Source organism: Pan paniscus, chromosome 1 (assembly GCF_029289425.2).
Source record: "Pan paniscus chromosome 1, NHGRI_mPanPan1-v2.0_pri, whole genome shotgun sequence".
NCBI classification, from domain to species: domain Eukaryota; kingdom Metazoa; phylum Chordata; class Mammalia; order Primates; family Hominidae; genus Pan; species Pan paniscus.
The window spans coordinates 31,452,611-31,524,699 of NC_073249.2; positions in this window are offsets into that span (position 1 = coordinate 31,452,611).

The window sequence follows — 72,089 nt, forward strand, 5'->3', positions numbered from 1 at the left end:
CTTGGGCCGCCCAGCAGATGTTGTATGGCAGGGGTGTGGTCAACAGTGAAGGATCACATTTTAGGAATGTAGAAGTTACAGCCCAGGATTCAGGAGAAGTCATGGCTGAAAGATTTATTTGTGTGTATAATTCTGATTAGTAAATTTGACCAGAAAATGAAATATTGTTTACATTTCCCTGCATACTCTGGATAAGTCTTGAATTTGCAGTCATCCTCAGTGAAACATAGTTAACAACTTTTGAGAGTCGTGAAGCCAGCATTCATTGGTGGCACCATGGATGATGTAAAGAACATTGACTAAATGATATTAGAAAACTACAGAAACAGGCCGGGTGAGGTGGCTCACATCTGTAATCCCAGCACTTTGGGAGGCCAAGGCAGGCAGATCATCTGAGGTCAGGAGTTCAAGACCAGCCTGGCCAACATGGCGAAATCATGTCTCTACTAAAAATTCAAAAATTAGCTGGGTGTGGTGGCACACGCCTGTAATCCCAGCTACTCGGGAGGCTGAGGCAGGAGAATCTCTTGAACCCAGGAGATGGAGGTTGCAGAGAGCTGAGATCGTGCCACTGCCCTCCAGCCTGGGTAACGGGTATCTCAAAAAAAAAAAAAAAAAAAAAAACTATAGAAACAAAGATCTACGTTGTTTCAGTGCAAGCAGATTCTGAAGAGCTATGGAATTTTAAGCCATAAAAGTAGCATTTCTACTTTTTTCTTATGAAGGGAGACATAAAATTAGCTGAGAAAGGAGCATTTGACGTTAAAGAACACAAAGAGATGGTTCCTGGACTTACACAGGCTTGATGATACCTATCCATGAAGAGAATTTCCATGTGCTCTGATTGAACAATAAACAAATATGTGTCTATTCTCTACCCATCTATTCTAAATCTTCATTAATATACCACTATATCTCACATGGGCTCATTTAATTTTTAATCCAATTGTTTATATAGACAAGAGCCCCATAAAAAACATTTGTCACAGGTCTCCTATACCCTAGGGACATCCTGATATCAGATTGCTAACTCTGGAATGGCTAGATGCCATGAAAGAGACGTATGTATAGACATATAGATAGATAATTTCTGAAGCTGGATTATCCAAATTGTGTAGTTTACAAAAGGTCAGAAATATGCATATATATATGTATATATATACACACATACACATACAAAATCATGACACAATTTGTCCTATGGGAAAGAAATTTGTCACTGACAATCTATTTAATTTTAATACATACATAACTCGACCAAAGAATTTTAAGACAGGGTTCTCTGTCAACTGTATCATCCAGGATGGAGTACAGTGGTACAATCATGCTCATTGCAGCCTCAATTTCCCTGGGCCCAAGCAATCCTCCCACCTCAGTCTCCCGAGTAGCTGGGATGACAGGCATGCACCACCACTCCCGGCTAATTTTTTTTGCATTTTGTAGAGTCAGTGTTTCGCCATGTTGCCCAAGCTGATCTTGAAATTCTAGACCCAAGTGATCCACCTGCCTTGGCCTCCCAAAGTGCTGGGATTACAGGCGTGAGCCATCACACCCAGCCAACCAAAGAATTAGTAATGGTATAGTGTTGACATGTAATTGATTGACCCACAAATTGTAATTGCCTATAAAATCACAAAAAATTCTTGGTGGCCTCCATAGTCTTCCCTCAACACCAGCTGTAGCTGCCCATTCTTGGACAGAGACCCTCCACTCTCTTCAAGTCTCTACACTCCTCCAAGGCCTGACTCAAGTTTGATATTTTAAGTGAAACTTTTGTTTAAGAAGTTGTAGTACATATCCCTGTACAGTCATCAGAAATGTTAGGGTTTACTGTTAATACAAGTTATTTGGAGGTTTGGAGGTTAACCACACAAATGTCGCAATTCCTGCTTTGTCTTACATATTTCTTTAGCTTTTGATGTTATGTTCTACTCTCTTTTGCATTTCCCTTAGCTACTGCACAAACTTGATTGTCAGTATGTATCTATTGATTTGTAGATGAATGAACCACATGGAATTCCAGATAGGCCTTTGTCCCAGGAGGTGACTGGGTCAACTACAATTACCTTGGTAAGGTTGAGGGAAGGAGCTGGGGATAAAGTGTTACATGTGTGTATGAAAGGAAAGGGGAGAGACAAATGTAGGTAACCACAGGATTGTATATTTATTTAATATTAATAAATATATATATTTTACATATATAGGCCATTTATTGGTCTGTATGAAGAGTGTTTAATTAATAATTACACAGTGAAATAAGGTCTATCTCTAGATTGAAAAAAAAATCCCTTAGTGGATTTTCTATACTTTTTCTTCTGCAATTATAGTATAAACAATACATTAATAGTTTCGGATAATGTCAATAGTGATTCCTTAATTTTTTAATCTTAAAATTAAATTAAGTAGGTTCAATGTGGCAGTCCTCTAGTGGTTTGATTTCCTGATGAGCACAGGGAAAGGAATTTATTATAGAGGTCTCTAGATTATTTCTCACTTGATTGGAAGTTTTTTGAGAGTGGAGCTATAGTATTTACTTATTTTAACAGACTTTATCTTTTAGAACTTCTTTTGATTTACAGAAAAATTTAGAAGATAGTACAGTGTTCCCATATATCCAAGCATCCAGTTTCCCCTATTATGAATATCTTATATTGGTATGAATCATTGGTTACAGTTTAATGAACCAATATGCATACATTATTATTAGCTAAGGTCCATATTTTACTCAAACCTCTATAGTATAACCAAATAACATTTTTCTCCCCAGAACCCCATCTAGGACACCACATTGCCTTTATTCATCATGTCTCCTTGGGTTCCTCTTGGCTGTCACAGTTTCTCAAACTTTCCTTGTCTTTGTTGACCTTGGTAGATTTGAGAAATACTGGTGGGGTATTTTGTAGAATGCTCATCTATTAGACATTATCTGAATTTTTTTTCTCATGATTGACTGGGGCTATGGGTTTTTAGGAGGCTAACCACAGAGGTAAAGTGGCATTTTTATTACATTCTCTCATATACATCACATACATATACATATATGTATACATATATCATATACATCATATCAGCTTGACTTGTCACCTTTGTTGCAACCGGCAGAGGTAGTTTTTGTCAGTTTCCTCCACTGTGTAATCAGTCTTTTTTCCCCACTTTCCACACTGTGCTTTTTGGAAGGAAGTCACTCTGTGCAGCCCACACTTACAGCATGGGGAGTTTATGTTCCTCTTCTTTGAGGATGAAGGAAGTACTTACATAAATTATTTGGAATTCTGCTACACAGAGTGTTGGTCTCACTTCCCCCAATTAATTAATTAATATCAGCATGGATTCATGAAAATTCAGATATATATTTGTACTTTGAGTTATAATCTGATACTACTGTTTTTGTTGCTCAAATTGTTCCAGCTTTGACAGTTACGATCTCTTTCAGTTGGCTCCTGGGACCCTATGATAGACCCACATTATTGGGGGGTTTTGGTGTTTTGAGTTTTTATTTTTTGATTACTTACTTCCTTTCTGGCACATGTCATCCCAACTCCTAGTAACTCAATTAACTAGTTGTTAAATAAATGTAGTATATATTAAGCCATAGTATGTCATATTTTGCTATCATATTTAGCCAGTTTAATTTTCAAAAACGATAACACCTCTGGTTGTATTTGTAAAATATGCCAGTCTTGTAAAAATGCCCACACCACCTGTTTTGTGGCCAAATATGTTTATGTTCTTGCTTCCTGAACATTTCTTCCTCTATGTTTCAGTTACGGTCCAGAAGTCTAGTGGCATTTCAGCAACATTTTTGGGTATTTACTTAATTCTAAGGGCTCTAAAATTTAAAGAGCCTGAAAGCAAAACTCTCAAAGCTGAAATGATTCTCCACAGCCAAGCTGAAGATGGGAGCTTTGCTTTCTCTCTTCTCGACTCAGGCCTCCCTGCTCCATCTCCCACGGCCAACATAAAACAAGACATCGACCCAGGAGTTGAAAAAGCTAAGAAAAGGGCCTAGCATGAGTGTGGGCAGATGTAGTAAATTTATGTCTCAAGTCAACCCAACTTACTCCTGCCTCCTCCCCCCAGTTCTTCCCTGTCCCTCGAGTCTTGCTTCAGACAATGAATTTCCAGGGAGTTTTTTGCCTTTTGATCTCCTCTCTGATCTAATGCAATTGTCCACTGGCAGAAGCGCTGTGAGGTGCAGAATAAAGTAATGAAGTTAATTTGATTTCCGCACCACCCCCACCCTTAAGATCTACATGTCTTTATTGTATTAGATTCCTAATGAGATTCTCAGTCTGCACTCCAGCAAGAGACTTGGAGGGCAGTGTCTGTGGGAGGGGTTCATCTCAGGAGATTTTTCCCCATTTACATCCCATCTTTAATGGATATGGACCTGCCTGCCCTTGAGTCATAGGTGATCATATTTCCCTTCCTGGACTCTACTGGACAAGAAGTGAGAAAACAGCCACAGCTGCAGGGAAGCCTGGGACTTCTTTTCAATTCCAGCGGAAAGAATACAAAACTAAAGGTTTGTGCTGAGCTGAACAGCTCATGGAAAGAGCTTCATACAAATTTCCAGTCCCAAAGCATCTGTTTCAGAAGGAGATTTGCTCCTGTGTGGAGGTGCCTTTGTTTCTATTTTTGACACCAGCACTATAAATAGTGAACAACAAAAAATAACGTTTCACAGGGCCTTCCCTAGGATATCAAATTATTCCCTGGACCATTTCAGTTGCACAGAGGTGATTCCATGGATTTCAGATTAAGTCTCATCCAAAGTCTGGCTGGCGAGGGACCATCTGAATGGGACATACATAGGAAGTCTGTTCTGGAGAAGTCTGTCCTTTTCAGCACAATGCTCATTCACTCCCTCAACTCTCCCCACCACCCACAATAATAGATTTAAACCATTTCATAAATGTCAACCCTCCATTTATCTAGTCTGTCCTTGATCTACCACGACTTTTGTGGTGATACTGATATTACCCCTTACCTATTTTCCAGATCCAAAATATTTAATTTACCTGTCTCAAATCATAATAGACACAAGGAATATAGTGTGATATAATTTTGCTGTTTTCAGTCCAAAAGCTGCTTTTGAACTGGTGACAATCTTGCTGGAAAATGATTTAATCAATATAATGCACTTATTTGTACAGCTTAGTGAATTATCTTAAGACCTAGTATGGGCAGGGTGGGGAGACAAACATCAATAATTAACAATTCACAAGTTGATTGTTACAGCCTAAAAGAGTTTTTTTACTATTTCAGTTAAATAAGAAGAGAGAAAGTAGAGTGCTGTCCTAGTAGTGGTTTTATAAAAGCAAACATTGCTCAGTTTGTTTTAGACCTCTCTCGAATCTTTGAAATCATGGGAGGAAAGGAAAGGAATGGTGATTGACATCGTGACGACTTTTCTAGGGGGAAAAAGGTAGTTTATATCTAATCTAAGGTCTTTAAGAGGAATCTATCAGCTTTGGTTTGGCTCTCGGTGGACAGGTGTCTGTATCATAGAAGCACCATACATAATTCACCACCAGAGAGCCCCAGAACTTAGCAAGAAGGCTAAATTACCTGTCACTTCCAGAAAAGGTGTTCTCTTCAGGTCAAGGTTGAAAGCTCTGGTGAGGAAGAGCACATCAGTCCCTATTTAAATGTCAGGACTGCTTCTCAGCTGTGGGAAATGCAGGCTGGCTATTTACCCCATAAATTTGCCTTCCTCTTTTGCAGGGCCAATTAACACGTTATCATTCTGAAGTCAGATTGGAAAGAAGTGAGGTTGCTTGTTTTAGTGACAAGAAACAACTTTGTTTATGTCAAATCAGTGGATGCTGGGAGAACTCTCTTCATAGAGGGGGTGGGCTGTGGGGGATCTTGTCTGAGGTGTGAGCCATTAAAGCTTACACTGAATACAAAAACATCTCATTATTACCCGGGGATAGAGCATTGAGTCTAGTCCCAGGCCGACTCTGACTTAGGAACACAGTTCATGAAAGGCAGGTGCCATCTGGCTGTCATTAAGCTGCTGATTGTGCCCCTTTCCTTGATTGACTGGTGATTGATTGGCAGGTGAGATGTGGAGGCGAATGTAGCCTGCATCAGGGAGATGGGAGGGCTTGTGTTTCAACTCTGTAGTTTGGGGAACTAGTTTGAGGTATCACACATGAATTTCTCTTCAGATTTATCTTCTATATTTCAGGAACTTTGTTTTTGAAGTAATATAATACAAAACAAAATAAAACAGAAAACATAGAGCCACCAGACAGAGAGAGAGAGAGAGAGAGTGCTTATTTCACTTAAAAGCTATTTCCTAGGGTGAGCATAGTGGCTAACGCCTGTAATCCCAGCACTTTGGGAGGCCGAGGCAGGAGGATCACCTGAGGTTGGGAGTTCGAGACCAGCCTGACCAACATGGAGAAACCCCATCTCTACTAAAAATACAAAATTAGTCCGGCAGGGTGGCACATGCCTATAATCCCAGCTACTTGGAAGGCTGAGGCAGGAGAATCGCTTGAACCCGGGAGGCAGAGGTTGCGGTGAGCCAAGATAGTGCTATTGCACACCAGCCTGAGCAACAAGAACAAAACACCGTCTCAAAAAACAAACAAACAAACAAAAAAACCCTGATATTTTCTAGGTTTAATTCTGAGGTCAGTGAGACAAAACCAGTTCTATAGTATTTTTAGCACTTTTGCTGCTTTATAATTTTTTATACTTATAAAACATTTTTAGTTTCAATTAAATAATTGGGTTTTATAAGTTATTTATTTCTAATAAAAGAAAAAAGATGACTGCTTAAGATTTCTGAAGGTGTTTGAAAAGATATTTTGTTATATGAAAACACTTTAATCAAATTTAAGTGTTAATCAAATTAATAAAATCAAAATTAAGAATCAACTCTGCAATACCTGAGAAGTTTATTGCACTTGGTAATGCAGAGGAGCAGGAAGCAGAAAAAATCATAGCCACAAAACTTTCTTTGCCACCTCCGCCTCTGGGCTTCAAGCTATTCTCCTGCCTCAACCTGCCAAGTAGCTGGGACTATAGGCACGTGCCACTATGCTCAGCTAATTTTTGTATTTTTTGGCAGAGATAGATTTAAACAATTTCATAAATGTCAACCCTCCATTTTGGAGGGTTTTACCATGTTGGCCAGGCTGCTCTCAAACTCCTGACCTCAAGTGCTCCACCCACCTAGCCCCCACAGCCTGGGATCACAGGCATGAGCCACCGCATACCACCGCAGCCACAAAAATTTATAAAGGCAAGAAGCAAAATGCAAGACAACTGGGTGTCACTATTATCAGATGTTGCTAGATAAATATGTGCTCGAATAATTGAGAGCTTAAATTTGTCCCAGCTTTAAAAATCTTCAGTGTTTAAATCTGTATGATCTTTTCTCTGAGACAACTTTCTCGGTTATATCTCAGTAAATCATAGTGGTTTCAAATTGTGTAAAAAAGTGTGTAAAATTGTGTAAAAAAGTATCATTTTAATTTTTTAAGCTCCAAAGAAGTATAAATGATTGATTTGACAAAGAGCATTTTGTACTTTTTATGGTAGAAATTAATACTCTCTTTAGAGTATTATTTTAGGATGATATACATAAAACTAAGGCACTTAAAAAGTAGCTTTTACAAACATATCTAATTTTATAAAAATAAATATGAAAAGTTTTTGCTAACTACTGATTCAGAACTAAAAAGTAATTTTTTCTGTTTCATAGGTATTATTTGTATAAATGTACATACAGTCACAGTGTTTATTTTTATATGCATATTCCAAGTTCTTTATATATGTTTTGCTTCTAAATAATTCTACATATAGCCAAAAGTAATATTTTTAAAGAATGAAATCAAACATCCCTTCAAAGTGTACATATAACACTCAGATGCTGCAAATTCCTAGGTGACCTCACTATACAAGCCATGGCTGTGCTGCTGATACCGTTAATATGGGATATATGCCTAACAGAGATTATTACATCATAAAATTCTGAGGGAGCAGGATATGAAAGAAGAAGTTTCTGTTGCTATTATTTCAAGCTGATTTTTGACTTTCAAGTTAAATGTTTGCAAAAGCTCACTTCACGCCTTTTGTTGAAATTTTTGGTGGAAGAGAAGCATGCTTAGTACATAGAAGCTTAGAGCTAACTTCTGTTCCACAAAGGTGTGAGCGTTTGGATACACCTATGGGGCCTACAGCTCCTTCGGGAAATGACTCAAATGGATCCCATGACGTTAAATACCATCTATATATTGATGACTCTCAAATTTATATCTCCTCCTTGGATATCTCTCCTGAATTCCAAACTCAGTATATCAAACTGTCTACCAGATATCTCCACTTGGAAATTCATATTTAAAACAATAACAAGTTCAAAAATGAACTTATTTTTTGAATGCATGATTTTGACTTCTAGACTTGTTCTTCCTACAGTCTTCCCACATGATAGTTACAGCAAATCCATCTTTCTAGTTGATCAAACCCCAGACCTCAAATCCTCCTTGATTCTCCCTCCGCCTCACATTCTACATTCATTCTTTGATGAAATCCTGTTGTCTTTTACTTCCAGATTTGGAATCCAGTCACTCTTCACCAACTCCAGGGCTCCCCTCTTCTCATCCTGGATTGTGTGAGCCTTCTGGTTGGTTCCCCTCCATGATTCTCCCCCAACCTGAGCCATACACTATTCTCACACAGCAAGCAGATTGATGTCAAAAAACTAAATAAAGGTGAGTAAGCTCATGCTGCTCCTCCACTTGGAAACCTCCAGTAGCACTCTTCACCCCAAGTAAAGTCAAGTCCTTATATCTGTCTAGAATTCTCTCAAGACCCACCTCCCTGCTCCTCTGATTGCATTTCCCACTGCTCTCCCTCTGGTCCCCTGCACCAGCCAGCCCTCCTCTCCTTCTCGGATTGTACCAAGCACATCTTTCCCTCTGGGCCTCAGGGCCTTTCTTTGGCTTCCTCCATATGGCCATCCTCTCATCTCCTTCAAGACTTTGCTCAAATATGACCTTCTCTGAGAGGCCCTTCTCTCTATTCCTCTTCTCTGATTTACTTTTCTCTGTGGCACTTACCACAATCTAGTATAACTTAGTTATTTTTGTTTACTATCTTCCTCCACTTGACTGTAAGCTCCCAAATGCAGGTGTTCCATCTCTTCACTGCTCTATCCCCAGAGCCTGCCAGTGCCTGGAATACAGTAGTACTCAATAAATAATTATCGAATGACTAAATACATTTTCTTAAGCCAGTGTAAAACTGAGACCTGACAACTTCCTTACTCTCTACTCCTTTGAAAAATATTTTTTAAATTCCCTTTTTTAATGTACAAAAAGTAGAAATTTATTCTTTTTGTTGTGCAGTTTTATGCATTTCCTAAATGTACATAAAGCCATGTAACCCCTACTTCAGTCAAGATTACAATTCCATCACCCTGGAAGGAACCCCTCATGCTATCTCTTTCAAGTCTAATTCTCTTCTCACCTGTAAGCCCTGGAAACTCGGTCTGCTCTTCATTCTACAGTTTTGCCTTTTCCAGAATGCCATATATATGCAACCATACAGTATGTAGTTTTTAGGTCTGGCTTCTTTTACTTAGTATAATGCATTTGAGATTCTTCCATATTGTTACGTATATTAATCATTCATTCTGTTTTATTGTTGTGTAATATTCCAGTATATGGATATACCAGTTGGAATTTTAGATATTTCCAGGAGACTATGAATAAAAGGAATATACTGTCAAGTTGTGTATCACAAAAGCCATTCTTCACAAGAACACATACACTTTTGCAGAGATTATAGAACTAAATTTGTTTGTTTGTTTTTTACCGAAGTACGGAAAAAGATCTGAAGAAAATACACTGAAGTTATTAATAGTGGTTGTCATTAATTAGTAACAACTTTTCCTTTTTCTGTTCTTATTTGTCTGATTTGACATATGCTCTTTATAATAGAAAAACTTTAAAAAGATTATACATTTATATAGAAGTTAAAATATCCAGTGGATATGATTTTAGGAAATAAAAATTCCTCATTTCTTTTTGATTTAAATCATAACAGATAGTTACACTTTTATTGGAGGATGAGAAAAGCACCAGTTTCAGCAAAAAGTTTACTTAATCCAAAGGAGGAAAATAGATGCTAATTTTAAGGTTATAATTGACAATTTTATCAGTAACAATTTTATACCTTCAATCAAGAAGTCTGCTGCCTCTTTAAGAAATGAGGGTCTCCAAACAGTTTATGAAGTAATAGATCATATATAAATAGGTTGTTTGCTTTCGGTACAGATGCCATCATTACTAACTACTTTCAGGCTGTTTGAGAGCTAAATAATTCCGTAATGCATCATTGAACATTTAGTTGCTTCATAGCAGATGGTTTCAGGGGTCCATCTGCTCACAGCAATGTTTTCAACAAGCCCCCTTCACCTTCACCAAAAGGTTCTTAAGTATTAGAATATTCATTCTCCATTACAGGTGCATTTCCTTGGCTCCCTTTATTAGGGAAAGGGGCCACTGTCTTTTTTTAACCCCAGAAAGGAGATGCTGGCCTGTGTAAGTATAAGAAGGCTTACCATAGGTATCAGGGAACCTAGTAGAAGAGTTGCTTGATTTCAAGAATTTGTAAACTTATTCAAGTGTGTGTGTGTGTGTGTGTGTGTGTGTGTGTGAGATTGCTTTTCTTGGCTGCCTAGATTAAAAATAAGATATTAGGCAGTCACTTTGTTCTGTTACTCCTGCCCCTGATATGTGCAGAAGCAGTGTCAGCTTCTTTAGGGTTTGCTGGGAAAAATAATACATTCTCTCTACCTTTGAGGACATGGGGAAGTCCCTCAGGCAAGGTCGGGATGAACACACGAAATACATGAAGGAGCTCCAACTCAAACGATATGGATAAGAGCAGACTGAATATAATATCTGAATGCCGAGGGGATCTAGGAGTAAGTGTTATGGGGACACAGCTAGTTTTATCCTAGAAATCCCAGATGCCCCGTTACCTATGTGATCACTGAAATTTGCAGTCAGACTGCTGAAGAAACAGAATAGTGGCATGCAATGAATAAGACATGGGCGGCAGCTGCTCTCTAAATATGTAGAGTTTTCTTTTCCAAATTGGAAAATAATAAGGAAAGACAAAGTTGGAGAAGAAGAAGCACAGAACATTCAGAGGAGGACTTTTCACAGATCACAAGAAACTAACAGCCAGTTTACTTGTATTGCATTAATGGATACCTCGACCCAAATACATCGAATGTGTGGATTCAACACTGTGAACTGTGTAAACCCCTTTCAGGTACTGAATAATTAGAAATGTCACTTTATCACCAATTTGTCAGCAAAGGGAATAGTGAAGAGACTGCTGTTTGAGAGAACAGTGTAAACGCTGATGATTGCTCCTCTCCGTGGCTGCAGAGAGTACAGAGAAGAGATTATTCTGTTTTCTGTTCAAGTGGCTGTATTTTAATTTGCCCTTCTAAAAGGAACAAATGGATTCAGATTAGGATATTGAAGAAAATTACTGTAGCTTTTAGAGTCATATTTCAGAGAGCTGTTTGAAGGCAATTTAATTATCTATTATCTTCTCTTAATATAAAAAAAGGAAAAAATGAAAATCTCTGGCTTACTGGAATGAAAGGCACTAGCTCTGCAATTGCCATTGGTGGTGGCTCTAACCTTATATTAGTCCATTCATTTTTAATAGGCTTTTATTAAATACCTACCAGTTGCACAGAATTGAACAAGGGTTATAATAGGGACCCTACTTCCAAGCTTCAGGATCTTCCTTGAGTCTAAGCTGAAACACCTTTGCTAAATGGTTTGTGTCAAAGGTGAATGATTTATTACTAACCACAAGTCTGAAGGAGTGGCCTCTGTTAGAAGCTGGAGATGTCAATGTCATCTTGATTATCCTGTCAGGGATATCCACTGAAATTGACTTGACCATCACTCTTACTTTTGCCGTCAAAGCAGAAATACTACTACTGACATGTTTTCTGTGTTTGTGAATGCTGTAGAATTCATTTAATTAAATCCAGTTTTCTTTTTTAGACATCAATTGAATACTTGTGAATGTTCTGCCCTATTAGTGCTATGAGAAACCTAAATTAAGTAAAAAGCTTGCTCTGTGTTCTCAAGTAGTTTATAATCTAGTTAGGGAAAGAAGATGGACATAACACTATAAGAAACAATTTAAGAAACTGTAGGAAGCATTTAAGGAGTGTACCGCTAAACATTGAGGACATGATAACCAGAGAAAAAGGAACAGAGAAAGGGGTCACTGAGAAAGCCATTCATCTTCTTGTACTTCATGGACTCAGCCAAACATTTGACTTTTTAGAGAAACAAGAGGAGACAAAGAGGCTTGAGTTAACATTAAGGTATTTTAAAGATGAAAGTGGCTAAAGGGCTGTGTGTTTAGACAAAGCACAGCCTGAGTAAATACACAAATGGAGTGGAATTAAGGAATAGTTGGGCATGGAGTTGGTGGGCACCTAGCTGAGGCTAAAGGGCTGTTTGGAAGAGGGGAAAAAGGAAGGTGGCTTGAAACCTTCTTAAGATCTACTCTCTTAGATAAGTTGGAACCTGAGGTTGATCAGCATCTGGGGAGATGTGCATATGGAAGCTGAACTCTATTGGACCCATGTCATGTGCAACTCAACATAGCGCAACTCAACATAGTGCAACTCAACATAGCACAGCTGTTGGTACATTCAAGACTGGCTGAGATTCAGACCTATTGAGTTGCAACCAGAGGTCTAGAAGCTCTAGAAGCTCTGATTATAAAGAATATTTATTACACTGTCTTATAGCTTATATGAAGATCACCAACTGGTAAGGATCTGACATTATACATCAGAAAATCAACTTGGTGTTTGAAGATACAAATATTACTTTAAACCTGAAAGGAGGACAACTTCTTATTAGAAAGCATTTTAATGAAAAGGATCATCAGAATGAGCAGAAGTATTTCAGAGCAGGGGAGGTCCTTACAGTTTTCAAATCAGAGAATAAAGATACCAGCAGACCGGTCGTGGTGGCTCAGGCCTGTAATCCTAGCACTTCAGGAGGCTGAGGTGGGTGGATCACCCGAGGTCAGGAATTTGATACCAGCCTGGCCAACATGGTGAAACTCCGTCTCTATTAAAAATACAAAAATTAGCCGGGTGTTGTGGCGCATGCCTGTAATCCCAGCTATTGGAGAGGCTGAGGCAGGAGAATCGCTTGGACCTGGGAGGCAGAGGTTGCAGTGAGCCAAGATTGCACCACTGCACTCCAACCTGGATGACAGAGGGAGACTGCACCTCAAAAAAAAAAAAAAAAAAAAAAAAAAAAAAGATGTCAGCAAACTAATTTAATTCTCTTAAAAGGTTTGAATTCACTAAAAACAAGTTATAATTAGAAGGGTCATTGATTCCTAAATGTGAATTTTAATATGCTCAGACATTCATCCAGTGATTTTAAGGGATATTGTGAAGTTGCGTGATCTCAAAAAACCCCAACTTTGAATTGCTTTATCTATCTACTTATCTACCTATTGCCTATAACACTGTAGGGTAGACAAGCTGGGAAAGTCATGTCAGGAAACAATGCCAAAGCAATGCTATTTATTTATTTATTTATTTATTTATTTTGCAAGCAATGTGGCCCTGTTTTCACATAAAATCTTGCAGGAACCCATTATAACCATTAAAATCGAAGAAGCTTTTACTGAAGCAAAGGAGAGCTCAGCCTCCAGGCAGTTGATGCCTTGCCCTTGCATCTGCCCAGGAGCCCTAGTGCCAATCACTAAACTCTTCTTCTTTTTCTTTTTTTTTTTTCTGTGTATTTTTATGTAACTCCTTTTAAAATTTTTAAATGACAAATTAGAATTGTATATATTTATTGTGTACCACAAGATGTTTTGTGTATACACTGTGGAATATCTAAATCAAGCTAACATATGCATTACCCCACATACATATAATTTTTTGTGGTGAGAACCCTTAAAATCTACTCTCAGCAATTTTTAAATATACAATACATTGTTAATTATAGTCACCATGTTGTACTCTAGATCTCTTGAATTTATTCCTCATGTCTAACTTGAAGCTTTGTACTCTTTGACCAACATCACCCCCACCACCACCCACAGCCTCTGATAACCAACATTCTACTCTCTACTTGCTAGTTGGATTCTTTTAGATTCCATATATAAGTGAGATCATGTGGTATTTGTCTTTCTGTGCCCACTCAGAAAGTTCCTACCTGGCACCAATTTCTCATTTGCAATCAATTTCTTTAATGTGCAGAGGAAAATGGCATAGATAGTGTCACATTTGGATATTGACCAACTTCTATCTTCCTGTGTAGGCATATCTGTATTTTCTCTTTACTTACCTGTGCAATAAATGAATGTCTTGTAAGCATCTCTAATAAAATATTCTGTTGTATACTATCCTTAGCATACAGTTTATTTGCATAGTAATTAGGAGATAATATGTCAAAATAACTTTGTTTTAAATACTCTATTTTCTTTTTCTTTTTTATTTTTTTGAGGCAGGGTCTTACTCTGTCGCCCATGCTGCATGGAGTGCAGTGGCACTGTCTCTGCTCACTGCAGCCTGAATTTCCTGGGCTCAAGTGATCCTCCCTCCTCAGCTTCCCAAGTAGCTGTGAATACAGGCAGGTACCACCATGCCCAGCTAATTTTTTTTATTGTTTTCTTGTAGAGACAAAGTTTCACCATGTTGCCCAGGCTGGTCTCAAACTCCTGGGCTCAAGTGATTCTCCTGCCTCGGGAGAATCCCAAAATGCTGGGATTACAGGTGTGAGCCATCGCGCCTGGCCTGTTTTAAGCACTATAAATAATATATTTCATTCACAAATTTGTGTATAATGACCCAGACATTTGAATTGCTGGGCTAAATTTAAAAAAAAATCACGAAAAACATTATTTTTATTGTAATTGTAAGTAGAGACAGAAGCTATTTAATTAAAGGCCATTGTCATTAAATCTTTCTATAAGGCAAGCATATTTGGCTTCCTAGGGCTGTTGTAACACCAACTGAGTTGCTTAAACAATAGAAAGGTATTCTCTTACAGTTTGGAAGGCTAGAAGTTTGAGGTCAAGGCCCTCAGCCTTGATTCCTTCTGAGGACTGGGAGGGAAAATTTGTTCCATGTCTCTCTCTCCTGACTTCTAGTGGTTTGTTGGCAACCTTTGGCATTCATTGGCTTATAGAAGCATCACTCTGATCTTTACCTTAATCTTCACGTGGTGTTTTCCTCCTTGCATATTCGTCGCTGTGTTCAAATTTCCCTTTTTTAAATAAGGACACCAGTCATATTAGGTTATATCCCATCCTAATAATCTCATTTTAACTTGACTACATCTGCAAAGACCCTGTTTCCAAATAAGGTCACATTCACAGGTACTTGAGTTTAGTACTTTAACATCTTGTGTGGGGGACACAATTCAACTCGTAAGAGCAAGTGTTATCTTATTTGCTGTTCTTTATAAGAATCACTGTGTGTGTGTCTCTCTCTGCCAAAGAGGCAAAGGCAGGCACACAGGGTCATATCTGGTGCAACTTCCAGTGCCTGGAAGCTGTGGTAATTGCATGCACAGTTAGAGATACACTTATGTTTCTAGACTGGGAAGCAGCCTTAAAAAAAAAAAAAAAACTTTAAGGAACAATATAATTGGCCAGGAAGCAAGCTAATATTAGTGATTCAATAAAAATGAAATACTTTCAGGGACTTTGTGAATGGCCACGTAAATTCTACCAAATCTCATGGGCCATTTACATCTACAATTATGGTACAGCATAAAGGTTATTATTTGTTGTAAAATCTCTATCACTTAAATGGAAAACTGAATCAGTCATTAGTGTTATGGATTTTCTACTGCTGAAGTTTTGTCTGTCCAGATACCATGGAGGATGGTGGTCTTCTCCTCTTTTGCCAACATTTGTACTCCTCTCTAATTGCCCTCCCCTAGCCTTGGATCCATTGATTACTGAGAGTTGGCCATGAGTTTGAAATCGGGGATACAATGATAAGTAAGATAAAACTCAACCACTTTATCTTAATCGTCTTTTTACCTGTGTGTCCCTGTCTTAAAAAGGTACAAACAGGTAAACAAATGATTAAGATAATGTAGTTGAGTTTTGCATAGACTGTCGGCCTAACTGGAGAGTATCTAGACATTACTGGATCACAGAGTACATAATAAATACTTTCCAGGAGCACAGCACCATGTGACTGAGGTGGTATAAAGAGGCATAATTTATTATGCTGGACTCAAGACACATACAGACTTGTGAGGTAAAAATTCCATGGGATAAGACATTATCCCTTATTGAATAATTAGGTCACTATACGCAAGTTATTTAATGTCTCCGAGCCTTCCTTCATTCCTCATTTGTGTAATGGGTATGATTTTGCTTTCCTCATCCCATTATGAGGATGATGTGGCATAGCATTCCTCAGTGCCTACCTGGGAGCCTGCTAGATTGCAAGTACTCAAAAGTGTTTTAATTTGATTAGGGGGATGAGAAAAGTCCATATTGAAAGATAATGACTAGCCAGAGGCAGGGTGTATTTGAATAAAAAATAAGTGATCTTTAACTGCTATAGGATTCAGAGGAGGGAGATCACTAGGGTTTCAGTGATAAGTGGTGACCACCCAGAGGATCTGTATAGCTAGCTAGAAAGAAGACAGAACGGCAGTGCTTACTTATCTAGAACATTCAATTAACAATTAACAAGGATGCCCCATGGCACTTATTATGTTGGCTAACAGACAATGAGTTATGAAGCATTGATAGAAATGAACCCTAGAATGTGAGAATTTAAAATTCTTATTGAAAAGATAGGCTATGTATTGCCACATAGAATTTTAATTATTTTTCACAAAATGAAGCAAATAGAAACCCTTGGAACCAAGGTAAACCTACTGTCCTGAAAAAAATCTGTCTTTTAACCAACCCCAAATCTGTGAATTAGTCTTAATTTCAGAACTATCTAGGTTTAGCTTTGTTAAACGTAAGATTTCTTCAAACGAATATCTCCAAAACAATACAAATTTGTATTTACAAAGCCATGAAACATGTGGAATGTAAACTACTCCATAAATATTTTATGCGATCAAAACCAAGATCAAGTTTGTTCACCAGCAAGTTTACTACCAGTGGAGTTTCCACTCCTTTTTTTCTCCAGGATATGCTGCTTGAAAGGCAGTACAGCCTCCAGCCCCCAAAGAAAGGAGTCATTCCTGGCCAGGTGCGGTCGCTCACACCTGTAATCCCAGCACTTTGTGGGGCTGAGGTGGGCGTATCATGAGGTCAGGAGATCGAGACCATCCTGGCCAACATGCTGAAACCCCATCTCTACTAAAGACACAAAAATTAGCCGGGTGTGGTGGTGCGCACCTGTAGTCCCAGCTACTTGGTAGGCTGAGGCAGGAGAATCACTTGAACCCGGGAGGCAGTGGTCGCAGTGGGCTGAGATCATGTCACTGCACTCCAGCCTGGTGACAGAGCAAGACTCTGTCTAAAAAAAAAAAAGAAAAGAGAAAGAAAGCAGTCATTCCTGTCTTTGCAGAGCTTAAGACTACATATGGAGAGCTGGTGACTTGATACTACATATTTCTGCTTTTAAGGTGTGGTCAGAGGAAATGTAAAAAAAAAGAGTAATACAGGTGTTCACATTATAATTTATATTGTGAGACAGTAATTTCAATCTCCATTCTCAGTCTCCATGCTGAGGTTTTTTAACTTTGTATAGCTGCCCTTATAGACACAAAACCAAATTAATAGTTTTTAAAAAAATAGCCAGATAATTATCCCAACATATACTTACTTAAACTATTCAGGTAATTATCACATTTCTACTCATTTTATTGTTGTTGCAGTGGTGGTAGTAGAGGTAACTTTTATGATATAGTTTGCTGATATTATAGGAAAAAGAAAATTACAGAGTGAAGGTAACAGGTTTTCACAATCAGTGCAAATACCTAAGTAATTTCTGTTAAAAAACCATCACTTTGGTCTCAATTACTAATGCAGTCACAAACTGTGAGGACTTGATCTAAAAATCAGGCTCAGGCAACTCTTTGTAGATAGTTTTATTTGTGCTCTATAGAAGGAGACTTAATTATCTTTATGCTTCATTGATAATTTTGTACTTCTTTCGAATAAATTGACTGAAAATTTGAAGGTTATTGGTGAAAAACTATGCCCTTTAAATAAAAAGCATTACTACCAACAAACGACTGACCTACATTCACAAAATGACTAAATTACTGTGATTAAATCTGAGGCAATTTAATCATTTTGTTACAATAGGAAATTGAGCTTCTTCCCACATTTATTTATGGGTACTAGCTGCTCATTTTAGCTTTTGGCTCAGTTTTACTCTCTAAAATTAGCAGTATTTGTTGTTTTAAAATAAGCAACAAGAAAGATATGCACAGCTGAATTAAAACGGTTTCCTCGCTCAGAACAGCTTGATTCAGTCAGATGGGTTCATTTCAAAGTACGAAAGCAGAAATCAGGAACCGACATTGACGTAGGGTGGTGATGTTTCCATATTTGGAATATTTTATTTGGGGTGTGGAGTCACTTGGTTTCTACAATTAAGCTTTGGGTCACTCTATAACTTTTTTCAGAGGCACGATAAAATGAATCCACCGCTGGACGCCAAATTAGGATTTCGCTCACAAAACCTTCCCCCTCGTCGCTGTTCCATTTCGTTTATATATAGCGAATGTCCAATAAGCTCTGACTGATGCCGCTCTCCTTCTTAACATTTCCAGTCTCCCAGCATTATTTCAGATGGAATCAGAGTCATTTACTTTTCAGTGTGCGGTGCCCCTGGTGCCAGACCAGCTGGAAAGGGTGACACGGCTGAGAAGGCTGCTAATCTCAATGGCCCTTGGGTCTTTCCTCTAAAAGACACAGGAAGCAAACATGCCAAGTGCTATATATAAAAGGGTGGGATGTCATTGTCATTGCTGCGCAAAAGCACTCATGGTGTTGCGTGTCCAACACTAGGATTTTTTGAGATTATGTACAAGTTGAAAAAGCACCAGTGGCAAGAACAGTTGCCACTCTGAATCACAATTTCTTTTTTAAAATACTATGGGAGAAGGGCTAATAAAGCTTTCAATTCTTCTCTGCCAATGCGTGCCGACAGAGGTCTAAAATGCGACAATACAAAATGTTCCATCTTAATTATTGCCTAACTATAGAGACAGGTGAGTTCAGGAACAGGGAAAAGTCACTTTGGAAAAGACGGAGGCCCAGCTTTCTTTTCAAAAGCTGCGACAAAAATGAATTATCTTCTTGATGAGAAATACAACCCTTAATTAGGCAAAGTAAATAGAAAGCTTGTACTTGATCTAATAAAACCAAGTTCCTCTGAAATTCTCTGGATACCACTGACCTTCGGAAGTGTCATCTTTGTTTTAATGACTGTTTCTATGAAATTAAGCAGTTTTCATTTTTAAAAGGATGAAAACAAATAGCTATATTCTTAAAAAGTAATTAAATAGCTCTCGTAGTAACTTAGTTGTTCTAGGAGCTGCACGAGATCTTGTTTCAAATGAAACAAAAATAGATAAATTCTGACTTCTTCACCAAATAAAGTATGTAAGTATTATTGTCTTGGCACTGTCACTTTTTTTCCCTAAAAATCACTTGTAATAAAATGTAAAGATTTTCGTCTAAGTGACACCTATTGTACTAAAAACAATATGATTCTGTATTTTTGCCTTCCTAGTATATTCACAAATTATCAAAAATGAAACATTTTAAATGAATTTAAGATAAAAAATTATAGTTTATAAGGATAATGAATTAAATTTGGTTTGAGATTATAAACTTTAAAGGGCTAATATTGACTTTACAAGATATTTATTTTTAAAAATTATGAAAAATATTAACAAAAATTTTAATCTTTCAACATGTTTTTTAAATTAAAAAATATTTCTTTCTTGGAGAATTATATGATCATACCCAGAATTTCTGACTACTTTGACAAGAGAAGCACGTTAAATTTTATTCTTACCATAGCTAGTTGAAATTTTTTGTTATTATTTTGTGATCATTACATTATTATTTTGTGATAATATAATGAGATATTATAGGACAGAATTACCAATCTCATAAAATCATTTCCATTTCAACTGGAAATAACATAATTTTGATTTTAAGAAGATTTTAAAAATATTTTATAATTAATTTTTTTACGGTGCTTTATGCTTATTTTCAGAGTAGAATTTCTAGTGAGAAGAGGACTATAATCTTAACTGAACTACTATTTCAGTTGCTTAAAATATTCAATAAGTTCGCTTTAAGAAAGAAAAATTATTTAAGGTTTTAGACACTAAAATGGTAGAAGTGCTCTTTTTCTCTTGAATGAATATATTTAAGGTTTCAGATCTTTGTAGTAGTAAAAATATGATTTATCGCCAAGAAACAAACCATGGAAGCCAATGTTGGGGGTGGCAGAGGGAGAGGTGGAGGACTGAGGGAGCTCTGTTTTCATTTCTTTTTATTACCTGTGAAATGCTGTTCACTTTTAGTAGCCTTCACTCTAGGTCTTAAATAGTTTGGCCCAACAGCATTTGAAACCCTATAACCTCAATTTTTAAGTGGTGTGCTTTCCTGGCCTAGTTGGGCTGTGACATTATTTCCTCTGCCTTCTGAGTTAAGAAAATTACTTTTAGCAGGTCATAGTAAAGGCAGGATTATTACATAATTGGAAGAAGCATGTTCCATTTTTCAGGAACCAGACAGTATTACTGGGGTATTGCGTGTATGTGTTTTCTTTCTTTTTCCACCATTTACACAAGTGCCCTGTGTTCCTTTTGGATAAAGACAAGACTTCTCAGCACCCATTTCGCCTCCAATTTAATGAAGTTGTTAAAGTAGCAAGACTGACAGGTTAATTATCCTTTATAAAAAGGGGACAAATTGAACTGTGTCTTTCCATCATTTTTTGATATATCAAGAAGCTCCGGAGGTGCCCAGATGCGGCTCTGGTGAATAGAACAGCTAATCCACTCTGCAATTCTTTGCTGACCCTGCTCTCCCCACCGGGGCCTCACTATATTGCAGTTGGTTTTTGTTTCACATTCAACAGATTCCACTTTATTATAAATTCAGAAGGATTTTTTTCTCCCTCTCTCCATATGTTGGCTGACAGCTCCCCTGAAATAACTGATGGCTAAATTTAAACTCTGATGAAAATTAACCCAAGTGTTAAATGCAAACAGGAGCTGCTTGGAAGAGAAAAGAGTTATCATGGTAGATGCCAAACAGTGGAAAATGTGTGTAAATTAATGGATCCTCGCTGATGACAAGCCGTCAGGCAGTTTGATGGCTCTTGCTAGCGCTTTAGTCCCACTGAAGTTGGCCAGAGGGCAGAATGGACAAGTCCTGCTTTTCAAAAAGACCGCGGGAAGCTTGACAGTAACGCTAACTAGATCATCGAAAGTTCATGGTCAAATAAGAGATTTTTTTTTTTTTTTTTTTTTTTGCAGAGCTTTGCACTAACCAGAGTTTGCAGACAGCAGAGCCATGAATGAGATATCAAATTGCAAGTGCAGCAAAATGATCAAAAAAAGAGAAGGAAGCCAGTGAGACATGATTTAAAAATCAAACAGACAAATTTGCCACTGATTTTAAAGTTAATATTGAGAAGCTGGTTCTTAATAATTAAAAATGATAAGCATTTGACTTGAAAGATTTTCCACTTAGAAAGTAATACTTCACTCGCCCTAGGAATTTTTCAAGAAATTACATTTGCACTTCTCATTTTTTTAGATTAAAATATGTAATTTTAATTACAAATTTAAATTCATTGAAAGGAAATGGAAAACAAATCAAATATAGCTGTTTCCTATTATGATATATATGTGACAGTCATAAGACTCTAAGAAAAAAGTTCAAGCATTCATTCAGTCATTCATTCATTTTTTCTCCATGAATGAGGCAATCATCTGCTTCTCTAAAAATATAACATTAATAATGTGCTATTATAACTTAATATTAGTAGGATAAAATGAATAGGGCATTGAGTCCTGAAAAAGCAAAATTGCTTTCAGTCTGGGCTCAATCTCTTAACAGTCTCATGATCTTGAACAAGTTGAGTATCAGTTTATTCATTTGCACAATGGGAGTAATAGTAATAAAATCAGGTGGGATTCTGAAGGTGAAAGCTAACCTTTACCAAATGAGCTAAAGGAAGCTTGCAAAACCAAAGACAAAAACTTCCAGACACTAAAGAAGTCTCCTGAGCATGGGACAGTGGAAAGAATATGTGATATCAAGTCACAAAAGTTGTGTCACTCTAATCTCTGCTGCTGATAAGCTGCATTTTCTTGCTCAGTAACAAAAAGGGATATTTATATTTTTTTCAAGATTATTGTGAGCATTGAGTGTGATAATGTCCGTGAATATGGCTTCTGTGTAAGTTGTCATGCTTTATGTAACTATTAGTTCTTAATGTGTTGCCTGCCCTTCCTTCACCTGTGTAAATCCTGCCCATCAGATGAAGGTAGACCTCAAAGCACACCTTTCTCACCTCCAGGCACTCCAGCCTCCTTTATTTGGTGTGCTTTTCTTCAGCAGGGCTTAGCAGCTTGGGAATAAAAGCAGAGAATTTAAAAGATAAAAGTTTTGAAGAGTCAGCACATCAGAGAGACAATGAAGTGTGGTGGCAAGTACAAATTTAAGTTCCCAAAGCTGCTATGTGACAAGGTATGTATTTTTTTCCTATGACTAAATTCAACTGGTATCTTGAGCCCTCTGTTTGTTTTTCATGGTAGGAAACTTAATCTGATAATTCCAGGTAAACTTGATCAAATTCACTCATAGATCAGTCATAGTAGCAAACTAAGTCTAACTTAGGCAAATTCAGGATTCTTTGGTCCTCCTCTCTCTGGCTCCTAGGGATTTCATAGTGTCATGGCAGTTCTCCCGTGGCAGTATCTGGTCAACAGTTGGGATCTTCTGCCCATTGTTGTACTCCACTGAGATGTAACTCTTAGCATCCATTTTTCAGGTATGTCATCTTCATGAGACTTCTGTTGAGAGATAATAACTGATCTCCACAGGCTGGCCTATACTGTTTCTTCTTTTGCGGCTTCTCTGCAGACTGGTTGCAAATGCCTCTGCAGGTCTACCAGTTAGCTCAGCTACCTTTCACAGTTCCTTCTGAGACTAACAAGAGCATACAGAGTATTAAATGCTCTTTTTGCTATTCTGGAGTTGCTGGAGACTCCACCCTCTCACTACTCCCTAGAAATCCTTCACCCATCACTATTGTCCTGGTCCCTATGCCATTCTGGCTGCCAGGCACCTCTGCAAGGCTTGCTCCATCCCAGAACTCTAGACGGAAATTGGGTGCTTATCCTGTGCCTTCAGATTCTGAAATATTTGTGAAGTTATCCCTACCACTCCCAGGACACACTGACATCTCCTTTTTTCTCTTTTCCCACTCTCCTTCTCTTTGCTCTCCAACTGGAATATTTTTTTTTTTTTTGGAATGGGGAGAAAGGGGATTAGTGAGAAAACAACAAATTCTGAAACATCACATATATTTTCCAGTCTTTTTTTTTGAGATGGAGTTTCACTGTTGATGCCCAGGCTGGAGTGCAATGGTGTGATCTCAGCTCACTGCAACCTCTGCCTCTTGGGTTCAAGCGATTCTTCTGCCTCAGCCTCCCGAGTAGCTGGGATTACAGGCACCTGCCACCATGTCTGGCTATTTTTTGCATTTTTTAAAATAAAGACAGGCTTTCTCCAAGTTGGCCAGGCTGCTCTTGAACTCCTGACCTCAGGTGATCCGCCTGCCTCAACTTCCCAAAGTACTGGGAATACAGGCGTGAGCCACCGCGCCTGGCTTTTCCGGTCTTTTTTATCTGATACATGGATTGAGGCTTCTGATGAAAAAAGATATGAATTGTTGTCTTCATCCATCAACGCTTTCTAATGCAATGGTTGAACACTTGTCTGGCTGCTCAAATTGGAGGAGGTCACAGGCAAGCCCATCAATTAAATACTTGAAGTTTTGGTGTTTCTGTATATGCAGTAGGCAAGAGGGCAAGGCCATAGGTGAGAGAGTGGTTGAACGAAGGATGAGAAGAACTTGGTTAGTGAGAGGAAGAAGTAAAGACAAATTGGGGGGGAGGTGGAGTTATTGAGATATGGAGCTCTCTGTAAGAGTCATGTAGACTAAATGGAGTAAGGAAGGAAGAACACCAAATGGATTAGAGGTTGTATTGAGAGAGAGGTGAATTTTCATTAGTATTTCTAAGATTGAATCATTCTGAGTATTGCATGCAAAGTAGATTCCCAAAATGGAGGCCAAGGAATTGAGAAGACCAAAAATATGAAATTTGAATGTTAGAAAATTGGTAATCTTCTGGATTCTGAGCTTGCCTTATTCATTACCAAACTCCTATGGCACCAGTTCTATCAACACATACTTTTGAAACTTATTTCTTGTGTAGTTAGTGGCATTTCATGTGAGTTAGGGAGTTAGAGTCCTGTTCCTTGGGGATAGAAACTATGCCTCTTCTTCTCCTTCAGAGAACAGAATAAGGGATATATCTTGCCAGGCAGAAAAGGAAAAGGCTATAAATATTGCATTCCAAGATGCAACAGGAAACATTGTATTTGGATGATGCACTACTTTAAGGTATTTATTTTCCTACTGTATTAACAAATTTACAAGGTTCACTCTGCCACCATCCTTATTTTACTACCTGCATTTCCAAAATGCCTCACCTCCCAATACAGCTGAAATGTATTCATAAGTTTGCCATTGATTTAATCAAAGTTTACTGCTTGCCAAATCATGTAATATATTGTAGAACTTGAGAAAAGTATTTTGAATCAATGGCTTTGTCTGATTATATGTCCGTTTCTCAGTTCAAATGGAGTAACAGAATTAAGAGTTGATTAAAGAAAAAAACACATTATTAGCCGTTTTACTTATGTGGTTATTCACCTGTCAGGAAATATTATGGAGAGAATCTATTGTACAAAGCGAGCTCTACTTAAGACAATTTTTATATATGTGAAATATTTGCCATCCCTTATTGTACTCTGTAATTTGCAAGCAGTTTTGTGAGACCTGATCATCTCTCATATTGGGAGAGTTACAAAGCCATTTGTTTTTTATGTAATGAATTGGTGGATGGGCAAGCCTAAAACGTATGTCCACATATGTCCATTCTTTCATTCAGATGCTCTCAAAACAAGAGGCTCCTGATTATGTCAAGGGCATTTCCTTATTCTGCAAAATGGCCAGAAATCCAAATGTTTATTTTCTTAAAGTGCTTATCTTCACTTCGGAGTCCCACCTGGGGTTAGAAGAGCCAAACATACTAATATCTGATGTATTCTACATCCAAGGAGGGATCCGAAGGCCTGGGAGGCAGGAGGGCTATGGGAACTCCGGTCAGCAATTCCCGCAGCTGGGCCAGGTGCCGGGAAGGCCCCGCGAGCCGGGCGGGCGTGATGGAAAGCCGTTGACATCTGACGGCCCTGCCAGTGGCCTCTGCCAAGAGAACAGGGAGGGGTGCTCATCCTGGCGGACCCATCTCCACATCACAGCTAGCACTAATTGGTCCTCTCGCTGGCTGTCACGGCGGGGAGGCCTGAGATTGGCACGCGTCTGTGCCGCCCGCTCGGGCCGAGCGCGCCCAGGGCCTGGGGTCCCGCCGGCCGCGGGCACACGGAGGGGTCGCGGAGCGCAGCGGAGCCGCGGCTGACTCAGCGCGCTCCGGAGCAGCAAGTGAAGGCGAGAACGGGGCCCTTCTGTGAGGCTGGCACCCAGAGCTGGTTATTTTTAAAACCACAGCAATGATTCATTGGAAAATGTAGAAATCTGCATCACCTATATTTTTTTGGTAAAAAGCGTCTTTTTGTTGTTGTCTTTTAAAGAGGCATGTTCTCTTTGTCTCAAACTCAAAAGTTGGCGAGTTCAGCCTTTCAGGAACCTTACAAACCCTCTTACTCTCAGGAACCTTGCAAACCCTCTTATCTGGTTAGAGCATGCATTATAAATTTCAAGTCGTATGTTCATTTCAGTTTTTCATGTGACCTCCATATATTGAGTGACATCAAAATGTAAGCTCTTAATGTGAACTCCTATGTCTGTCTTACACAAGATTCGGGATCTGATATAAATTCCCATCTCCTTCTGATGAGGATTAAGTCTAAGTCATGTGCTTTAAATGCTCGCTAGAGCCCATGGGTTGGCTGGTAATGTGATTCTAAGGTTGCCAAGGGGTCATGAATTCTGATGTTGTTTTTGCCTCAAGTGCATGGGCATTTTCTGATGACCTTAGATCATGTAAACATCCTTGTGCCCTTCCCATCTTGTGCACTTCAGTGCACACTTGCACACACATCACCCAGGGCCACAAATATGAGGAGACAGAAACATACCTCTAATCAGTCACACTATAGTCCTTTCCTAAAGGCTCCATCCCATTCATTTAATTAATAAGATGATAGTTAAATACAGTAGGAGATGGTCACATAGTGAAATACTATGCAACCATTTTAAAAAGATTTTTTAGTGTTGTATTTATTCACATCAATATAAAGTCCATGGTATATTAGTAAGTTATTTTTTAAAGTATATAGTATAATCTATTTTGTAACAAAAATCTTTTTAAAAGGTCATATTATATATATTTTTGTATACAAAAAAAAAATCTGGGACGACTTGCCCCATGAGTATGGGTTATTTTGTCACGGTTTGCATTAATTGTCCCACTTGTTGGTTGCAGAATTCTCCTTTCCTAGGCTCACGTAGGGATGACTGCCCTCCTCAACCCCAGTCAGGAAAACATACACTTTGGCCTTGCTAGTCAGAGTACTCAGACAAGTTGGAGGTTTAACACAAGATCAAAGATGGGCTGTTCAGAGATTTCTCCGTATTTTGTGGGGAGTTATTAGAGGAGAAGCTCAATTTCCACTGGGATTGTTCCTCTAGAGGTATGCCCATTTGTGGTCCTTGGCAGCTACTGTGTCTCCTGCAGCAAGACAGCTGGTTAGGAATGCTGAGCGTAGACCCTGGATGGCAAGGGATTTGCCTCTGGATCCAGCCATGCCTGAAGCAAGATCCAACCCTTGACTATTTCAGTTACATTATCTTTTTACTCAAGTTAGATTATGTAAACTACTTAATAGGTAACTTGTGTTCTATTCTCTATTCTCTATACCTCTTTATTTTCTAAATCTTTTGGATTTAGCAAAATTTAGCATTGAGTATGTGTACATTTATAACCAATATGTACATATGTACATACCTTCATAAACTTTTAAAAGCTACATAAAATATTATTTACTGAAGGTTTTACTATGTTCCAACAATAGACATATCTAATTCTCACAACAATCCTTTGAATTAAGTGTTATTAACCCCACTTTATAGATAAGGAAACTGAGACTTGGACAGGTTAAATATTCTAGCCAATACACCTACTACACTGTTAGTAGGTGGTGAAATCCCTATGCAAACTCAGATTCTAAAGCATATAACTATTATTCTTTACTGTGTTAGATTAATTGAAAGGAGAAATCAAGCCTGATTCTCATATGAAAAAGTAAGCATTCTGTTTTGTGTGGCAATCATATCTGTGTGCATTTACCTATATAGCTAGAGACATAGATGACATATATCATGCACATTTGTAAATGAATATATTAATATATATGTTTTTTGGACAGGTGATGATTTTCCCAAACCCTGCTGTGTCTCCTCAGTAAACTCCTGCCAATCCTACATCAATAAGTGCTCTTCAACCATTCCTATTCCATTTGTTTTTCTTGTAAATATTTCCTCTGATCTATTCAGTTATTTGTAGATTGACCCTATGTTCTACTTTCTAAGGCTGTCCTGGCTTATGCCTATTGTCCTAGTATACTTATATTGACACTGACTTTTATACTCAGCAGTTGGGACAACAAGTGACATAGTTGCTGTAGTTACCTGTTCACATTTATTCCTCCCGGGTGGCTTCCCGGAAGAATGATACTGGAGTTGAATTTGAGATGTTCCTTCTCTGTACCCCACAACACCCTGCACAGCTTCCCTCATGGTGAGTCTGATTCTGTAATCACCCAGTTCTTCTCTGTCTCACCTCTAGACTTCGTGTCCAACAAGGACAAGGGCTATAGTTTCAGGTGTTTATTTTTTTCTGTGTTTATCTCTTGGACCTAGCATAGTGCCTCACACATACATGCCACAGTTATTTTTTTGTTCACTTCTTTGCCTGTTTCCTGGGCTGTATATCCACAGTCAGCCCTGTGGGGAAGATGCCGTTTTATTCATCATTGTACCACAGTGCCTGGAATGGCCCCTGCAATGTCAGGTTCTCAATATCTATTGAGAATATGTTGAATATGTTATTAAAGAATGAGATTTTAAAATCAAAATCTCTGTTCTATCCATGAGCATACCTTTATTTTCTCCATTACTAAGCTTTTTGAGGAAGAGCTTGACTTCTGTATCTGACTCAGTGTTGCAGACCTCACAGTGCCTAGCACTGTATCTTGCCCACAGTCAGTAGGTAACATATAAAAGTTGGAAAAAATGACGCAAGTCAAGTCCTGACTCTACTAATTACTACTTGCATGACTACTGGAAAAGGCAGTCATGTGCACCCCATCTTTCGACCCCTGCATGGTTGCATAAGGATGTACCTTGGGCTGGCACATTTCCTTGCAAAGAGATAAGGAGTCCTCCCAACCTGAGCTGGGCATATCTCTTTGTTTGGGCATACCTTTCCCCGTTCAGACCTTGATGTGCACATTGTTGTTCTACTTAAGTGTGTGTGTCCTGTGGCACTCAGTCAGCTCCACTGCTCTATCTGTTCCCGGCAGGGAGGGAAGAGTTCTTTGCCTGCAGCATGAGAGAGGTATGTGCAGACCATCTCCCTGCATCAGCCAGAGCAAGACTCACTGGCACTGTGGACTGATGCTCCCTATTGAAGCTAATCTTGCTCTGTTTATTTTCCATGTGTTAAAGCATCGCTCCATCAGTGTCTGCATGAGTCATGTCTTCCTTGGTGACCCTGCTTCCTGCAAACCCTGCAGCAGGTTGACATTCTGGGACTGCTGCTCCTGGTGGTAAGCATTGTTAAGCTTTTTGCTCTCCACCGTGCATTGGGACTCCTCACCCGGAGGTGGTAACAGGAGTCACTTGTTTGACAGTGACCTTCGGTAAGTTGCTTCCCTTCCATCCTCAGTTTATTCATCTTTAAAATGAGAAGATATATTCATGTCATCGATGATAATAATAATAGCTAACACTTTAAAATTCTTTATGTGTTATTATTTCTATCCTACAGATTAGAAAATGGAGGCACAGAGTGGTTGAGTTAGCCAGCATCACTTAGCAGGGAAGTGAGAGAGTGTGTGCACCTGGCATGCAGTTATTGCTTAACAAACAGCTGAGTCACTGTGGTGGTGACTATTGATGTCATTATTCTTGTTATTATTATTGTTGTTAAAATGGGCCTAGTAAAATCATATGCAGATAACATCACTACTGCATGCTCCTAATTCGAAGTCTGCATCACCTTGGGCTGGAGACAGAAGCAGAGACATATTGTCTAAGCATTCAGGGGCTACTAGGAAGCAGGAGGTGCCCATGGCATCCTTTCAAATTCCTTGCTATTCCAGTGTAGGCTAGTGTACATATAATTTGGCCAAAACTGTGATTCTGCAAGTCCCACCTCCCTAGAGCTCCACAAGGGAACTCTAGGATTGTCCCTCCTTCAAGAGACTCTAGAAGAAAACCCATCCAATGAAGTGATCACTAGATCCCAGAGCTCTAGGGGTTTCGTAGATTCTTGGGGCTCCTTTCTTGGGGCTCCTTCAGAGGCTCCTTTGGGTGAGAAGAATGGGGAAAATGTGGGCATTTGTAGAATCTTAGGACTGACTTAACAAAGTACAACAAACGGAGTCATTTAAGCAACAGAAATTTATCATCTCACACCTCTGGAGGCTGGAAGTCTGAGGTCAGTGTCCGTGGGGCCACACACCCTCTGAAGGCTCTAGGGAAGGATCTGTTCCAAGCCTCTCTCCTGGCTTCTGGAAATGCCTTAGTTGTGGCTGAATAACTCCAGTCTTCACAGGGTATTCTCCCTGTGTGTGTCTCTGCATCCACATTGTCCCTTTTTATAAGGACACCAGTCATGTTGGATTAGCGGCTCACTCAGCCTACTCCAATATGACCTCCACTTAACTAACTGCCTCTTCAATGGACCTGTTTCCAAATAAGATCACATTCTGAGGTACTAGAGATTAGGATTTCAACATACAAATTGAGGGCAGTAGGGGGGCAGGAGGGGCATAATTCGTCTCCTAACAATATCAGACGCTACAAGCTGACAGCCAGCAGCAGCTCAGCCTATGCTTCCAGCTCTGGGTAGAGCAGCAGACAAAGGCAACTAAGGGGGCGCTTCCACAGCCAGGCTGGAATGGTGCGGATCTGACTGCTGCTGAAACCAACAGTTCCATTCTCCCTCGGATGGCAGCATGAGAGGAAGCATAGCAATAACTAAACTTCAAAAACCACCCAGGGAGGCAGCAAGGGAGAAGTGAAGAAATAAATGGCCCAGCTGCCAAGTAATTCGCTGAACGTGGCCGTCCTTGCAGGCATCACGGTAACTTCAGTATTGGAAAAGTGAATTAAATGAGAATGAGAACCCGCTAACGTGTTGTTAGCTCACTGTTACAATGCAGTGTGACATTTACTTTAAAAATCATGTGGAAGTGGTTAACAAATTCTATTACAGCATTTACAGAACTTCAGTGCAGCTGCTTTTCCCTGAAAGGGAGGTGTAAAGCCATTGAGCCGAGCTCAGCAACAGTGCCCAGAATGTGTAGCACAGGCAGCGGGCAGAGGGAAACGACACTGCATGCTGGGTCTGAGTGACTTAACGTTTCCGAGTTTCACCATCCTTACCTGGAAAAATAGGATAGCGACAATGCAATAACACATGTCAATGTGCACCACAGCCCACAGGGCAGACGGTGTGTAAATAGGAGAAAACGTAGGAAAAAGTTTTAAAAGGTATATATAAACTGAGATAATTCACGTCAAAAATTCTACCTTTTTTCCATGTGTACTCATGATTTTTCCATGTGAACTCATGATATTGTGCCTCAGTTTCTCCTTCACCCTGAATATTATTAGAATTAGTAGAAATCAAAGCTTTTGATGTGCTGAAGGGAGATAATTTCTGAAAAACTGCAATATGCAAATAAAGGCATTCTGCAAGCATTTATACTTTACTCTGCATATGCTCCCAAATGTTCAAAGAAATGGAAAAATTTCTGCATAATTCCTATAAAAGGGAGAATAGTGCTAATGTTCAGCAGCCAGGTCAGTTTCTCAAAGGCCAGAGTCATTCAAAGCACATTCAGTAGATGGGAAGAACTAAGATCAACTCAACTTAACATGTGTTTGGGTCTCTTGGATCATGAGAACCTGATCATTTGGCTAGTCAGGGTGAGATAATATCATGCCTAGTTACATACACACACAGTAGTGTACCAGGGAGAGGACAAAGTTTACTGGGCCCCCAAAGTGGGGTGGGACAGGGGAGGCAAGAAGTAAAAATGCAGGACAATGAGGAGGCCTCGCTGAGCCCCTAAGGACTTCACTACTTACTTTTCGTGTCTGCCTAGTTCCTCGCCTTTAAAACACCCCTATTTCACAGACATATTGTGAATACAGAGCAAGATAATCAAAGCAAAAGTGTTATAAAATGTAAAAGGCCCAGTGCAATCGAAGGAATGATTACAAGTCTCCAGCGAGCCCTCTCCAGGCTTTCTGCAATCAGTGGAATGGTTCGAAGGCTGTGATTAAATCTGTGCATCCAACACCTCCTCCTTTCCCCTCTCCCTACTTTCTCAACAATGTGGTCCCGCAGTTTAGGCAGCATTCAATATTGGCAGGATTTTAGGTGTTCATGCTACTATAAATCATCCCCACTCTGCTCCTCAGATCAGAATGTCACTTAGATCCCCCATGGGAGACCTGAGGGACCCCTTAGATGGCTCATGGTTCCAGAGATTGTGGGGTGGACAGAGTGGCCTTACCCAACCCAAAACATCCCATCAGCTAACACAGTGTCTCAAAGAGAACCAAATCCCAGATTCATCCCAAATGGATTTGGCTGGAAGCCCCATTTTACATGCCCATCTTTTTTAAAGATAAGTACCTATCTTTGAAATACTAACTCCAGTTTGTTTGTTTGTTTGCTTGCTTGTTTGTTTTTCTTGCCTTTTCCTTGAGCTGAGGTCTAGGTTGAGACCTTGGGAGAATGCAGAATGAGCAGAGACCAGGTTACTGCCCCAGACTAGATGAAGATTCTCAAAGGCGACTTAGCAGGGAAGGGAAGAGTGTGCAGGTGTTGGTGTAACCTGCCTGCTGAGAAGGAGAAGCAGGAATAGAATAATCCTTATGAGCCTGAGTGTCAAAGGCTAGATGGAGCCTGAGATAGCCCACGAAGTTTCTCCAGGCTGGCACAGTCTTGGCACACTAGACTGTTAGCTGTGCATACCAGAAGGGCCTGGAATAATAATAAGAAGAAATGGAGCAGCCAATGAAGCTCCCTTCAGCAGCAATCCATATGGACCAACCATCAAAGGGCTGAAGGGAATGATGGATACCCCAGCAGTGAGCAGCGTGGACAGATGACACAAGGGCTTCATGCCCCTCCCTTAGGACTTTCTAAGTCTCCTACTGTTTCAGTGAATTCCAGAGGAACAGAGGATGCTGAACGAAATAAAGTTTCCATCACTCCAGCAGGGCATGATGAGAAAATGAAATTACAATAGAAAAATAAAGTTAGATGTCTCTCACACACTCAGGTTTGCAGACTGAGGCTCATTCAGAACGAAAGCCATATGCTCTCATTCCCCTTTCCTTTATTTTTATTATTTTTCTCTCTCTGTCATCGACGTCTCCTTTTTGGAAAAAAAGGATGTTGAGCATGCAGAAACAGAAAATGAAATGTAGGTGTGGCCATGGAGGTAAGAGCAGAGACATTGCCAATTGCCATTGGCAGACAGTGCCACCAAATGGAATTCCAGGGCTCCGCTGTCCTTTCAGAAGTGACGGTGTTCAAGGATTGCAAGTGCCCATCCCTGTCCTGTATGCTGCATCTGACTGCCCGGCGCCTGACACTCCACCTTTCCCCAGTCTCTCCAGCACTTTGGGCTTCTCCATCTTTTCCCCTCCTAGCCATCTGTTCCTGCTGCTCCAGCAGTCTCCCTGCTCTCTCCCCGCCAGGGCCTGTCTGAGCAGGAGGGTGTGAGGGCCTCTGATGAGGTGGGCCTTGGCCCCTCCATCACTCGCAGCCTCGAGGAGAGCACCAGCTGTCTGGCTTCATTTGCATTTTTCTCTCCCAAATAATGAAATTAGCCATGAGTTTCCTGAGGTGATGCAAGACGCAAATTTAGGCTAGACGTGTCAGTGTGTGATGGAGAGGGAAGGGAAAGGTCAGGGAAGTATTTTGATAACCAATTTGCAGCACTAAAACAGAAGGGGAAAGCAATACAAATGTTACTGGAGATGGACCTTTTAACTCAGAGGAAAGTTAGATGAGGCTTTTAAAAGGTAATTTCCCACTCTCTGGGATGAAGGCACAAACATTTTATGAACAAACAGAAAGGGATGCCAACTAAGGCTGACACAACTCTCAATTACTGAACATTTTTTGGCCACATACAGTAATTGTCCTAAAATGCTAACATTTGCTAAGCTGCATAGGCCAGGAAGCCAGACACTGCTGCAAAACCCCAGTGAGGTATAGAAGCTGACTGCCTTTTCCTCCGAACTAACATTTCAGCCTTCCTGTGTGCAAATAAAGCAGGACTCTGCTCATTCATCATGAAGATTTGGTTACCAGTTCAGTAAATTGTTCTCACATTTGTCATCTCTTTCTGATATTTTTGAACGAATTAATTGGTTATCATCTTTGAGGCAAATAAACAAACTCTTGGTTCTATTTTGAAGCAAGTTCATATATAAGGATTTTTAAAGATCCTGATATTATCCACAGGCTCACAAAGTTGTTCAAATGACCCTCTACAGTAGCAGAGAAAATTGGACCCTCAGATGGATAGACAATGAACTAAATACTTCACACAGGTGAGTTGCCATCCCTCTTCTACTTAGAATGAAATTTAAATTCCTTCCCAGAGTTTGAAAACCCATACATATCTGGCCCCTGACATCTCTTTAACCCTCTCTACTTCTCTTTCCCTCATTCATTCATCCATCCATTCACAAATTTATCAAATATTTTGGAGTGCCTTCTGTGTTCTGGGCACTCTCCTAGGTACATGGAGTATAACAAAATAATGATTACTGTGCTAGGAAGCTTAAACTTCACTGTGGGGGCAAGACAGACAATAGTCATTATACACCTAAGTAATTGAATTTTATAGTTTGTTAGATGCTGACTGCTATGGGAAAAAAAATTAAGCAGAGTAAGAGAGACTGAGCTTGACGGGGGTTGTTATTTAAGATAGGATGGTGGAAGTAAGTTGCATGGAGAAGGGGACTTTTGTGCAAAGTCTTGAAGGAAGTAAAGAGTGAGCCATGGGGAGCTCAGGGGAAGGCAGCAGCAAGCCTGAGATACTAAGGAAGAGGACAGAGGCCACTGTGGCCAAAGCAGAGTGAGAAAGGGGCAAGGTGGTAGGAGAAGAAATCCAAGAGGCCATGGGGCCAGATGGCATGGGGCTGTATGTGCTCCCATAGGGATTTTGGCTCTTACCCTGTGGAAGGTAGGGAGTCTATACAGTGTTTTGGTAAGAGGAATGGCCTGATCTTATTCAGTATTTTTTTTTGTCATTTTTATCCTTTTGTTTATCTTCAAAAACACACAAAAGTGAAAGTGGCTTACAAAAATTCACTTTTAAAATACTTTTCAAAATTTTTTTTGTAAGTGAGGAAACTAGAATAAAAGGAAAATCAAGGCAGGCAAAATAAAATTAAATCAAAGGTAAGCATAAATCACAAAATGAATGCAAATGTGAATTAATTTGGGAGCTAGAGGTGGGCTGCAATTTGCATCTGATTCATAGCTGGTAAAGCAAAGTCAAGAACACAATCAGGTAAAAGATATATAATAAACGACTGTTCTGGGGAAACATAATCTGATTTTGGTCCTGAGACATGAACAAATTTTCCCGAGGTTTTAAAAAGGGATGATCATGAGGTGTATCAGAAAGCATCCTTCATAACATCTTAATAGTAATAGTAGATGCAATCATAAATTCCATGACCTCAGTAGAGAACAATGACGCAAACTGAAGCAATATAACTTACATTTTAATAGGACCATTCTGTTTGAGGGGAACAGACTGTGAGGAGGTGAGGATAGAGTATTAGGAGGTGATTGCATTCATCCAGGGACATGATATCTTAGAGGGTTATGGCAATCGAGGTGGCAAGTGGTGGTTATATTCTTGGTATATTTTAAAAGGATGGTGTGTTAGTTTCCTTAGGGGTGCCATAACAAATTGCCAAAAGCTTGATGGATTAAAATAAGAGAGATAGGCCAGGTGCAGTGGATCATGCTTGTAATCCCAGCACTTTGGAAGGCTGAGGTGGGCGGATCACTTGAGGCCAGGAGTTTGAGATCAGCCTGGCCAACATGACAAAACCCCATCTCTACTAAAAATACAAATAATAATAATAATAATAAGAGAAATGTATTCTCTCATAGTTCAGGAAGTTAGAGGTGCTAATTAAGGTGTCAACAGGATTGATTCCTTCTAGAGGCTCTGAGAGAGAAACCATTCCTTGCCTTTCTCTTAGATTCTAGTGACTGCCATCAATCTTTGGCACTCCTTGCCTGGGGGCAGCGTTACTCCAGTCCCCACCCCCGTCTTCATTGGCATTGCCTTCTTCTCTGTGTCTCTGTTTCTGCTCCTCTTCTTATAAGGACACCAGTCATTGGATTTAGGGCCCACTCTAATCCATTAGAATCTCATCTCTATCCTTAACTAATTACATCTGCAAAGACGCTATTTCCAAATAAGGTCATATTCTGAGGTTCTGAGTGGGCATGGGTTTTGGAGGGGACACTATTCAAGCCACTTGACTGCTGCCATTGCTGCAGTCTCTAGAGGTAAAGGGTAAGCAGCAGACAGCAAAGTGAGACGGAGAAGGGGAAGAGAGCCGACAGGCTTTATATACAGGATGAATGAGAGGCATGAAGGAAAGAGAGGAATCAAAGATGACCTAGGGTTTTCAGCCTAAGCAACTGGAAAAATGGAGTTGTCACTTACTGAGAGGGTGTGGTTATAGGAGGAGCAGATTTGGGTTTGCAGTGGGAGTAGTATAAAAAGTTTTGTTTGGGGCATGTTCAATTCAAGATAACTTTAGACATCCAAGTAGAGATGTCAAATACACAATTAGATATGCAGTTGTCTGAAACAGCTTGTCTTGGTGTCATCATGGACATATTTCATGTGGAATAGAACATTTTAAGTCTTTTTATGTTTTGGGAAGCCAAAAGTACAAGATGCCTGCAGAATGTCCCATAGATCATGCCAGCCTCTGTCATTTTCACAGACTGCCAAGCTTACCTGGGAAATTTAGGACCTTGCTACCGGCCACTTTCAAGTTCTGCCATGTACTATGTGGCTTCAGTCGAGTTACTAACCTTAGGCTCAGTTTTCTCATTCATAAAATGGGGATGAAAATAATACCAACCTTAGAAGAGTGCTGTAAGAATTAAGTTAGCTAACATATGTAAAGTGCTAGTGGACACTAATAGAAGGTCGTCTGGGGTGATAACTTTCTGACAGTGAGGGCCTCCGGATTTTGCTGACTTCTGCACTACTAGAGGGAAGGGCCTGGCCATTTTTACCTTCAGGACTCATTCCATGTTGTGGACCAGATTTCCAAGTGGAGCTAGAGTAAATTTCTTGGACATACAGGGAGGAGATACATATAGCTGACCTTTGTCTAGGCAGGGTCCCAACAGGCATTATGCGCAAATAAGGATATTCAGAAGGAACTGCTTTGCAAAGAGACTAATTACAAAGGTGTGGATGGGTCGAGAGGACTGCTTAGCAATACTTTGAGAATCAAAGGTTAGCTATAGCAGAGCAGCCATCACTTCTAGGCTCAAAAGGAGGAAAGACGGAGAAGTTCTTGGAATCTTGAAGAGAAAAGAGTTGTATAGAATTGCCCTCTTTAGAGGGACAAGGACTTTCTATAGAGGTGACTCATGGGGAACCAGGAAAATTCATACTGTGGTTCATTTTCCTCCTTCTCTCGATTTGTGAGAAGATTCTAGCACTGTTGTTGAGGGAAACCAACCAGACACTGGAGGACACTGGAACTCACTCCTGCAGTCTCTAGAGGTAAGGGTTGAGGAGCAGAGAGCAAGGTGAGATGGAGAAGGAGAAATGGCAGCTATTCAGCACAAGCTTCTTCTACTTACCATAAACCCAATGCAGGGGCTTGCTAAAACTCCCTACATTTTTCAAGCCTGAAAACTGTCCAGCCGTGTTAGACTATTCTCACACTGCTATAAAGATACTATCTGAGACTGAGTAATTTATCAACAAAAAAGGTTTAATTGACTCACAGTTCCACATGGCTGGGGAAGCCTCAGGAAACTTACAATCATGGCAGAAGGCAAAGAGGAAGCAGGCACCTTCCTCACAAGGTGACAGGAGAGAGACAGAGAGGAGGGGAAATACCAGACACTTATCAAACAACCAGATCTCATGAGAACTCACTCACTGTCATGAAAACAGCATGGGGAAACCGCCCCCATAATCCAATCACCTCCCACCAGGTCCCTCCCTTGACACTTGGGGATTAGAATTCCAGATGAGATTTGGTTGGGGACAGAGAACCAAACCACTTTGCCAGCCTAGTCTTTTTTTTTTTTTTTTTGAGACAGATTCTTGCTCTTGTCACCCAGGTTGGAGTGCAGTGGCACAATCTCTGCTAACTGCTACGTCCACCTCCCGGGTGCAAGCCATTTCCTGCCTCAGCCTCCCAAGTAGCTGGGAGTACAGGCGCCCGCCACCATGGCCGGCTAATTGTTGTAGTTTTAGTAGAGACGGGGTTTCACCATGTTGGCCAGGCGGGTCTCAAACTCCTGACCTCAGGTGATCCGCCCACCTTGGCCTCCCAAAGTGCCGGGATTACAGGCGTGAGCCACCGCGCCTGGCCTTCTTTCCTCAAACTTTAGAAAAGGATAGCAAAGGCCTGAGGATTGGTGCAGTAGAAGCAGGATTCCACCCCTTCATCCCCAACTTTGCCCTCCCCTGTCCCCCGACCCCATGTCTGTCTCCAGATTGGTCTGTGCAGCTGCTTGCAGTACAGTGGCCTCCTGGGGGCAGCACCAGCCTTGTTCTTTTATATATAATTCCAATTTTACCAAAAAGCAAGTTTACCAGTGTCGTTGGGCAGGTTTCTTAACCTCTCTGGGCTATAGCTTCCTCATCTGTAAAGTAGTGGTCATAACACCAACCTTGCAAGGTTGTGGTGAGGATTGGAAGTCAGTGTGAGAGTCGGTTAACACAGTTTCTGGTTGGGAAGAGGCATCTCTGTGGAGCAATAGCAGCAGCCATCAAGCACAGGACAAGCCTGGATTTCGGTAGCATCACTATTTAATAATGGAATCCTGTTGTTTGTCAGGACACATCATCACAATGCAAAAGGAAAAATCTGGAATATAAAATGACAACTTCTTGATATGCAAAGATATCTAAACTAACTTTGTGGATATTAGTAGTATTAAAATATAGGATAAGTGATATTGCAAAAATAGGATACACTCTATAACATTCCCCTTGAAGAGGTCATTGCTAGATGTTAAAACAGGGATAGCACAGATTAGCGTGCTTCTGGACTTCTCTAACATTTTGGTGCATATTTCTATTCAAGGACATAACTTTCCTATGTGGTAGCATGGAAAAAATTTTGCTTTAAATTTCATGTTTCTCCTATAATCATTTTGGAATGTGAATTACAGGTAATATTAATGATAAGGTTCTATTTGATCGAGACAAACTTTAGTATTTTTCCAAATCCCATTCATGGAATTCTTGGATTTAACTGTACTCCTCCAATCCTTTATCAAGCACAGGTGCTGAATGAACATCATAACTGAGCATGCAGTTTCCTGGGGTGCATCTAAGAGGACACGACTGTGTCTACCAGGGAGTGAGATCTTTCCCTGGTTTTCTCTTTCCTCCCTCTGCTCTCCTCCTGCCTTGTTGTCATCACTGGGAAAGATTTCTTCTTGACAGCTCTTCATGTCAGTCAAAAGTCTAGGTCAGACACTTATCAATTGACCCAGTGTTAAGGGTAGACACTCATTTCAGCATCTGTCAATAGCTTCTTTTGATCCATTTAGACCAGAGCCTGCATTCCTGCCGTGATTTATATGGAAGCGTGCATAGACTTTTAAAGACAGGGAAACATTTCTAGAACTCCAGAAATCAGCTGATGTGTATGCTGCTGCTTCTGTCGCACTCAAACAAAGAAATCTAAGAGAGAAGATTATGCCTGGGGAATAATCCTGAGACCTTCAAAGATCCTGACCACAGTGTCTGACGTTGAAGTTGGGCACTCTCCAAGGCCAGAGTATGGAAGACTGGAGTTCATTCTGCACACCTTGCTTGTGGTCTCACACACTCAGAGGCTGGAAAGACCTCCACCAAGTTAGTTGAGCTAATTCCTGGGTTACCAGGCTGTGGAGCTGTGTTTCCAGGGGACAGAAACCACAGCTAACCTATAAACTTCCTTGGAAGAGTGTGCAAAGTTACAGGAAGTGGGGCCAGTATGGGATGTCCCTGTGGACTAGTGTGGACTGCCCTCCTCTTTGATTTGGCAAAGGATAACCAGAGACTTCCCCCTCAAGCTCAGGTGTCTTTTCACCTCCACACCTCCCTGGTTCCTAACAGAGATAATGTACATTTTTCTTTCCCAGGTGTTTGTCACAAATCTGCCAATCCCTCCCTACTTGTGAGACAGGAAAAGAAATGTGAACATGTAAGAAATTCAGAGGGGCCGAGGAAATTTTCCTGACATGCTCCTGCTGTGACACCACGGCAGTTGAAGAAGGCCTGTCATTGGGCTGTCAACCTTTAACCTCCCCCAGACGTATTTTGAAATGATGTGAAAAGAATGGCTGTGCTGTACCACCAGCTCCTTCCAGCTCTGCATGTCTGTCCTTGATGTCAGTCAAAAGTAGTTAACTGGCACCCATGGTGCCTTAAAAAAAAAAGCCTCTGCCAAATATCAGTAATGACTTTAGTTAGGAAGACTAGCTCTTGTCAAGTAATGACTTTTTGACATAAGGTATTGTTTACCTAGGCAACGTTCTCTTACTTGCATTTTAATGAGCCTAATTAATAATAAGTTAGGAGTCCTCAGCTATTTCTTCACAGCTGGACCATATGCACTAATTACACTGAATGTGCAAACCTAAAATAATCCATTTAGTCAGAAGAAATAGTTTAAATATGGAAAAAAGCTTGATTTATGTATGTTTCTTCTTCCCCTTTATGATGTCAACTGTGATATCACAGCAATTTGCAAACAATTAAGGCAGATATCACCTCTAAAATGTAGGTTTTCTTTGTGGTTTTTGGTTGAAGTTTTCATTTGTGAAAGTTTCCAGAGTTTGTATGAGGAACTGATCGATAGACTTGCTTGGTCAAACCAGAGTAGTTCTCAGGTTGAAGAATAAACACCAGAGGTAGCAAAAGGTAGTTTCTTCATGACACTATTTTACTTATAACAAATAAATAACCTCCAAAGGGAAATTTTGGAATTTATAAGAGTCTTTATGTATTATGTAAAACAGGCTTTTATGAGCTTCCCTTAATATTAAGTTTCTAGTTAGCTTTTAAGCAATCCTCAATATAATTTTAGGAACCAAAATAAGTATTTGGAATCAGGGCAAGACAACAACTCCAAAGAAAAAAAAACCCCAAGTCACTAGACAAAGTTTCCAAGGGTGACAGGACAACTCTGTTCTCACCATCTACCTGGCTCACAAAAGTACAGGGTACCCTTGCAGAAACATTCTTTCGGAAAGTGCAGGAAACACTATTGTTTCAGAGAGAGTTTAGTCTTATCAAAAACCGGTTGCAGAGAGGTGGAAACTTTAGTGTCATTATTTGACTCTTAAGTATTGGGACTGTCACAAGGATATGATGAGCTGAGGTGCAGCTGTTAAAGGAAAGATAATCTGTGATTAAATATATCATTGATCCCTTGAGCACAGTTTTTTTTTTCCCAAAATAAATTGTGCAGTTTTCTTTTAGGTTGTGGAAAGATCCTAGAGGAAATGTCGTAGGGAATGCTTCAGGGAAGGCATTGCTCCAAATCCCTACCAGGATTCTCCTAGAAGTCACACTGAAAACTAGAGCACTAAGACTGCTAACTACATTAAATGGAAGAGAGCGGAGTTTCTGGCATCAGAGCTGAATTAAGAGACTTCAGTTTTAGAGTGACTTTTGGACTTCACCAGGTCCCCATCCACCCATGTTTTAACAAGACATAGTTCAAAGCAGTCAGAGACGATCTGAGCTAATTGGTTGATTCAGCAAGAAACCTGGGAAAAGGTGGTGCTGAGGTTGGAGGCATCAGGCTGGCAGGGTTAGCAGATGCTCTCCAGAAAGGGCCTTGGAGTGGAGGTGCACCCTGCCAGGCACCATATGTGTGACGGACATGACGGAGAGTGCAGGATGCCTGAACGAAGGTGACAGCCCAGCTCTCATTCGCAGAAAAAGAAACTTCTCCTGGAGTAAACACGAGTGAAAAAAGGTCCATAGAGTGGGCACATTTTCAGACTGATGGCCACTTTGCAGAATTTTCCCTGCTGTAATCTTCTTCACTAAGGAGGAAAACCTATACTATTTTCCATGAACAGGACACCTGTCCCAGTTGTCCTGCAAGGCTCTTCAAGACTGCAGAGGAATGACAGAATACAGAGATGCAATCACCAGGAACATTTGGGAGCACACTGCCAGCACATTCACAGGTATTCCCTCCTTGAATATGTTGAATTCTCACATTATCCCAGGTGAGACAGACATGCAGTTCGTTGACAGTGGAGCTGGAATTCAGACTCATGGCTTCCTGACTCCATAGCCAGTGTTGGTTTCACTGCCTTCTTGGGTTTAAGCCAGAAGAACTTGGGAAAACAGAATCACAATATATTATGTTGAAAATTGCCATTCCTTTCTAATGGAACAGATGTCATTCCCTGATAACATTTGCTGGTCCCCAAATATCCCAAGTTTCCCCCTCCCCACCCCTGCTGGGAACTTCTTCCCTGCCACTGCGTTGAAAACCTGCTGTTTGAGACTGCCCCACTTGATTCTGTCTCCTATACCAAGAGAAGATTCTTAAAAATATAAATGACATATAGATACATATTGTTTCAGTGCAGGTAGGTGGATGGAGGTCAGATACATGTTTTTGAAGACTGAACTCGCCAAAAAAACTTCAACTCCTTATTGGGTGTGACTTCCAAATAGAAACCATTATTGTCTTATTTATACTCAACACAACCACAAAACATTTGTAAAGCATACTTGATTGTAGATGGCAAGAGAGGTCTCAGAGGCAGGTTCTCTGACCCTAGGAGCTCACGATCTTTACATCTGAAGAAATAGGCTTCTATGGGAGGTTTGTCAGTCTTCTCAACAAGGATGTTGAGTCATTGCAGTCACTGCAGATGATTGGACATCAGAAACACCTCCTGAGTCATCATTTCCATTGCTCAACATTGACTGTTGTCATCGAAACCATCTACCCATGTAGGCTTGCAAGTTGCCGAGTAGACAATTCTCACTTTATTCACTTTATTCCCCAGTATATTTTTCAAGGTAACAGAACTAGTAAATATGACTGGATGGGATGAATCTTATTTATTGACATGAAAGGTTGGCAGTCAGAGCTCTGGCACCCACCAATACTGCCCCCAACTCCCTCCCAAGCAGCCTGCAGCACCAGCTTCTCACCCAGCTTCCCCTGCCTTTGGGGTCAGTCTGAGTTAGCTCCAGGGTAAGTATTAACTCTGCATGGTCCTAGGATCTGCAACACACAGAGAGAACTTATCCTGGGATTGGGACCAAACTGGAATGCGTCTTCTTTAATCTCAGCTGGAGGCTTCAGGATGTCACTTAATTAACACCCAGGCTAGAATTTTCACTCTGGATTTGCACCCTTGGGCCAATCTGAACTGGAATAATTCCCCAGAATCTAGATGAGAAGGTTATGACCCTGGCTCTGTTTAGAGCATGTTCTGGTCCTGGGATAGAGCCTGAGCCCCACTCCCTGCCTTTACTCAGGCTGTTCCTTTCTCTGGGAATTTCTCCCCACCTCCACACTCACTTGCCCTATTTTATTTTATTTTATTTTATTTTTTGAAATGGAGTCTTACTCTGTCACCAGGCTAGAGTGCAGTGGTGTGATCTTGGCTCACTGCAACCTCCACCTCCTGGGTTCAAGCAATTCTCATGCCTCAGTCTCCAGAGTAACTAGGACTACAGGTGCGCACCACCATGCCTGGCTGATTTTTGTATTTTCGGTAGAGATGGGGTTTTACCATGTTGTCCAGGCTGGTCTTGAACTCCTGACCTCAGGTGATCCATCTGCCTCAGCTTCCCAAATTGCTGGGATACAGGCGTGAGCCACCACACCTGACACCTGGCCACTGCTGAATTTTTTATTTGAGACCTATCTTTTAAGATCCATGTTTAATTCTATCTCTTATCCAGAATCCTTCCCTGTCCCTTAGTTGCAAATGTAAGCTTATTTCTTTTTTTGAATGACATCCCTACCTGCTTCTGTATCTTTTATGAACCTTTCCTATTGTGTTAGTTGTGTAAGTGGCCACAAATTTAACAACTTAACGGAGCACATATTTATTATTATCTCACAGTTCTGTAGGTCAGAAGTCTGCCCACGGTGTGGCTCATTTGGGTCCTCTGCTTATGGTCTCACTGGGTGAAAGCCAAGGTATCTACCAGGGCTACCCTTTTCACCTGGGGCTTAAGTCCTCTTCCAAGCTCACTAGTTGTTGGAAGAATTCATTTCCTTCTCACAGTATCTATATGTTTCCCTCCATCTTCAAGCCATCAGTGATGTCGAGTCTCTGTTGAGCTTCAAATCTCTGTGAGGTCTCCCTTCTGGTACATCTCTCTGCCTCCCTTTCTTTTCCATTCTCATCAGGGGGAAAGCCCTCCTTTTAAGGGCTCACGTACTAACATTGGTATGGCCAGGGTAATCCAAGATAATCTCCCAACGCTAAGGTCCCTGATTAGTGACATCAATTACAATGGCAAAGTCCCTTTTGCCATGCAACATCACATACTCATAGGCATAGCCCCAGAGGGTGAAGGGCATAGGAAGCACAATTCTGCCTATCACACCTATCGAGCAGCCTCTGATGTGGCACTACCTCAGAGAAGGTGGCAGTGAACTGCTATGGAAACATTGGATTTCCCTGATTGGGTGTCCTAGAAAATGTCATTTAAATTCTATAAGGGTGTCCCTCAGAGGTTCCCAAATGTCTGAATGTGATCCCAGAAGATTTTAGAACTTCTTAAGTATGAACTAAAGGAATCTTTACAAAAGCAAATAAGGCCTAGACTTGAGTCCAGTTCAGCTTCTTAGTAGGCACAAGCTTTCAGGTTTGGGGTCTTCTAATCTCTCCCTCACCCAGAGTTATAAAGATCATGCGGGGTCACATAGATGAAAGCATCTGAAAACACTAAAATGCCACACGAATATAGAAAGAGTTTCCTATTGATGCTGTAACAAATTACTATGAATTTAGTGGCTTAACACAACACATATTTATTCTCATACAGTTCTAAAGGTCAGCAGCCTGAAATCGGTCTTACTGAGCTAAAATCAAGGTCTCAGCAAAGATGCATTCCTTCCTGGAGGCTGGAGGGGAGACTCTGTTTCTTTGCCTTCATCAGCATCTAGAAGTTGCCTGCATTCCTTGGATCATGACCCTCTTCCCTTTCCAAAGCCGGCAATGATGGCAAAGTGTTTCCCACATTGCAACGCTCTGACACTGACTCTTCTTCTGCCTCCTGCTTCCTTATAAGGATGCTGGCGATGACATTGGGCCCACCCAGAGAGATGATCCAGGATAATCTCCTGATTTTAAGGTCAGCTGATTAGCAAACTTAATTCCATTAGTAAACATAATTCCCCTTTCCCATATAACATAGTCATGGGTTCTGGGGATTAGGACATGGACATCTCTCAGGGGCCATTACCTATCTACCTACCATGATGATTATGAGAACAAATCAGCACTCATCTTCTTTAAGGTTGATGTGCCTATCTGGCTCAGTGTTAGGGCTGGGACTACTTCTACAAGGTTTTAGAAGCTACTGATAGTAACTTTTTGCTTTGTGGCTCCACTCCCAAACCCCTCTCCTGTGGGCAGGCCAAAGTGACAGCTGCTTTGCAGGTTTTCCACCCTGGGTGTTGCCAGTTTGTTTTCTTGGGGATAGCCCTGTCACTGGGCCTCCAAGTTTCTCTATAGCTGCTGGAGTCATGTGAAATGGGTACTTACCCTGCAACCTCTTCTCTGGGAGTCAGCTTCAGACTATTTCCTGCTATCTTGACCTGATTCTCTTCATTTCTCCATGTAGTTTGCATACATAATCAGTTAGCGTAAGTTCTATTTAATATCCTTGCCAACCTATAGAGTGTAAATCTTTTGGCTTCATTCACTCATTCACTAAAACATCTATTGAGTGTCTACTATGTGCCACACTAGCACCTACAGTCAACAGTCACCAGCCAGACTCTCATTAGACTATCTCTTAAAATGCACAGTTGATTCTCATTATGTGTGGTAGTTACATTTTATAAAGTTATTGTGAACACGAAATTAGCAAATACTTAACCTTTGCTCCTAGGAAAAATACAGGGTTAGATTCCTGCAAGCCTCTGGTCATAACTTTTTTGTCAACGGATCAATGTACAACCTTGTTTTATGTGTGTTTCTGTTTAAAGATAACTTATGTAATATATATTGCTGATTCATTAAACTGATAGCTAATAACTATAACTCATGCCTGAAGAAACCTTATCTAACACACGTATTTTCTCTGTAAGCCTCATCTCAGCCTTCTTGGACTAACAAAACTAGGCAGCCCTTTAGCACTGTACTTGGGAGCCATTTTCAAGAGCAAAATCACCACAAAAGGTCCAAAAATGTGGAAAAGGTGGCACTTGATAGACTACAAAAAAGTTTACAATATATAAGACCTGAAACAAGAAGGTAGACCATCACTTTGACCTAAGCTAAGAATGTGCACTCCAATTTTTCACCACTCTGTATATGTCCTCAAAATTACATAACAGCACCAAGCATATTGACTTAAGGATTACAAACACATTTTAGCAATCAGGGAAATTCATGCATGTGGAATTCACAAATAATGAGGATTGGCTGTATTTTATTAAAAAGATGGACTTGAAAAAATCAATTAAGAGGCAATATTGTTGCAGGTCTCCCCCAAATGTAATACTTTATTTTAAAAAAATAGTAGTAAGAAATATCATTTGTGTTTATATAAAATAAACATTTTCAGAAACAGAATTAAACATGCTGCAGATTTGGGTTCTATAGCACTCAGATATCAAATCTATTGATTACTCGACTAATTCATATCATTTCTCTTGGGCTTCTTAGCTAAAATTAGCTCGTTTGCCATCTGATCTGCCCTCAGTTATGCATTTTACATTCTCATTCTTTCAGCATCTCTCAATGCACGGAGGTCCCTGAGTTCGGTCCAACATACCCTGCTTTCTCAGGGTGGGTCTAGTGCAGGAGGTTGGACCCACCCCCTGCCTCATGCCTTCCTAGCTGGCCTGCCTGAAACTCACAGTGCTTTCCCAGTGGAAGAGCCCCGGCAAACTGCTCTTCAGAGGGTGAAAAGCTGCAGAAGGAGGAAGAGTAAGCCCAAGCTGCTTTGGTTGGGCTTTTTAAGCATAATCCTCAATCGTTCTATTTCTGCATATATGAAATGGGAATTATGCTCACTGTCCTGCCCCGCTTATGGGGTGGCTCTTCTTAGACTGGAATAAGACAGAACATGTTGGAGAAACTTATACACTGTAAAGAGATATTAAGATTATTAGAATTTATTTGAGCTTGTTGCTTCTTTTCTTACTTTCCTCTTCCTATCTCAGGCTTTGCACTCTCAGGAAATAGCTAAAACTCTAATAACCTTACAAGATTATTTGTGAGTGGTTCTAGCAAAATGGACATTAATATAAATCTTTGGACTAAACCATAGGTTTAGGGATTTTTCTTTCCCTTTTATTGTGCTCACATGTAAGGAAAGTTGTCTAGGTCTTGACTTCATTTTCCTTATTTGTCAAAATCAAGCTTTTAGGTCTTGAGTGTCAAAAGCAGTGCTCTTTTGGCAGCAATATTTCATAAAATAATAATTCAATGAAAGATTTGTCACATTAGGCACTTATTAAACACTCCCAGTATGCCGGACCCATGCCTTGCACTGCAGCAAACATAATGTGAATAAAATACCTTTAAAAAAGTTGGAAATTCTTCCTTTTTTTTTTTTTTTTTTTATGAGACAGTTTCGCTCTTGTTGCCCAGGCTGGAGTGCAATGGTGCAATCTAGGCTCACTGCAACCTCCGCCTTCCGAGTTCAAGCAATTCTCCTGCCTCAGCCTCCCCAGTAGTTGGGATTACAGGCATGCACCACCACACCCGGCTAATTTTTTGTATTTTTAGTAGAGATGGGGTTTCACCATGTTGGTCAGGCTGGTCTCAAACTCCTGACCTCAGGTGATCCACTTGCCTTGACCTCCCAGAGTGCTGGGATTACAGGCCTGAGCCACCGTGGCCAGCCAGAAATACTTCTTAACTGCCAACTAATTTTACTTTTTAAAAAAGCATTTAGGCAAAGGCAAATTATTTAAGCAAAGTGTATGGTGCCTAAAGAACTCTTGGTAACTATTTATAGTGCACCTTTGTCAACCATGGACACAACAGGCACATCTGCCCCTTAAGTATTTTCTAAGCACAGCATGGGGCCGTGAAAGGAGCTAAGTATGGGAGTCACGTAGACATGGATTTAAATCCCAAGTCTCCTACCCACTTAAATCTAGGCTCAGATAAGATACTCAACCTCTTTGAGCTTTAGCTTTCTCACATACCAAATGAAGATACAGAAGTCCCCCATTATTACAAAAGCATATGTTCCAAGACCCCTGTGAATGCCTGAAACTGCAGACAGCACTAAACCCTATATATGCCCTGTTTTGTTTTTTTTTTTCCTGTACAGTCATGTATCACTTAAGGATGGGGATAAGTTCTGAGAAATGCATTGTTAGGTGGTTTCTTCATCGTGTACACATCATAGAGTGTACTTCCACAAACCTAGATGGAATAGCTTACCACACACCCAGGCTATATGAGATAGCCTATTACACACCCAAGGTATGTGGTATAGCCTATTGCTCCTAGGCTACAAACCTGTACAACATGTTATTGTACGGAATACTATAGGCAATTGTAACACAATTGGAAGTATTTGTGCATCTAAACAGAAAACATACAGTAAAAATACAGTATTATAATCTTATGGAACCACCTTCATGTATGAAGTTTGTCATTGACTGACATGTCATTATGTGACACATGACTGTGGTGAAAGGAAAATATCTTGGGCCCCTGAAATCATGAAGCTAAAGGGAAAAGTCAAGCTGTGAACTGCTTAGAGCAAACCTGCCTCTCATTCTATTCAAAATTACCCCTCTGTTCACTGAGAGAAATGCATATCTGATTGCTTCCTTTGGAGAGGCTCATCAGAAACTCAAAAGAATGCAACCATGCCAGGTGAGGTGGCTCATGCCTGTAATCCCAGCACTTTGGGAGGCCAAGCTGGGCGGATCACCTGAGGTCAGGAGTTTGAGCCTGACCAACATGAAGAAACACAGTCTCCATGAAAAATACAAAAATTAGCGGGGCGTGGTGGTGCATGCCTATAATCCCAGCTACTGGGGAGGCTGAGGCAGGAGAATAGCTTGAACCCAGGAGATGGAGGTTGCAGTGAGCCAAGATCGTACCATTGCACTCCAGCCTGGGCAACAAGAGTGAAACTCTGTCTCAAAAAAAAAAAAAAAAAAAAAAAAAAAAATAGAATGCAACAATTTGTCTCTTATCTACCTATGACCTGGAATCCACCTCCCCACTTCCAGTCCTTCTGCTTTTGCTTTTTGCTTTTGCTTGTCCTCCCTTTCTGCACTGAATCAGTGTTCATCTTTTGTATGTTAATTGATGTCTCATGTCTCCCTAAAATGTACAAAACCAAGCTGTGCTCTACCTTGGACACATGTCGTCAGAACCTCCCGAGGCTGTATCACGGGTGCGCATCCTCAACCATGGCAAAATAAACTTTCTAAATTAGCTGAGACCTGTCTCAAATTTTGGGGGTTCACACTGTACATACCTATGATAAAGTTTAATTTCTACATTAGGCATAGTAAGAGATTAGCAACAATAATAATAGAACAGAACAGTTATAACAATATGCTATAATAAACTGTATGTAAATGTAGCCTGTCTCTCCCTCAGAATATCTTATTGTGGTGTACCATGGGCAACTGAAACAGCCAAAAGCAAAGACTCAGGTAAGGGGGGAAGCTACTGTCATTAGATGCCCTCCAGTGGGTTTTGTAAGGATTAAGTACAAATTTATCTTATTTTATTTTATCTTTTTTTGAGACAAAGCTTCACTCTGTTGCCCAGGCTGGAGTGCAGCAGTGTGATTAGAGCTCACTGCAGCCTTGAACTCCTAGGTTCATGCGATCCTCCCACCTCAGCCTCCTGAATAACTGGGACTACAGATGTGCGCCACCATGCCCAGCTATTTTTTGCAGAGATGGGGTCTCACTATGTTGCCCAGGCTGGTCTTGAACTCCTGGGCTCAAACAATCCTCCCCCCTCAGCCTCCCAAAGTCTGGGATTACAATTTTATATGTTAGAGCTCTGAGCTTAGTGACCAGCACATAGGAGATGACCAAATAGGCTCCCTTCCCCCCACGAACCCCCAAATGGAGCTACTCAGACTGAATTTGTTCATGTGGCCACATTCACTTACTATACATTTTTATGTAATAGGCACTCTACCTAGAGTTGGAGATAAAGATAAAGTAATATATATTTTCTACCTTTAAAGGAGCTCGCAATCTCGTGAATTTAATCAAAGAACAGGTCACAGTGATTGCAAATTAAATAAAACTTTATTCAGATAGAAATATCTGAATAAATACATACAGCCAATTTCAGAATTTCTTATTCCAATCTTTTGTCCACAGAGACTCTATGGTGATGGCAGGAGTTGTGCAGTACATTTATTTGTTTTCCCACAGAGATCTTTTTTTGAAAAATCTACTGAGTTCTGCCAGAAGAAACTCATGACATGTTGTAAGTTTAATTATGTTCAATTCATTAACACGATTAGAGCTGTGAACAAATTTATTGACACAGCCAGAATCACTTAGTAACAGGAAGTAAGTCATAGATTAAAAAACTCATTCTTGTAGGCCTCTAAACTCTGGGAATGAGAAATGGCAAATTCATCTTTAGTTCTCTGAAACAGTTCTAAGAGACCTGACCAGAGGTTGCCACTAATAATTTATTGCAGGAATCGTTCATATTTTAAGAATGGTTCTCATGTCCCTTGGAACATAAATTGAATCCCTTTGAAATACTACTTTTCATTTTAACATAATAAGTGATCCAAACAGGGAGATTTGATGAATATGGATTTGATTTTAGCTGAGCTGAGTTGGCCTCTCTTGCAAACAGGTGATGGAAGCTGACTCTTGCTTTTTTAGTGAAGGCTAAAGGGATGCAGTAGGTTGAGATGAACCTAATGATCAATTGCCTTTCCTTCTGGATTAATCCTTTCTGGGTAAACTTCTGTCCTTCCACTGAGGTTGATTTGCACAAACAGAAGGCAAGGAAACTTGATGTACATACATGAAGCAATGTTTCCAAGAAAGATTTTTAGTATCTGATACCATTTTTAAGAATATGTTTTGGATGAAAGTTAATCTATCATTCAGCAAGTAAAAAATTTTTTTTTCTTTTTTTATTTATTTATTATTATTATACTTTAAGTTTTAGGGTACATGTGCACAATGTGCAGGTTAGTTACATATGTATACATGTGCCATGCTAAGAGGCATTAATAAATTATTAAGTTGGTTTTTAAAAATTACTAGTAAGAAGTTAACTAAAGGAAAACATTTTTAAAAGTCACATATAATTAGCAATTTATTTTTTCAGCCAGAGTTGTCTACTTCTCTAAACAATCCTTAGTTGATGTAATAGCCTTTGCAACTTGACTCTCAAAGTTTCACAAATATATATTTGATAACCAAGGCTGGGATGGATACCTCACTGATCATCTACCTGAGTTTACCTAGATTTTTGAAGTGCAAGCATATTTCTGACACTAAGAAGTGATTAGGGGCCAGGCATGGTGGTTCACGCCTGTAGTCCCAGCGCTTTGGAAGGCTGAAGCAGGTGGATCGCTTAAGCCTAGAAGTTAGAGACCAGCCTGGGAAACACGGCCAGATCCCGTATCTACTAAAAATACAAAAAATTAGCCGAGTGTGGTGGCGCCCACCTGTAACCCCAGATACTACAAACAATCCCAGGATTGCTTGAACCTGGGAGGCAGAGGTTACAGTGAGCTGAGATTGCGCCACTGTCTTTTTATTGAGACTATGCCTCAATTTAAAAAAAAAAAAGACCAGGCACGGTGGCTCATGCCTGTAACCCCAGTGCTTTGGGAGGCCGAGGCAGGTGGATCACTTAAGGTCAAGAGTTCAAGACAAGCCTGGCCAACATGGTGGAACCGCGTCTCTCCTAAAAATACAAAAAAATTAGCCGGGCGTGGTGGCATGCACCTGTTATCCTAGCTACTCAGGAGACTGAGCAGGAGAATCATTCGAATCCGGGAGGTGGAGGTTTCAGTGAGCCGAGATCACACCACTGCACTGCAGCCTGGGTAACAGAGCAAAACTCTATCTTAAAAAAAAAAAAAAAAAAAATAGAAGGAAGAGGAAGTGATTAGGTCTGAGAGTTCTTAAGCATGCTACCTAGGTTTGAGTCCTGCATTCAGACAATTTAGTTACTAGACTGACTTTGCACATATTTTTAGTGTTTCTATGCCTTTGCTTCTGCATTTATAAAAATGACCATAATAATTGTGTCTCTCACAGACATTTTAAGTTTAAATAAGATATATGAAAAAAACTTTAGAGTAGCACCTTGTAAGCACTCACAAAATGGTAGCAATTATCACGTACAGCCTATCATCAACACCACCCCCAACCCAGGGGTTCTTCTCATTTAAATTGTCCCTTCCCCAGGTCTAATAATGAACCTGGGACTCTCGTGTTACTTCCCAAGTTTTCCTTGTTGCTTATCAGACAAATTATTTGCATGTACAACAAGCTTGCCACCTTTGCAAAATAAGGAATTTTTTATTAGAAAAAACATCTATATGTTATTCCTCTTCTAACACAGACTTACAATTTTCAGCCGACATGCAGTGCAGTTTAGTAAAAAGATGGAAAGTAGAATTACACATGAAAAGTTAGATATGTGGCCCTAAAACTTCAGAGACATGACTTGAAAAATGCACCAAACACTAACTCACATTCATAGCAGAATCTTATTTAGAGAGAAAAAAAAAAAAAAACAGGAGACACAAAACATATGCAAGAAGAATGTCTTCAAGTTCCCATTATAATGTGTTTTTAGTCTCACAAAATGATGGGAAGTAGATGTCCTATGAGACAAAAATCAGCTGGCATCCTTCATACTATAGTTGTACCCAGCCGAAGCTGAACGTGGAATGGTGAGGATGAATAAAGCAGCAAATGCCTGTACTTCAGGAGAAGATAGGTGCCATCATATTAGAGAAAATTCAACAGAGATCAATAAAAATGATTAAGGGACTCAGAGAATTGATTTTTGAGAGAAGATTAAGAAAAATAAATGTGCAGTTTGACACATAGCCAAGGAGGAATATGAGAACTGGGCGGTCAAATGAGGTATGTAAGACACTGCCAAGAAGGCATTCCCTAGGTACGTGGAGACAAATTCCCTAACAAGGTCTCTGAGGATACATCTTCCCCAAGAACTGGTGGAGAGCTCTGCCTCTACAAATATTGACGACCCAAGTGGCCAGATGATTCTTGAACTTGGCAGCAGGCAGTTAAAGTGGACAAGACAACCTTGTATGTCTTTTTTTAATGTAATAATTCCTGGGAACAAGATAATGCATGATTGCAGAGTTACAATTTCAACCAAGCTCCTATTTTCAGGTTGGCGGCATCGTAGGAGAGTATTAACCTATTTCAGACACAAAATTAAAATTAAGGAATGAGAAATAACTATAGCATTCAATTTGATACATCTCTGCCCTTAAATGCATACACACCGTATGTGCATGTACAAACACATTTGTGTATTATAAATATCTATATGTAAAATAGATGTGTACATGGCATACGCTTGCATATAGGTATATGTATATATAAATATATCAATTAAAATGTTGGTATTTAGTGATGTGCCATCTTTTTCCAAATTGGATTGGATGATGCTGGAGCTCCTTAGTGAATTGCCTCTGTCCTTTGTTCTGGCAGTTTCCAGAAATGGCTCCTAAGCCAAGTATGAATCATTTTTTCTGGCACTAGAAAAGCCATTTTCAGCAGAGCCACATTGCAGGGTCATTATTCTTAAGGCTGCATTACAGGGCATCAGGGGAAATGACATAATCCAACTCAATTCACAAAGAATGGCAAGTGGAGGGAGCTTAAGGCTACATCATGCCATCTATATATTCTCTTCCAAAAGTGGCAAAACTTCAAACAGTCCCTTAGGGAGAATATCTCTCTAAGGATAAATGCGGGAAAAGGGCCAGAGATACGCCCTTCTGCTACAAAACTTTCTTAATATATTTGTTTAATAATGAATGTATATAATAATATACGTATAATACTGTAGCACACCTTTATTTATATTACAAAAATAACTATACAATGTTTGGCTGCAATTTTTCACCCTTTCCACAGAGTATATAAGACCCTTTAATAGCCATCATAATAATAAAATGCAGAGAGGATAAAATGACTGTAGAAAAATGTCAGGGAAGAATGTTGACCTATGTATTTTTGACGACGTAGCCTCACATTCATGGTACGGCGTTACTTAGATTTACTTCCCACATTATTGAAAGGATGCAGGGGGTTAATGTGCCACCTTTTCACTGCTCGAGGACTGAGAGAAAATTTGATTTTCCTCTCAAGTGAACTGTGTTGGACTCCACTGAACAGTTTTCCCAACAGGCCTCTTAGCGTTGTTATCCCTTGAAGAGGGCTTAGCACCACTCAGCATGAAAGAAGATTGGAGTAAGTGGCCATGCTATTATTGGTGTATGTGCCAATACACAAAAGCCAAATTTTAACCCTGTGCATGCTCATGTCATTCACTGCAGATTTTCTGAAACTTTTTTTTTGGCTATTTCTTCAAGTGATATTATCACTGACTTATGCTGCCCTAAAAATGTCTAAATATTACTTGTAATTTTAAAAAATGGAAAAAAAACACTCATTCCGATCTAAAGTATCTTGTACTCTGGGAGATAAGCACACTCATTTTTCTGTGAATGAACGGAACTTGGGGAGGGCAGGGTAAGTATTTAAAGCAAAAAAAAAGAAAAAAATACAAAAACAAAAAACCAAAAAGTATTTCTATGTTAATAGGATATTTACATAAGAATTTTGACTGAGATAGTTGGGTAAGAACCCTCATCATAACCCCTAACTCTCTCACTCACATTGAGAGTATAAAAGGATCAGGTGTAGGAGATTAGAGGCAGATTTTGGAGGGAGGATTTCAGGGAAGAGTTGCTGCTGTGCTGTGAGTACCACCCCACCAAACAGAACAGGTGATGGATTTTTCTTTTACCTCAAGCCAAAACAGTAAGACTCTAACAGACAACTTGGAGAAATTACTACATAAGCCACGCAGTGTTGGGTCACAGTAGACTGTAATAGGGGTCATTTCTGAGAAACAGAGAGTGATAGGCTGGCTAAGATGGTGGGTGGTACCAAAACAGAAGGCTGAGGTTTGGAAGTAATTGTCCTCCCAGAAATTTCCAGTGCAAAAATTGCATAATTTTCTGTGAATTACATAAGAGTCATTTACAATAGGGAGTAAATATGGGATTTTCTCATATCTTACCCTAGAAAACCACTTGGAGAGACAGAAAGACCTCAAAAGAAACAAACTGCAGGCCAGGCACGATGGCCCACGCCTATAATCCCAGCACTTTGGGAGGCTGAGGCGGGCAGATCACTTGAAGTCAGGAGTTCCAGACAAGCCTGGCCAACACGGTGAGACCCCATATCTACAAAATTGGCCCGGGCGCGGTGGCTTACGCCTGTAATCCCAGCACTTTGGGAGGCCGAGGCGGGGGGAGCACGAGGTCAGGGCTTCAAGACCAGCCTGGACAACATGGTGAAACCCCATCTCTACTAAAAATACAAAAATTAGCTGGGTGTGGTGGCATGTATCTGTGATCCCAGCTACTCAGGAGGCTGAGGCGGGAGAATTGCTTGAACCCGGGCGGCAGAGGTTGCAGTGACCCGAGATCGAGCCACTGCACTCCAGCCTGGGTGATAGAGTGAGACTCCATCTCAAAAAACAAACAAACAAACAAAAACCCAAAAATTAGCCAGGCATGGTGGCGCAGGCCTCTAGTCCTAGCTACTAGAGGGGCTGAGGCAGGAGAAACCGGGAGGCGGAGCTTGCAGTGAGCTGAGATCGCGCCACTACACTCCAGCCTAGGCAACAGAGTGAGACTCCGTCTCAAGAAAAACAGCAAGAAACAAACTAGAAGTGGCCCCGCAGATGACTAGCAGCTGTAGGAGTCACAGAAGATCAGCCAGAATAGAGGTGAATTCAAGAACACTGCAGGGATATATTTGTGATATTAAGTCATTAAAAAAACCCATTAAAGATCCCAAGAGAGAATGGGCCATCTGAAGCATCTGCCAAGTCCCACAGCGTTAAGCTACATCACCCAACATGACCAATCAAGTGAGAACTTTCCTGTTCTTCCCTTTTCTTTCCCTTCTTTATTTTTATGTTTTTCCTTAAATTAAAAAAATAATAAAATTTTACTCCCAGAATGTGCTTAATCTTTCTCTTCTTTAAAACTAGAAGGATCAGGCACTGCAGTTAACCAGGTACAGGAGGAGAAGAGTTGGAGGAGAAAAGCAAGAAGAAATCAACTAGAGAAGACCCAAGATAGGGAAATGGAGACATCTCAATTCTAAGTTTTAATTACTACAAGGAACGAGCCACTTTACTGAAACGAGACTGTGTTTTGTGGCTTAAAGGGTTACAGAAATTTTTAGTATCTAAACATGACTAAAGCAGTGAGGGGAACCACCTGCACTCTCACCCAAGGGCAGAAGATCTAGATCAGTGGAATACATTTACAGGGACAGTAGGAGATGAAAATAAAGTTGCTTGTGATTACATGCCATGACTTGTCTTATTCAATGGAATAGTTATATATACACATATATATATTGACATAGTTTTATATATGTATATCATTGTGTGCATCATCTGACCAGAATAACTTTGCCAATATATGATGTATGTGGTTGTTGACTGTAGAGTTAGTTCCCTATTTATAGATTTCAGGCAAATTCTGAATGGCCTGTGTATTCCATGGCTTCATTGACTTCATTATTTCTATTTTTCTGAACCATATCAACACTTAGGCCTGTTAGGAAAAAATGCCTATTGTTTGTAGTTCTGAAGGTTTTCATTATCTTTACACTCTCATTTATTGTTTCTCTTCTACTCCTCATCTTCCTTTATATTTGCTTCTCCCCTTCCTAGATAACATCTAAAGTGGAGAAAAAGGGAATAGAATTTGAGGAGCAAAGTTTATAGATTAAAGGGGATAATATTGATTTATTTCTCCCATTTTTCTAATCTCCCATGACATTACGACATATTTTTCTATTGTGTTTGAAAAACGAGCTATTAGTGATAACACTTTATATAATTGAGGTATGTATATATGTATGTATTTATTTAACTCTTTATTTTAGAACAATTTTAGATTTACAGAGTTGCTGAGTACAGAGAGCTCCCATAACACCCAGCTTCCCCTAATGCTAACATCTTACATAAATTGTACTACATTTGCCAAAACTAAGACATTAATACAGTAGTCCCTTCTTACCCAGGGTTTCACTTCCCATGGTTTCAGTTACCTGTGGTCACCTGCAGTCTGAAAATGCAAAATGGAAAATTCCAGAAATCAACAACGTATATATTTTAAATTGTGCACCATTCTGAGTAGCATGATAAAATCTCACACTGCCTCTGTCTGTCCCACACAGGACGTGAATCATCTCTTTGGCCAATGTATCCACACTGTCTAGGCTCCCTACCTGTTAGTCACTCAGTAGCCATCTCAGTATCAGATTGACTGTGGTGGTGTTACAGTGCCGGTGTTCAATAACCCTTATTTTACATCATAAAGGCCCCAAAGCACAAGAGTAGTGATGCTGGCAATTTGGAAATGCCAAAAAGAAGTGTTCCCTTTAAGTGAAAATCTTAAAGTTCTCTACTTAATAAGGAAAGAACAAAAATTGTATGCTGTAGTTGCTAAGATCTATGCTAAGAATGAATCTTCTATCCGTGAAATGGTGAAGAAGGAAAAAGAAATTCATGTTAGTTTTACTGTCACACCTCAAACTGCAAAAGTATATATAGTGTTCGTTTTCAGGCATCCACTAGGGATCTTGGAATATATCCCTTGCAGAAAAAGAGAAGACTACTCTACTTGCTGGTATAATACTTTAACTAAGCTATAGACTTTATTCACCAGTTCTCCACTAATGTCCTTCTGTTCCAGGATCCAATTCACATTGCATCTATTTGTCATGTCTCCCTTTTCTCCTCCAATCTGTAATAGTTTCTTAGTTTTCCCTTCTTTTTTCTTAATCAACATTTTGAAGAATGCTGGTCAGGAATTTTATAGAATACCCCTCAATTTTATTTTATAATGAGATTAAGGGTTTTAGAAAAAGGACCAGAGATGTGGAGTATGCGTTGTATCAGGGGTATGTGAGAACAACACGATTTATCACTGGTGATTTTAACTTTCATTATTTGGTTAAGGTGATGGTATCTGCCAAGTTTTTTCCCTGTAAAGTTACTAATTTTCCCTTCCTACATTTTATTCTTTGGAGGTGAGTCACTAAGTCTAGCCCACATAGGAAAGTGGAATTAAGCTCTATGTCCTGGAAGGAATAATCTCTACCTATACTATTTGGAATGTTTCTGTAAAGAAGATTTGCTTGTTCTTCCCATTTACTTATTCATATCATTGTGTACTTGTGGGTTAATAATACTTTGGGGATTACAATCCAATGCTCTCATTATTATTTCTTGCTCAAATCATTCTAGCTTTGGCCCTGGGAGTTCTTTTGACATATCTCCATCCTTCTTTTTTATTAACTTTTTTTTTCTTTTTACAATTTCTTTCTTTTGTCTAGAAACAGTTATTTCTCCAAGAAGCCCTGGTTCCTTTTATTGTAGAATGGTATTTAGAAATCAAGATCTGGGTACCAGGTGTGCTCATTGCTACTGAGGTATCAGTGCTCTCAGGTCATCTCAGGAGATAGGGCTAGACTAGATGTATATTAACCCATGTATAAACACATATCTACATTTACTTCACATTTACCTATTGGTATATATGTTAAAATAAATCAAGCTGACATCTCCAAATTTAAGCCACCACAATGGGAATTATTCCAGCCTTCCCACACCCCCACCCCTGCACCTCTACCTGCTTATTTGCAACTTTTTTCTCTAATAGTAAGCAAGTGAGCTCCCTTTATCTACAAGTTATTTTACACATTTTTTCAACCTTACTGAACATGTAAATTAGTTTCAGAATTTATAACCCATACCCCTATGAGAAACAAATTTACCAATCAGAGTACAGTGTTTATGCACAGTTTTTTGTTTGTTTTTGTCTTTAGCTTTACAATGTCAGCCCAAACACCATTTTTACAAAGTTATTTAGATTGGCTCCTTTTTCCTCTCCTCTTCATTATGCTGTATATTTGTAATGTATTTGTAATTCAAAGATTGTATATTTAGATACAATCTTCATTCCATCCTGGGACCCCCAATATTCTGGTTGATTTTTTTAAATTTTGAATACAAAAACACTCACTCTTTGTAATGTATTGTTCTATGGGTTTTGACAAATCCATAGAGTCATGTATCCACCAAAACATTATCAGAAAGAATGGTTTCATCACCCTAAAAATTCTCCTCTGTTGCTGCTTTTTAGTTAACCCCCTCCTTCCTCCATCTCCTGGCAACCAGTGATCTGTTTTCTGTCCCTATAGTTTTCCTTTTTCCATAATATCATGCAAATGAAATTAATTATACACTATGTGGCCTTTTGGTTTTGCCTTCTTTCACACAGAAAAATATACTGAAGATTTTTCATGCTATTGCATAAATCAATCAGCTCATCCTTTATTTGTTTTAATATTCCATTAGATGGGTGTACCATTCACTCATCTGTTGAAAGACATCTTGATTTTTGTCACTTTTTAGTGGTTTTGAATAAACCATTAATGTACAGACTTGTGTGTAAACATAAGTTTTCAATTCACTTGGGTGAATCCCTAAGAGTGGAATTTGGGGTTATATGTTAGGTATATGTTTAACTATATTAGAAACAAACTGTCTACCAAAGTGGCTATATCATTTTGCATCCCTACCAGCAATGAATGAGAACTCCTGTTGCTCCGCATTCATGTCAGCATTTGCTATTGTCAATTTTTATGGTTTTAATAATTCTAATAGGTGTGTATGGTATCATTGTGGTTTTAAGTCACATTTATTTAATGGCAAAAGGCATAGAACATCTTTTCATATACACATTTGTCATCATTATATCTTCTTTTGGGGAAGTGTCTGTTTATATATTTTTGCCAATTTTAGAATTGCATAGTTTTTCTTAAAAAAATCAATTTTAATAAATATTTTCCTTACCCTTATGGCTTTTTATGCAAATTTAAAAATCTTTTGCATACCCATTTGCCAATGGGGAAGATACTACAATTGATTTTCATTACTCATGGGAGTTAAGTTCTATAAAGTCAGCACAAACACTGAATTAATTCCTACTGAACCACTGTTCCTAGGGGAAATACAGTATATATACAGGCCTGGCCCAGTGGCTCACACCTGTAATCCCAGAACTTTGGGAGGCCAAGGTGGGTGGATCTGGAGCTCAGGAGTCCAAGACCAGCCTGGGCAACATGGTGAAACCCCTTCTCTACTAAAAATGTAAAAAAATTAGCCCGGAGTGGTGGTGAATGCCTATAAACCCAGCTACTAGGGAGGCTGAGGCACAAGAATCGCTTGAACCCAGGAAGCGAAGGCTGCAGTGAGCCAAGATTGCCCCACTGAACTCCAGTTTCAAAAACAAAACAACAACAACAACAAATACATATATCTCACATAGCTTATTGCCTTATTGCCAAAAACCAACACATTCTGATATTAATAGATTCTATTTTCTTTATTTTACAAAAGACAACATGAGATCCAAAAGTGTTAGGTGGTTGGCCAGACGCCCTCCACTCACAGATGCCAGAGTTGGGATTCAAACCCCGCCAAATGGTCCCCAGAGCAGGACCTTCTTGCACTACCCTGTGCTGCCCCCTACCGTCCCTGTCCTCTGGCCAGCTTTGCATGAGATGGGAAAGAAGGTCCTTGCTGGACCTTAGCCGGAAGGTACTGGTAGAGCGACTCAAATTTTTCGCTACTCTGCGATGTCCGCGAATGAGTACAAAAGCACTAGACTAGCAGTATTGATTTTGAAGTTGCAAATAACTTTTAGCAACTACAGAATTTGTGAACAAGAGGATGGAATGTACTTTGACAGTTTTGGAAACCTACACAGGAAAAAGATAAACAGTTGTTCTAACTTAGAGCCTTACCTTGAATAAGGAAGTTAAATGGAGGCAAAAGCATTAAAAATATACAGATGCTCCTCTACTTAGGATGGAGTTACATCACGGATAAACCCACCATAAGTTGAAAATATTGAGGGTCGAAGACAATCTACCGAACATCATAGCTTAACCTAACCTACTTTAAACATGCTCAGAAGACTTTACATTAGCCTACCATTGGGCAAAATCATCTAACACAAAGGCTATTTTAAAAGAGTTGAATACTTTATATAATTTATTAAATACTGCACTGAAAGTGAAAAACGGAATGGCCGTATGGGTACCATCATAAAGTCGAAAAATTGTTAAATCGAACCATCTTAAGTGAGGGACCATTTACATATCAATCTCATTCCTGTCCATGGCACTTTGCCTCCTGGTTTTCATATATCTTGCATTATGTCCTTTTTAAGTAATGCAAAACTTAGTTTGATCTATTATATACTGTTTAACACCAATATTAAAATGTTAATATTAACATCTGATCTATAGTCATCTGATCTAATGAATCAAAGCTTCTATCTTTGAAAAGTAGAGACATCATGTACTTGCCTCTGTAGTCAGTCAGTTTCATGTTTAAAGGAATTGCCACAGCAGTGCTCCCGCTGTCAGAATCATTATCTCCCTTGAATTTTGGAGCCAATATGCCCCAGATCTTTTATTTTTCCTAAAGCACAAGAACTACATCTATTAGCAATGGAGTGACTAGGGATGACTCGAATGCACAGAAGCTGATTGATGGAGCATGGTGCATCCCTTAATTAAGCAGAAGCTACTAATAAAAATGAACTTACTGGATGATTTGTGGGGTCCTAGCCATAGCCATATGTGTCTCACAGCAATAGGAAACAGGAGTGACACCAGGCTGCTACCAGCCATTAATGGAGATGAGCATTTTTTTTGTAAAGGTGGTAGAACTTTGTGTCTGCTTTTGGCTTTGCAGAATGAAAATTGAAAGCACCTGGCATAACAGGTTGTCTTATTATTCTTCCCTGGCTTAGCAGCTCTGACATCTGCCCCTTACTTCTGCCCTCCCTCCACCAGGAAACATGGGACAGGTCTAAGTGAAGCTCTCCTTAGTTTCCCCAAGGCTTTGGAGTGGGGCTGGGTGGAAGGAGCAAAAGGGCTAGGGAGAGTGAGGGACTGGAAGGGTAAACTGGCTTGTGTGCACTCAATTAATATATTCCACGGAAGGGCACACTGCTTGTCCTGAGAAAATTATTATTCCAGAGAAATACTTCAGTGTAGTCAGATTACATTAGCCTTCTCTTCAAGGAGCTCCTCCAATCTCACTTCCTCTATGACATCATAATGCAGCACAAGCCCGATGCAGACACCTGCCCTTCGGCTAGCACCCCAGCTGACACTAGCACACAGTGCCAATGTCTGATGTCCTGCCCTCCACTCCTAAGTGTTCTTTCTTTCTCCGTTGTCATATCTGGGGACCAGATAAGCTCATGCCTACCAATTCCTGCATCAGTCATTTCCATGGCGAGGTCTTAGATGGTAGGTTCCAGCATCAGCATTCTCAGGGAGACCTTCCCTGACTCCCTTATGTCAAATTCTAACCCTTCTCCCAATACCTCTCCTTACCCTTTAGCACTCTCTATATACATTTACTTAGAACTTCTTACTGTCTATGTACATTTTACTTTAGTTTTTATTCTCTCTCTCTCTCTCTCTGTCATCAAAATGTAAGCTCTGAGATTGGGGATTTGAGTTTGCTTTCACCTCTACTATACTCCTGGTTTATAGAACAGTGCCTGGCATAGAAGGGACTCAGTAAATATTTGTTGAATGTAATAAATAAATAAACTTTCCTTAGAGTAATTTTCCAAAGGAAGGAGATATATCTATTTAGTTCACATTATCTAAGCCCTTGAAATACATGAATTTTTATTAAAATGCCTACCCATTCCTGCCTCAGTCATCTCCACAGCAAGGTCTTAGATGGTGTTAGTACCTTTGGCACCTTAGATTTAGCCAATATGGGGATTTGACTTTCCTTTGTGGTAGGTGCTAAATATTTAGAATGGTAGGTCTGCTGCTGCTTCTAATGTCAGGAAGTTTAGCCATTGTGTTTTTTTTTTTCCTATTCAGACCCTTTCTTCACAGTCAAATCTTCTAGAAAGCCCTTTATTGACTCTCAGGCATAAAGGTACATAGAAATCAAAATCCATCAATTTTTTTTTCCAACCTTAAGATCAGGATACCATCTGGCTGTTTAGAGCATTCTGTGTCTGTGTAAAGTCCTGAAGCTGAATTAATGTCAACATTCTTTGGAATGAAGCTTCTTTTGTTTTGTTTTTGTATACCGGTGGCTAATATAAACAATACATATTCATAAATGCTGATGAGGTGGTAGATCTGACATGGTCTCCAAAGAGCAGCAGGACAAGTGTGGGTTGGTTGGAAAATGGAGGGACAGTCGTAAATGTATGTGTCCTTCCATCAGGGATGACAGTGCTGTTCTCTGGGCCATTTTCTTTTTGAAGGCCACATTTCCTAGAGTGCATTGGTAGTGAAATTTAGGTCTTTTTGACTTTCATTGGACTTTGCTCTATTTATTTATTTTATTTGCGAAGAAATCATATGACAAATGTTTCTTCACTGTTTATTATATAAAGGACACTGGATGAGGGACCAGGAACACAGAGCCACACACGGTCCTATTCTCTCAACCGAGAATCACATACTGAATTTTATTTGGGGTCCAGCAAGTATTAAAGAAGGATATTTGGAGAATGTTAATAAAATATCTCTGAGCGGCTTGTAGTCTTGGTAAGAAAGTGAAAATTACATTCAGAAAATTACAGGTGAACAATGTAAGAAAAAATACAGATTGACTACTGTCTTTGGTAGCTCTAGCATTTAAATCTCAGGGTTTGGAGAAGGAAAAGAGACAATATGCATCACACTATGCAGGCAGGCCATTTTAGGAGATTTTTAAAAAGTGTAATCTCTGGTCTCTCCAATGGCTTACACTCCAATCCAGAAATAAAATGACCTGAATAGATTATTTTTACATAGCTTTTAACACAAAAACTCTCAAACTGTTTTTAATCTCTTCCATTTATCTTGAAACCTTTTTAAAAGAAGAAAGAGAAGAAAAGAGAAAGTCAGTGGTGCTTCTAGTATAAAAGCTATGAAAAGCTTGCACCCTAAAGCCTATGTTATTGCAGATACAGTAAGGGGCAGTTTTCTTCCTATATCAGCAAAGCTAGAAAACAATATTCTAGACTCATAGCAGTCAGCAAACTTTTCCTGTAAAGGTCTATACAGTAAAAATTTCAGGCTTCGTGGGACATACAGTCTCTGCTGCAAGTACTGGTCTTGCCACTGTTGTGCAAAAGACGCCATAGACTTTAAGTAAATGCAAAAGCTTGACTCATAAAACTTTATTTACAAAAACAGGCAGCTGTCCAGATTTGCAAGCAGTGCCTCTCAAACTTGAATGGGCATATGAATCACTCCAAGGATCTTGTGAAAATGCAGATTTAGATTCTGTAGGTGTGCACTGGGACCTGATTTTGTATCTCTAACAACCTTCCAGATGCAATGCTGATGTTCCTGGTAACTAGACTCAAGAGAGCACACAGATAAAGGCAACCAGGAAAAGGTTTCTGATCCCCAAACTACTATACTTACATCATTTGACTGCTTAAATGGGGTGCTAGCTTCTCAAAAGCAGTCAACAAGCTCATATTAAGAATGTATTTAACATTACTTCTTCCATGCATCTTTGATGATCTGTGTTTGTGTCCTGAAATTTAGTGAATTAAATGTTAATTTTGCTTAGACCAAGAGCAGTTCTTCCCTGGTGATCTTCTGTCATTCTCTGGTAATAAATGAGCTCTTAAATTAATGGGATTGGTCTAGAATTACACAAAGTATGAAATGGTCATCACATCTCACTTTCCATGATGATTTTTAATGATAAATTGTCCTAGTCTACTCCAGGAATAACGATTTCTGATGATAGCCTCCTATGCCATTTGTAAAGATGCCATTCTATAAAAGCAGTGACAGAGGCAGCAGTCAGCAGCAAGCTGTTGTAACATTAGTCGATATTAATTGGCCTTGCCCAATGCTGAATCAAGCTTACCTGCTCAACTAGGTACTGAATGTTTTGCCTTTTGAGTAGAAAATGTCTTTCTCTGAAGGCATGGCAATTGTGGCTTTCAAATTCATTTTAGCTTCCTGTGAGCAGAAGCCTACTCCTACAGAGAGCTGGAACCTAGCTCAAAACATAACTTTATGTTCTAGCATTTCTCATCCCAAATAACTCGGGTACAATACTCCAAAATTAATCCACCTTCAAGCTGAAGCTTAAACTGAAGTGCCATAAATACGCTGTGTCTACTAAAACATTCTAATCTGCTTTTGGAGCCTGAGCCACTGAGTTTATTTTGGATATGGTTTAATTTCTGAGCTTAGGGGTGTTACAACAAAAACGGCATCTTTGTAAGGTCAGCTCTAAACTTAAACTACCCAGAAAGATAAAGAAATGCACTTTCTGATTTTTTTCCTAGACAAGGAGACTCCATAAACCTTGATAACTATTTTAGTTTTCCATCTACTTCTTAGTTAGCAAATTGTCCTCAAATTGAACCTAAATTCTTCTTGCTGCAATAGAAACCCGTGTCCCTTTTTTTCTTATTTCGAACAGCTGCTAAACACTACTTATCCAGTAGCAATTAGCCTGAACTAATTTTCAAAGTCTCCTGAGAGGCACTCATTTTCCAGAGATTTGGGTGGGGATTCTAGGCGGGGTAGAAGGGCCAGGAGCTGGTGGGAACGTGGCTTGAAAAACACCATTTGTCTTTACAAGCAGAATGCGGAGATAAAGAAAACTATTACCTGATTGTAAGAAATACACAAAAATGTGTCCTTGCTTTACACTCTGGTATTTCTTAAACATTTACTGAATTAGAATGTCTTTAGAGCTTACTCTTCTTCTTTGTTGTTTAATTAAAAATTTAAATTGCTGTAGCATTTTAAAGCTGGGAATTATTTTGGTCCATTTTTGCCGTCACCTCGGTTTATAGATGAAGACAATCAGGAAAAGACAGAAGTTAAATGGTGAAGAGCAAAGGATTAACTCAGGGCTGTTCACACTCTGCATATTTCAAGGAAGGTTTGGGCCTTGCCAGGCTCCCGGGAGGCAACCTATAAGCCTTAAAATGTCCTGCCTGATAAGAGTATCTTTGTTTACCTGGGGACTTTGACCATGCCACAGAGTCTGTGCTAATGATGTGATTTATGGTGGGGGCCTTGAACCATGCCAGAGAGCCATAGACTCCATGCTAACAATGTGATTTATGGCAGGAGCCTTGGGCTATGTGCTATCAACTTGACCTCTGGTGGGCTGGAGAATAAGGTCAGCCACATAGGTGGTCAGCAATGCATATGTAACTGGCCCCCAGTAAAAACCCTGGACACTAAAGCTCAAATGAATGTTCCTGGTTGACAATGCTTCCTAAGTGTTGTCACACATCTTTGCCAGGAGAAATAAGTGCTGTTCATTTAACTCCACTGGGAGAGGACAACTGTGTCGTCTGGACCCTAGTTTATGCTCCTCCTTTTTCTATGGTTTCTTTTAATCCGCATCCTTTTGCTGTAACAACCAACCCAAGGTATAATAACTTTGCTGAGTTCTGTGAGTCCTCCTAGTGAATCAGTGAACCTGAGGGTGGTCTTAGGGACCTTCCAACACAAGAGACTTTTTCAAGCTCGCAATTAGTGGCAGAATCTGAACAAATCAATTCTTCTCATTCATTTTTGCAACCCCACATAGATGGTTGGTTTTTCCTTGTGCATACTGGCAATCATCAAATGTATAGAGCGAGTCTACCATGACTGGGAGTTAGGAAGGTGATGACAAATATGGCGAGCCTCCTTCCTTATGGAGCTAACACTCTCATCCTTTGTGATCTTCTTATATGATTTTGATTATGAAATTCTATTTTTAACTAATTGATTTTTAGATCATAGAATTTATATCTCTCTTTAGTTTGCCATTGTGAACTTCTTTAAAACACCTATCATAGTCTCCTCCGCATCATAGCAATTGTACTATCTGTTTCTCTCTAGATTTTGAAGTGCTGTCCAGATGGGAAATCTGTCAAGCATTTTTGCATTCACCCCTTTTTCCATAACCACCCATGGAAAATTATATGCTCAATATATGTTTATATACTAAATGAATCAATGCATGAATGAATAACTGCAGAATGAATGGATTTTTGTTAGCATAAAAAATGCCTTCAAGTTCAGGTTGTAATAAAATGTTTTCCAAAATCTCTGTGGACTAAATATGGTGGATAGATCACTAAATGAATTAAATAAAGGTCTCCAGAGACTTAACAATGAAGATAACAAACACTATACATGCAAAGCATTTTCATTAATGTAACATGTTTTTACATATTTTTTTAAAATACAATAAATGCAAGAGCTTTTTGAAACTCTGGTCTGTACCTTTCAAAGTAAAAATAGCTCAACAGTCCTGAACTCCACTGAGTCTCTGTGTAAAACTATCTAAAGCAACATGGCCATCTTTGTAGGCAAAGAAAGGCAGAGTGTACATTTTTGAGACACAGGATCACTCCAGAAAATGAGTCAGGACAAGTGCAATATCATACTGTCTATCTACATCCTCAAACACCAGAATGCTTGGATATATTTGCCCATGAGAAGAAAGCTCAGAGTGGTAGAGGTATAAGCTCACTCAGGAATAATTTCAACAAGGAGAAAAAAAGGTATTATCTTTTTTGAGAGAGAGGAATGTGAAGAGTTGGGTGGAGTCACGGCATGTTATAAATACAAAGATTATTGTATCTATTGATCCCCAAGATGTAAACATTCTCAAGAATTGGAGGTAGTAGAAGGGAATAAAATCCCAAGTAGTTAGTCAAGTCCAAGTATCAGAATTGCTTCACAGATAAAACAAACAAACAAACAAAGCAACAACAACAACAACAAAAGTTATACTAGCTATAGAGACTGCATTAAAGAAAGTACTCTCTTTGCCAGTTACCAATTCATTACCTCTCAGCTCCAACTCCACCCTCAATGCCTAATCTGTGAAAATAGGTTTGGGGTCTTGAAATGTTTCCCTTTTGTCAGTTGGCATGATACATTCTATCAGTAGAGGACACTAGAGAGACATTTCAGGAGGTTTTCTCCCTGGTTCCAGTGTGCTCAATCAGCAGGCTCTTGCAGCACAACCCACTTCTCCAGCAAGGGCCACTTCTTCAACATCTGTCCCTTGTGACTGCAGAACCAGGCTTCTACAACACATGTAACTTCTCCAGCGCCAGACTCCTAAAATGTAGGTGGCTTTTCCAGCATCTGGTTCTTGAAGTATGAGTAGCATCTTCGGTGCCTGACTCCTGCAAAGTGTAACAGACAGCAGCACCCCCAGCCAGCCAAGGAGAAGGGAATGAGATCACTTTCCCAAGGCTGTTACATGCTCTCTGATATATAGCTTCCTCCAGTAACCCCCTTGGGCAGTTTTGTAGCAGACTGTCTCCAGTGAGGCATCTCCAGTGAAAAGGTTTTCCTGGCACCCTAACGGGTGGATATACAAGTTCTGCTGGTCCAGCAACACAGTGACTTCTCTGCCATTCGCAAGCCAGAGCCAAGTCCACCAGCTGACCTAGGGGGTGGGAGCTCTTCCTTGGATGCTCTATCTCAGCCCTAGGGGTAGTATCTGCTTCTTTTATCTGTATTCTTGCATTCTTTAGAGTTCCCTGTACTTCTTCCTGGACAATCCCTTGGTATGCCAATCTTGTGTTACAGTTATCAATTCTTTATGTGAAACTGTCCCTGTTCAAATTACTGTGTGGTTTTGTATCCTGATCTGACCCTGACTGAAACATTCTGGCGTCTATGAATCATTGCAAAATAACTTATATTGGAAGGATTAGGGCTTTCATAATTTTTTTCCCTATGAAATAAAGCAGCATGTAATCTGTAATTTTTTTTCTCTCTCCAATGCTGCTAGTAAAAATGCTACTCTTGATGATAGATTTGATTTATTGCATGTATTACCACAGAGTTATTCAGAAAGTTCCTTCAAATCCATGGCTTTCACTAAACATAACGCCAAAGCCAAAATTACTTCACTATACAAGCCGTTATGGAGAGCATTATATCAAGGAGCATATAACAGCTTTGGGAAAGTGATCTCATTCCCTTCTCATTTCTCCTTCTAAACACTCTTATCTCACTAGACAAACTCTAGAAGGACTTTTCATTGCCCTGTTCCATCTTCTGCCTCTGAGGAGGGGATGTCATCCTCGGCTTTTTTTTTTTTTCAGTTGAGCAACTCTAAGGTGAAGTAAAGGTGTCTAAATTCAACCTCTCAAAGCCCAAACATGATAGAGAGATTAAAAATGTGAAAAAATGTTAAATTTCCTTGACATTAGTAATAAAGGTTTGAAAAGGTGGGAATGGCAGGAATGACATGGTCACATCCCCCCAAAACATCCTGTTGGTGAGATTACGAGATCTCATGTCTTACAAACTTATAAGATTGAGATGTAGTTATTATTCGCAGAAAGGAGAAATAGATGACCTCTTCCAGACTTTGGGTTCATTTGAAATCTTCTTAAATGGCTTTATATGTTGTTTATTTGTAAACTGCTACATGAACAGATAGTTCGTTTGAGCAGATATCCATTTAACTGTATAAAACCTCTTCTCAATAACTTATTTATGGAGAGAACTTAATGCTTACTTGGGAATGTGTTCTATAATTTACTACTCTAAGCAGAGTATTCTCTTTCACATGATAATCTTATGCTCACATTATTCAAGAAATTAGAGAGTATTATGTGTTTAAATGCCAAAAATCCAAGAAATATGTTGAAACATAGGTACACTGCCAGGAAAGAATGTGAATGGCTTGGAAGTCAACTTATTTAGTGTTAGGGAGTCCAGTACTATAGCTGGTTTCCTGTCTCTCAATTAGACAGACACTAGCTTAAACTGATAATATTTCTGGTACATAACCATTATTTGGCTGTGTCCATAATAATTAACACAGACTTTTTGTTATCATACCTCAAGGCAAACATGATATTAGTTGCCTATTGCTGTGTAACAAATTACCACAAATTAAGGGGCTTAAAACAACATCCCTTTATTAGCTCATAGTTCTGTAAGATAGAAGGTATGGTGTCTGGGTTCTCTTCTCAGGGAATCACAGTGTTGATTCCCTTTCAGGGAATGCTGAAATCAAAGTGTTGCCTAGAATGAGTTTTCTTCCAGAGTCCCTAGAGAATAATCCACTTTTAAGCCCATTTTTGTTGCTGGCAGAATTTAGTTCCTTGCAGTTATAGGACTAGAGCTCTCATTGTTTTGCTGGCTGTCAGTGGCTCTCAGTTCCTAGAGGCCATCCACATTCCTTGCCATATGGTTCCCTCCATCTTCAAGCCAGCAAGAGTACATTCAAGTCTTCTCAGGCTTCGGACTGCCGATTCAGCTCTGTGACCAGCCAGAGAAAAGCTTTGTTTTAAAGGGCTTACGATATTAGGTCAGGCTCACCAGGGTAATCTTCCTACCTGTGCCATATACAACTTAGTCTCATCATAGGAGTAAATCTGCACTAATTTGCTCTGCTGGGGAGTATGGAGGATGTGAACAGAGGGGGCTATCTTAGAATTCTGCCCACCATACACCTCAGCCGGAAAACAAAGTTCACAATTCAGAGTAGCTTCTGTGTGGACTGAGGTTCAAAAAAGACAGAAATGACGAGATTTGAACATCTGAATTAAAAATAAATAAGAGCATAGATGTAGTAGATTAGGATTGTTCACCAAACGCTAGAATAATTGAACCAGAAGGCATATTATGAAACTGAAAGTAAGAAAACTCAGTATAGAATAAATGTATGCAAGGAGTAGAAAAATTGAAAATTCATTAAAGCAAAAGGTAACAGACGTTGGACATAGTAGATTTTGTTAAAGTAGATCAATATTTGAGCTCCTATAATATGTCAGAATATAATATGTCAGAATATAATGTGTCAGATTTCTGAGGATAAATGCAAATCATGAACAGGTAATGGTCATTTGGCCATTCACTGTAACATATATTCCCATTTCACCTTTTTTTTTTTTTACTCAGGAGTATTGAGTATAAATATGTTGTTTATTTTCAGAGAGAACCTACCATTTCAGTTCATCCACATTGTTGCCTTTAATTAGATTTTCTAATCAACCATCTCTGTGTATTGCTCCATGTTCAGAAGTCCATATTAATAAAACGTCTGCTAACTTATAAGAATTTGGTGAAAAGTTTAATTTCAGGAAGTTAATCCATCTGGCCTTGCCACCTGCAGAACTAGAGAAGGATAAGCTGGTGGTAAAGAGAACACCATCTGTTCTGAGAACAAGTTGATCTCTGCATGATGAACATGAAGTCAATCACATGATAGAAGAGCCAAGATGGTAAAAAGGGAGTAAAGAGTTTATTGGGTCTTCTATTTCATTCATGAGCACAATTTTCATCAAATAAATCAACACCACAACCAATGAGCAAAAGGTTTATGTTGTTTAGCTAGTCACTTGGAAGAAATTACTTCCCACATATTTGCCCTTTCTTTCTTTCTCTTTGGTGGCAACAAATTATTTAAAAGAATTATATCATTTCTAATGAAATATATGTTTCTTTGAATCGATCAGGCAATATACAATGCAACTTGAATCAAATGTCTAGGCTGGTTAGCTCAGTTGATCATAATAATATATCGGTGATCCAATGTCATAAACTTTACTTTTATACAGTCAAGTTAGTGTTACACAGAGACAGACTTCATTCCATAACCAGAATGCCACCTTCATCCTTAGCTAAGTAGCTGAAAGATGCCATCAGGGGATAAAGGATGACA